Source organism: Arachis stenosperma, chromosome 7 (genome assembly GCF_014773155.1).
Source record: "Arachis stenosperma cultivar V10309 chromosome 7, arast.V10309.gnm1.PFL2, whole genome shotgun sequence".
Lineage (NCBI taxonomy): Eukaryota > Viridiplantae > Streptophyta > Magnoliopsida > Fabales > Fabaceae > Arachis > Arachis stenosperma.
The window spans coordinates 77,044,981-77,117,069 of record NC_080383.1 but is presented as its reverse complement, the minus strand read 5'-3'; the positions used below and the strand labels follow the sequence as shown (position 1 = coordinate 77,117,069).

At 30.7% G+C, this 72,089-nt stretch overlaps 3 protein-coding genes across 4 annotated transcripts; 2 read left to right on the top strand and 1 right to left on the bottom strand.

The window, feature by feature from the left end:
- Positions 1-13,587: 13,587 nt before the first annotated feature.
- On the top strand, positions 13,588-20,951 carry LOC130940802 (sucrose transport protein SUC4). Its single transcript, XM_057869038.1, has 6 exons — positions 13,588-14,516; positions 17,154-17,893; positions 18,159-18,222; positions 18,303-18,346; positions 19,823-19,982; positions 20,326-20,951. The coding sequence occupies exons 1-5, from the start codon at positions 13,985-13,987 to the stop codon at positions 19,979-19,981; spliced, it is 1,539 nt and encodes a 512-aa protein (XP_057725021.1). The 5' UTR covers positions 13,588-13,984; the 3' UTR covers position 19,982; positions 20,326-20,951.
- Positions 20,952-37,874: 16,923 nt separating this feature from the next.
- LOC130941879 (protein DETOXIFICATION 48-like) lies at positions 37,875-40,058 on the top strand. 2 transcript variants are annotated; one of them, XM_057870506.1, is made up of 3 exons: positions 37,875-38,098; positions 38,183-38,735; positions 39,064-40,058. In XM_057870506.1, exons 1-3 carry the CDS (start codon positions 37,985-37,987, stop codon positions 39,999-40,001), a joined length of 1,605 nt encoding a protein of 534 aa, XP_057726489.1. In that variant the 5' UTR covers positions 37,875-37,984; the 3' UTR covers positions 40,002-40,058. The 2 variants fall into 2 exon arrangements, with proteins under 2 accessions (XP_057726489.1, XP_057726488.1); XM_057870505.1 differs by having other exon boundaries at positions 39,010-40,058.
- Positions 40,059-66,289: 26,231 nt separating this feature from the next.
- LOC130939961 (uric acid degradation bifunctional protein TTL-like) lies at positions 66,290-67,482 on the bottom strand. Its single transcript, XM_057868021.1, has 5 exons — positions 67,478-67,482; positions 67,155-67,380; positions 66,927-67,088; positions 66,714-66,840; positions 66,290-66,549 (listed from the first exon to the last, which is right to left on the bottom strand). The coding sequence occupies exons 1-5, from the start codon at positions 67,480-67,482 to the stop codon at positions 66,290-66,292; spliced, it is 780 nt and encodes a 259-aa protein (XP_057724004.1).
- Positions 67,483-72,089: the final 4,607 nt, after the last annotated feature.

Below are 72,089 nucleotides of genomic sequence, written 5' to 3'. Positions count from 1 at the left end.
ACCCACTTGTGCCTCCAAATTTCTAATGGAGGACCTTGTTTTAGTCATGAAACTGAGAGTGTCCTTAGATAGATCAGAGACTATGTCTGATAAGCCAGAGAGGCTCTGCTCTGAATTCTCTGTCTGTTGCTGAGAAGATGATGGAAAAGATTTGCTATTGCCAAACTTATTTCTCCCACCATTATTGTTGTTGAAGCCTTGTTGAGGCTTCTGTTGATCCTTCCATGAGAAATTTGGATGATTCCTCCATGAAGGATTATAGGTGTTTTCATAGGATTCTCCCATGTAATTCACCTCTTCCATTGCAGGATTCTTAGAGTCATAGGCTTCTCCTTCAGAGGAGGCTTCCTTGGTACTGCCGGATCCAGCTTGCAATCCAGGCAGATTCTGAGAAATCATATTGACTTGTTGAGTCAATATTTTGTTCTGAGCCAATATGGCATTCAGAGTATCAATCTTAAGAACTCCTTTCTTCTGAGTTGTCCCATTATTCACATGATTTCTTTCAGAAGTGTACATGAACTAGTTATTTGCAACCATCTCAATGAGTTCCTGGGCTTCTGCAGGTGTTTTTAGATGAAGAGATCCTCCTGCAGAATGGTCCAATGACATTTTAGACAACTCAGACAGACCATCATAGAATATACATATGATGCTCCATTGTGGAAGCATGTTAGAAGGACGCCTTGTGGTTAATTATTTGTATCTTTTCCAAGCTTTATAGAGGGATTCACCTTCCTTTTGTCTGAAGGTTTGGACTTCCACTCTAAGCTTGCTCATCTTTTGAGGTGGAAAGAATTTGGTCAAGAAAGTATTGACCAGCTTGTCCCAAGAGTTCAAGCTTTCTCTAGGTTGTGAGTCCAACCATGTCCTAGCTCTGTCTCTTACAGCAAAGGGAAAAAGCATAAGTTTGTAGACCTCGGGATTAACTCCATTGGTCTTAACAATATCACAGATCTGAAAGAACTCAGTTAAGAACTGATTAGGATCTTCCGATGGAAGTTCATGAAACTTGCAATTCTGTTGCATTAGAGAAACTAATTGAGGCTTAAGCTCATAGTTGTTTGCTCCAATGGCAGGAATTGAGATGCTTCTTCCATAGAAGTTGGAAGTTGGTGTAATATAGTCACCAAGCATCTTCCTTGCATTCCTAGCATTGTTGTTGGGTTCGGCGGCCATGTTTCCTTCTTTTTCGAAATTCTCTGTAAGGTCCTCTCCAGAGTGTTGTGCTTTAGTTTCTCTTAGCTTTCACTTCAGAGATCTTTCAGGTTCAGGATCAGCTTCAACAAGAATGTTCTTATCCCTGTTTCTTCTCATATGAAAAAGAAGAGAACAAATGGGGGTAGTGGAATCCTCTATGTCACAGTATAGAGATTCCTTGATGTGTCAGCAGAAAAGAAGAATAAAGGAATGAGGTAGAGAGAGGATAAAAAGAATTTGAACATAGAGGGAGAGAGAGGGTTCGAATTATAAGTAAAAAGAGGTATTAGCAAATAAATAGAAAGAGATGAGAGAGAGAGAGAGTTTTCAAAAATTGAAAGTAAAACAAATAGTTAAGTAAAAGGATTTTTGAAAAAGTGGTTAGTGATTTTCAAAAATTGGAAGTGGAAAAGTAGTTAGGTGGTTTTGAAAAAGATAAAAAATAGTAATTAGTTGAAAAAGATTTAAAAATAATTTTGAAAAGATAAGAAGTTAGAAAAAGATATTGAAATCAAAATTTAAAAAGATATGATTGAAAAAGATTTGATTGAAAAAAAAGATATGATTGAAAAGATATGATTGAAAAAGATTTGATTTTTAAAAATTGATGACTTGACTAACAAGAAATTAAAAGATATGATTCTAAAATTTAAAGATTGATCCTTTCTTAACAAGAAAGTAACAAACTTGCAATTTTTTGAATCAAAATATTAATTGTTAGCAAGGATTTTTGAAAATATGAGATAAGATTAAGAAAAAGATTTTTCAAAAAAAATTAGTTTGAAAATTTTTAAAAACAAAAAAAATGAAAAATGAAGGTTTAAAATACATTTGATGCAAAAAGTTATGAATTAAAATATGAAAATTTGAAAAAATTTGAATTGGAAACAAAATCACCTCCCTTGTGTCATCCTGGCGTTAAACGCCCATGATGCTATCCATTCTGGCGTTTAACGCCCAAAGTACCTCTTTACTGGCATTTTGACGCCAGTGAGCTCTTTTTCTCTGTGATTCTTCTGCCTTATGTTCCGAATCTTCATTTCTCTGTATTATTTACTTGAAAAGATATTTTATTTTTTTATTTTTAAAATTTAATGAAGAGATAGAAAAACAACAAAATGAAATAAGACATAAAAATGCAAGATCAAAACAAGTAATGCAAGGACACTTTGAATGTCAAGATGAACACCAAGAACACTTTGAAGATCATGCTGAACATCAAGAACATATTTTTGAAAATTTTTAAGGAAAGAAAGACATGCAAGACACCAAACTTAGAAATTTCGAATGTTCAGACACTATGATTTTGAAAACGCATATGAAAAATAACATAAAACACAAAACAAGAAAATCATGAGATCGAACAAAGGAAATCATCAAGAACAACTTGAAGATCACAGAAGAACACAATGCATGAATTTTTTTTTTAAATAAAAAATAAAAATTACCCAATCCCCGGCAACGGCACCAAAAACTTGGTATGAGAAATCGTGATTCACACTTTTCACAACTCCGCATAGCTGACCAGCAAGTGCACTGGGTCGTCCAAGTAATACCTTACGTGGGTAAGGGTCGATCCCACGGAGATTGACGGCTTGAAGCAAGCTATGGTCATCTTGTAAATCTCGGTCAGGCAGATTCAAATGGTTATGAGGTGTTGATAATTAAAAGAACAATAAAACATAAAATAAAATACAGTCACTTATGTAGTTCCTTGGTGAGAATTTCAGATAAGCGTTTGGAGATGCTTTGTTGCCTCTGAACCTCTACTTTCCTACTATCCTCATCCAATCATGCGTACTCCCTTCCATGGCAAGCTGTATGTTGGTGGATCACCGTTGTCAATGGCTACCATCTGTCCTCTCAGTGAAAACATGTCCTCTACGGTTTTCTGCATGGCTAATCAGCTGACGGTTCTCGATCGTGTTGGAATAGAATACATTAATTCTTTTGCACACTGTCACTGCGCCCAACAGTCATGAGTTTGAAGCTCGTCAAAGTCATCCCATCCCAGATCCTACTCGAAATACCACAGACAAGGTTTAGACTTTTCGGATCTCAAGAATGTTGCCAATTGGTTCTAGCTTATACCACGAAGGTTCTAACGTCACAGATTCGAATGCTCTTTTGTCAGGAGAGGTGATTCAGATCTGTGGGTCAGAGACCAAAGAGAATATACTCCAGCTGTCGTCCAATGACTACGTTGAACATCATGTAGACCGCTTTGTGGTTGTCAGGCACGCGGATCTTAGCTAAGCGAGTAATGAAGATTGAGTGATTGTCACGGGTCACCCCTTCATTCTGACTTAACTGAATTAGGTACAAGAGTATATCTTGGAGGAGAAGTAGGTGTGAATTGAATAGAAAAACAATAATACTTGTATTAATACTTGAGGAACAGCAGAGCTCCTCACCTTAATCTATGAGGTGTAGAAACTCCACTGTTGAAAATACATAAGAACAAAAGGTCTAGGCATGGCCGAATGGCCATCCTCCAAAAAGGGTTCGAAGAACTCCCAAAAGGTCAAAGACTTCGAATACAATAGTAAAAAGTGCTATTTATACCAAACTAGTAAACTAGGTTTACAGAAAATGAGTAGATAGTGCAGAAATCCACTTCCGGGGCCCACTTGGTGTGTGTTTGGGCTAAGCCTTGAAGTTTTCTCGTGCATAGGCCATCGTTGGAGTTTAACTCCAGCTTTGGTACCAGTTCTGGCATTTTACGCCAGAAAAGGGTCTCTAGTGGGCGTTTGGATGCCAGTTTGGGCCATCAAATCTCGAGAAAAGTATAGACTATTATACATTGCTGGAAATTAAGAGCGCGCCAATTGGGCTTCTGTAGCTCCAGAAAATCCACTTCGAGTGCAGGAGGGTCAGAATCCAATAGCATCTGCAGTCCTTTCTCAGCCTCTGAATCAGATTTTTGCTCAGGTCCCTCAATTTCAGCCAGAAAATACCTGAAATCACAGAAAAACACACAAACTCATAGTAAAGAGCAGAAATGTGATTTTTTCATAAAAAAACTAATAAAAATATACTAAAAGTAACTAAAATATACTAAAAACTACCTAAAAATAATTCAAAAAAGCGTATAAATTATCCACTCATCACACCTGTAGCTAATTATCTAGTTAGTCATATCTTCCCTCCCAATTTTACTAAGCATCAGAAGGACAAGCTGAAAAGCGAGTCCAAATATTATATATGGGATGACCCATATTTGTGGAGGTATGGTGCTGATCAGATAATTAGAAAGTGTGTGCCTCAATCAGAATTCCAGTCCATTTTAGAGGCCTGCCACTCCTCTGAGAGTGGTGGATATTTTGGCCCTCAAAGAACAGCTAGAAAAATTTTAGACTGTGGATTCTGGTGACCCACTCTTTTTAAAGATGCTACTGCTTTCTGTAAATCTTGTTTCCCATGCTAAAGGTTTGGGAATATATCCAGGAGGGATGAGATGCCCCAACAAATTATGCTATTCTATGAATTCTTTTATATTTGGGGCATTGACTTCATGGGTCCATTTACAAACTTCAGTGGTTATCTTTATATACTGTTAGCTGTAGATTATGTTTCTAAATAGGTGAAAGACATTTCTACCCGTACTGATGATGCTAACACTGTTGTCTCCTTTGTTAGAAACCATATTATCTGTCGCTTTAGATCACCACGAGCAATCGTGAGTGATCAAGGAACTCACTTTTGTAACAGGAGATTAGCAGAACTACAGAAGAAGCATGGGATTATCCACAAGGTAGCAACTGCCTACCACCCGCAGACTAACGGACAAGCAGAGGTGTCTAACAGAGAGATCAAGCGTATCTTGGAGAAGATAGTCAAGCCTCATAGGAAGGACTGGAGCACCAGGCTATAAGATGCACTTTGGGCATATCGAACAGCATACAAGACACCAATCGGGATGAGCCCCTTCCGCCTAGTATACGGAAAGGCTTGCCACCTCCCTGTGGAGGTGGAACACAAGGCATTCTGGGTAGTGAGAGAAATCAACATGGGATTTGAGAAGGCTGGAGCTGAAAGAAAAATGCAACTACAAGATTTAGAGAATCTTCGCCTAGAAGCATATGATTAGTGTATTTACATGAATTGTTTAGTGTATTTACATGCATATATCCATTGTTTAGTGTATTTACATGCATGCATATATCCATTGATTAGTGTATTTACATGCATTGTTTAGTGTATTTACATGCATATATCCATTGTTTAGTGTATTTACATGCATTGTTTAGTGTATTTGTTCCATTCTATATATCCATTGTTTAGTGTATTTACATGCATGCATATGATTGAGGCCATCATTTATTATTAGCTCACTTATCCCAAATAGCCTACCATTCCATTTACCTTTATTAGCCACTTTGAGCCTTTTGATCCCCATTTGTTCTATATTTTATCACATCACTAACCTTAAGCGAAAAAACAATTACTTATCCCAATTGAATATTTGGTCAGCTTAAGATAGAGATTGTGTATCAATTAAGTGTGGGGAATTGTGGGAACATGAGTTGACAGGAATGTGTTATGTTTCTACTTTATTTAAATATTGAGAATTTGGGTATCTACTCATGTAAGACCAGAAGGATTAAAAAGCCATATGCATTGAATGTTATGTTTATTTTTCATGTTAAAAAAAAATAAAAAATAAAAAAAATATTCAATTAATTAAGTAAATAAGGGGACAAAATTATCCCAATGCCAAGTTTAAGGAAAGACCAATGCATATGTGATAAAAATTAAAGAAAAGTTTATCCATGGGTACTTAATGCAAAAGTGGGAATTTTGGGAAGCTAGACAAGATTTCATAGAGTGTGTGTATGATAGGTGATAGCTTATGTTACTCAGAGATTCAATTTATAGCTCCCTTGGCCAAACATATATCATCACCCTTACCTTAGCCCCATTACAACCTTGAAAAGACCTCATGATGTTTGCATTGGTACATTAAATATTTGTTGATTAGTTAGATGAAGGATAAAGTTTTAGAAAGCATGACTAGAGAATACTAGAGTGGATTACCCCCATACAATTGAGTGATTAGAGTGCATATACACCATCAGTGAGGGTTCAATGCTTGATTCTATGTTCCCTACTTTCAAGAGCTATCTTCTTACAAGCTTAATTTGCTCTTATTGTATGATTTGAATTAGTGGAATTTGATTTATGTTTGTCTTGAAGAACTTGTTTACTTTTGACCAAGTAGATAGAAACATCTTAGCATATAGTTGCATTCATATACATAGGTTGCATTGCATGAGTCTTACTTTCCCTATTCATTCTTTTTGTCTCCTTGAGTTTAGCATGAGGACATGCTAATGTTTAAGTGTGGGGAGTTTGATAAACCACTATTTTATGGTTTATCTTGTGCTAATTTGAGTGGTTTTTATCAACTCTTTACTCACTTATTCATATGATTTGCATGATTTTACAATTCCTTCCCAATTTTATTCTATGGTTGAAAACTAGCTTCCTATATATTTAAATTATATATTTTTAATCCCCCTTTATACCATTTGATGCCGTGATCTGTGCGTTAAGTATTTTCAGGCTTTATAGGGCAGGAATGGCTTAGAGGATGGAAAGGAAGCTTGCAAAAATGGAAGAAACGCAAGGAAATAAAGAAGCTGACCAGCGAGGAGCGGCGCGGGCGCACACCTGGCGCACACGCGCACATCAGCGCATCCACACATTGACGTGCACGCGCACCTGGCGCGGACGCGCAACAAGCAAAAAGCACAATCGATGCGCACACGCACCTGGCGCACATGCGTGACATGCGCGACCTGCAGAAATCGCAGAAATCGCTGAGGGCAATTTCGGGCCAGTTTTAGACCCAGTTTTCGGCCCAGAAACACATACTAGAGCCACGGAATAGCAGAGACTCAAGGAACATTCTCATTCTGCATAGTTTTAGTTTAGTTTTGAATCTAGAGAGAGATTTCCATTTCTTCCTCTAGGTTTTCTTCACATTCATAGTTCTTAGAACATTATTGCCTTTTGCTATTGATTGGGATATTGAGAAGAGTTGCTACCTCCGTTGAAGTTTCATTTATTCCAGTTTGTTTCCTTTGTCCCTAACTCTTCCATATCCTTAATCCTTATTCAGAGTTACAATTGGATTGTTTTTAGAGTTTATTAATGCAAGAACTATTTTTACTTTTAATTAATTTTTAGTTATTGTTTATCATGTCTCACTTTTATTCCTCTCTTAATTCTGTGAAAGCTATATTCATGTCAATGGAGTAGAACTCCCACTTGACTTGGGAGTTGATTAAAAGGAGACCCTTGAGTTGGAATGCCCAAGTGATTAGTTAATTTGGAAGTTATTGGCTAATTCTATATTTACTAACGCTAATTCTTCCCGAGGGAGAGAATTAGGACTTGCAAATAAGAGTTAGCTTAATCACTTGACTTTCCTTTATTTAGTAAGGGTTAACTAAGTGAAAATAACAACCTCTTGAAGCTACACTTGAGAAATTCCAACAAGGATAGAACTTCCAATTAATCTACCCCCGGTCAAGGCTTTTTATTTAATTATACAAATTCTCAACCACTTATCTCTCTGTTCTTCAACTCTTAAAAATCCTTGGAAAACCCCTGATCAATAAAATAGCACTCTCTTGTCAGCTCATTGGGAGACGACCTGTGATTCATACTCTAGTATTTTATTTCTAAATTTTGTGACAACCCTTTTAAATTGATATGCGGTATCTTCATTGGTTAAGAGTTATACTTGCAACGCTGTTTTCTCTATAAACTCTTGATCAGTGATTTTCCGTACGTCAATATTGTATCAAGAAATAGAGAGATTAGATAGAAATCAAATAGAATAGAATAGAAATCTCTAGAATTAGGACCAAAAAAGAAATTAAAGTTTTCAATTATATCATACTTACCTACACTATTACATCGTACTACTATTTATAGTACACTTCTCTAATTGGACTATATGTCCAATACTAATCCTAACATAACCTAGAGAATGTAAAGGATGTGACAAATTCTAAATCAAACAGGGTAGTGCAAAAAAAAAATTCTTAACAAAAAAATATCCAAAAAAAATTCTTAACACAAAAATATCCAAAAAAATAATAATATACCACATACATATCCAAAATTATGCATGTATTAGAAATATAGAATCTTTTATTAACCAGAAAAAAAAAAGAATCGATAAGAGACAAAGAACTATATTAATGCAGAAAATTTGAAGGAGGCAATACCTTTATGAGACGAGGAATGGCGAGGAGACAATGAAGAGAAAGAGCGCGTTGTTGAGATTCGTTTTCGGCACAACAGAAAAGAGAAAGACCACTCTAATGAGAAGCTGATGAATGATGCAGTGAAGACGAGAAGCTCGCTGATGGAAACGAGCGGCGCGGAAGAAGAGCCCAGTGATGACAACTCCTTTTAGAGATGTCACTACTAGGTTTATAATTGAAACGTGTTTTGAAAAATTTAGAGGGTTTTCTTTTTAGATATGTAATATTTATGAAGTTTAGAACTAAATCGAAGGTGTTAAAATTAAATTTGTATTTTAAATTAAAAAATATTAAATCTATTTAAATCTATTTATTTTATTTTTTTAAATTAATATAATAAAACAACAATAAACGATAACAATAACAAAACATTGTCTCATTAGGTGGGGTCAGTTACATGAATCAAACGATATCATTGAGTTCTGTCATGTATTATGTCTATAAAGAGACCATTTACATGTAGATCTGGTTTGACCATTTTATGGATAGTCTTCTTAGATCTTCCTCTACCTTTCACCCCTTGTCCATCTTTCATCTCATCCACCCTCCTGACTAGGTCTGTTGGTCTTCTTCTAACATGTCTGAACCACCTGAGAAGCAATTCTACCATCTTTTTCACAATAGATACTACTCCAACCCTCTCTCTTATATCTTTATTCCTTATTCTATCTAATCGCGTATGAGCACTCATCTATCTCAATATTTTTATTTCTACAACTTTTAGTTTATGTTTATACTCCCCTTTAATCATATAATACTCTATACTATAAAATATTGTCGATCTAATAACAGTACAATAGAATTAATATAATAAAAATTTGATTAAAAATATTTTAAAGGAAAATGCTACTTGTACAACATAAATCAGCCTTTAGTCAGCCTTTAAATCTAATATTTTATTATTTTAATTTTTTAATTAATTATATTTCCTATTTTTAAGGAACCACTATTATTTTAAACTTTATCAACTAAAAAATCTCTAAGTTCTTATCATTATAATAAAGTATTTCCTTTATTTTCTCCCTCTCTCTCGTTCACACACTCTCTCTCTTTTAAAAAAATCAGTGAAGTTTTTAAAATTAATTAAACTCACTTCAATTATTTTTTTTATTTAAAACATTTAAAACTCATGTCAAAAACACATCTAAAATTAAATAAACAACATAAACACATTTAAAATTATGTATTAACACATCTAAATTATTGTTATTGTAGTTCTAAATTAAATATTGAACACAGAAAAAGTTAAACTCAAATACAGATCCAAAATTATAAGAATGTACTCTAAATATTTTATCAACACATCCAAAACTCATGTAAAAAAACTTATATATATACATAAGAACATAGTAAACAATGTAAACACATCTAATATTATAAGAATGCACTTTCAATATTTTATCAACACATCCAAAACTCACGTAAAAAATTTTATATATATACATAAGAACATAATAAGCAACATAAACACATCCAAAATTAAGTATTGACACATATAAATTAAGTTAATATTACAACTTCCAAATCAAATATATGAGTTAAAATCACAAACACATTTAAAAAAATAAAACATAGACATATTTAATATTATACAAAAATTGAAAAAATATAACCTTTTATTAAATGAAAAGAAAGGGATAACATATCTCCATGAATGAACTCAACCAAATTTTTTTAAAATTTTGCCAGAGACAGAGAAGAAGTGCGATGTAGAAGAGGAGACAGGAGAAGCACAGGAAGAGGAGGAGGCGGTTGTGCGTGGTGCGAGGGAGGACACCAGGGATGGGGAGGAGTCCATCGATGGAGGAGGTGTGTGCGCGTCGCGAGGGAGATGCACGTCGCGAGGAGGAGCGCGTTCGCCGAAGGAGAAGATCCTCGCAGAGGAGGTGCGCAACGCGAGAGAATACGAAAACGGTCACATATGAAGAGGGGTAAGCGTTGCAGTTCTGAATATTTACGAAGGAAGATTTTACTAGTGATGAAAATCTGATTTGAAATATTTGAGATTTGTTAGGATTTATAAGCTTTAAATTTAAATTTTGAATTTGAATTTTAGTTAATCCGGTTTTTGTAGATTTGTATTTAAATTTAAAAAAAGAAAACAAGAAATCTATTTTAATGTGTTTATTTTAATTTTTTTAAATTAATGTAATAAAAGGCTGAATATTGTACTATTTTTAAAGAATACCTAGTTGAATTGTATTTTAAAAGATACTTAATTAAACCGTTAAAAAATATCCAGTAATAAATTTTTCAAGTTTTAGTCCAAAGTCCAAACATGAATCACGAGGCAATCATTTGTCAAACATCGTGGAGAGACGACATAGTACCTACGGTTTCAACGGAACATACACGAACCCGATACGATATCACAGTACAAGGAATGCCAAATCTATTAATCTAAAGGATCACTGACCACAATCTAGTAGACAAATGAATAATTACCAAATCACACCGAAAAGAAAAATAAATACAATAATAAAAGAAATCTAGAATCACAGATCAGAAAAAGAAGAACGAAATTTATTATTTAACCCAATAAAAAAATTTATTGAGCACTATACCACGCAAAATACACAACATCACTTTACGTAATACCCTTAAAAGCAAAAAAGACGGTGCAGCTCAAAAGAAAAACCTGCCAATGAGCAATGAGTGAACGAAAAAATCAATTATTTATTTTTTATTATATAAAATATTTCGCTATATTATTTGTACATATAAAAATTATATAAAAATTATTACTAAATCAGTTAATATACATTAAAATATAAAATATATATTAAAAATAAATTAAATAATATATAATAAATAATATTATATAATCAGTAAATATTATTATTTTTTGTTAATATTTAATCATCAATAATTTACACTCATATTTATAAAAATTTCACACACAAAAAATATAATATATATATATATATTTATTAAAATTTTATTTACATAAATTAATACAATTTATAATCATATTTTTTAAAATTTATATACATAAAATTTATTTATTAAAAATAATTTAATATTTATATTGATCAAATAATGACCAAAACTATTAAAAATTATTAATTCTAAAAATTTTTTATATAAATTATTTATAAATATATAATAATTAATTTAAAATTTTATATGTATACATAATATTTTTAAATATATTATTAGCCTTCCAAGGTTACATAGTTCCTTACATAGCCGACCCAGCCACCCATGTCAACTGAACCAAGAACAAGAAGCCCACCCGTTTTCTTTTTTTCTTCCCTTTTTCACAAACCTTATCTGACACACTACCTACTTAGCTGTCCTCATTTTAGCTTATAATAAAATACATCTAACCAAACACGTTCACATCTAATTCTTCTTGTCGTTTTATTCATAATCCTTGGCCAATTTCAATTCCAACTTGTCCTCCACTTCACCCGTCCCCACAACTACCTTCAGACATCATTATTCCAGATATATTAATGTCTGTTAATACTTAATATCTATGTGACTGACATAGTGACATAACATCTTTTATTTAATTTTAAAATCTATTATATATAAAAAGTTATTTATTAAATTTGATATGAATTTAATTTTAACATATTAATAATTTAAATAATTTTATATAATTATTTATTTAAATTTATATGATTATATTATTTTTAAATAATAAATTTATATGATTATATTATTAAATTTTATTAAATCCCTCTGTTTTAAGGACAACTAAGAAATTTATATAGAGTATTTATCAAAGATTATACGAAATACAAAATTTAAAAGTTATTTTAATAAATATATTAAAATTTTAAAATTTTACTAAAAATCTTTTATTTTAAATACTTTAAATAGTATTTTTTGTGTTTTTCTCTATAAATAAAATTTTTCATATTTTAATAAACTGATTATTGTTCAATTTATCTAAATTTTTCAAAAAATGATGTCATTGTAATAACATAAAGTAAAAAAAAATTATAAAAAACATAAATTTAAGTGATTCTTTTCACATTTGTTTAGGGACTATTTAATTTAGAACAGAAAAAAGGAAAAACTTTAAAAATTACTTGATTTTTTAAGTGAACCACATGTATATTTTTAGAATTGAACTAATAATCGAATCTGTTAGATGATTAGTTATTGTGTTATTGGTTTAACCAATAAATTACAAGTTGACATTCAGTTATAATTAAATAATTATATAAAATTTTATTTTATTTTCATATTTTTATAATAAATATTTTTTGTTTTATTTTATATTAATTAATTATTATTTTTAAATTTTAATAACTCATCAATTGTTTATATTTATTATACTCTTTAAGTATTTATATAAAACTAAAAATAATAATCATAAAAATAAAAAATATATTGTAAATTAATAAAATATTATGTTTTTTAAATTTATAAATATAATTTAATGTTATTTATGTAATACATTTAATAAAAAATATCATGTATAATAAATAAATATTTTTTTAGTTTAATAAGATTTTATATCGAATTTGATCATATCAATTTTAATTGGATTTGACCGATTTTTATTGAAATTGATTAAATTTAATTGGGTTAATTATTTGACCGATTTTAATAATAATCTAATTTAAATTGACGACCAGATAATGAAATAATCGAATTTTCGATTCAATTGATGGAATCGAACTGAATTTGATAACTATAATCTCATGTTTTAAATTCTTTTGGACATTTGATGAAAAACTTAATCCAACAATAACTTATTTAAGTTACATTACTTATAAAAGTAGTGTATCAATAAATTTATTGATGTATTCTTTTATTTATTAAATATGTATAGAAATAAGAAAAATAAAATTTAACTCAGATGATAAACTATTTACAACTTAATAGTTAGAAAATTTTAGACTTATATCTTAAATAATTTTTTATGGATTATATATGCTATAAATATTTTAAAAAAAGAATTATACACCAACCTTTCTCTTATTCTGATATGGATATACGGAAAATCTGATATAATTCAATTTAGTTTTCAGTTTATTAAAATGTTCCGTTTAAAAATATCTATTCCTCTGTATCAATCCAGAATCCAGAACACTTAAACAAAGAAGGAAATTACCAATTAGCGTTAGAATGAAAAACTGAAAATAAATGTGTAAGCCACGTTTTAAGTCATGTCTAATCATCTAGTCCAGTATAGCTGTATGGAATTACCAAAGACGAAGAGATCACACTACTCACGTTGCCATAGATACGAGGGCAGTTTCGTAAATAAATCCGGAACCTGGTCAATTCACTTTCCTACTCAACGGAATCACACTCTCCTCGCCACCACCACCTTTGCATCTTCTCCCAAACGGCCAGAAAAACAGCCACACAGCCACACACACTTTCTCTGCCTCTCGATTCTCGCTGCCCCCGCCTATTTAGTTTTTAGTTTTTCGAGACAAAAACGGTTTCAGACACAACAGACTGTAACAAACTAGAGGGAGAGAATCTAGAGAGAGAAGGGAGCACCGGGAATCGTGCTTACTGCTTACATCACAGTGATGCCGAATCCCGAGGCTCACCGTCACAACCAAAACCGCTCCAGCAAGTCACGCCCCTCCACGTCATCGGAAAGGCCCGTGGCGCCGCGCCCGCCGGCTCGGCCGAGAGTCCGGCTCCGGCAGCTGCTGCGTGTAGCTTCTGTGGCTAGCGGAATCCAGTTCGGATGGGCGCTTCAGCTCTCTCTCCTCACTCCCTATGTTCAGCAGCTCGGGATCCCTCACCAGTGGGCCAGCATCATCTGGCTCTGCGGTCCCGTCTCCGGCCTCTTCGTTCAGCCACTCGTCGGACACCTCAGCGACCGCTGCACCAGCCGCTTTGGTCGCCGGCGTCCTTTCATCCTCGCCGGTGCCGCCGCGATCATCGTTGCTGTCATCATAATTGGATACGCTGCTGACATCGGCTGGCTCCTCGGCGACACCGATACTTTCCGGCCGGCGGCGATAACCGTCTTCGTGATTGGGTTCTGGATCCTCGACGTAGCGAATAACGTGACTCAGGGTCCTTGTAGAGCTCTCCTGGCTGATCTCACTAGTAAGAATCTCCCAGTCCCTAATTTGAACATTTTACTCTTCTTCTTTGATGAAGTCCAAATTCGAATTGCGCAATCAAGAAACCTTGCTATTTTTATTTTAAATTTGTGCTGTTGACTTGGTGCAATCTGGATTCATCTGACTGCAATATCATGATTTTCATCTATTTAATGTGTGTTAGATTTGACCTGTTTACTGAATTCTTGACTTAGTCAGCATGATTTTGGTGCTCAATTTTGGATTAGGAATGTGTTTGTGTGGTCGGTACAGCTTAGCAAACTCGAAAAGTTTTTGTCATGACAAGTAGAAACAGAATACAATCAATGATTGATATAGCATGCCACGTGAAGGTTACCATTTAAGTCTGGGACCAAGTTAATAATACTGTTGGTCAAAATTGGAACAAAGAAGTTCGCATTAAGTTTTCTCGGACATAACACTGCATTCTAACTGAGAGGTTGCTATCGCTTTCACTATCTGTGCTTTTGTTCAGTCATGTATGCAGTAAGCTGGTGTTTATTGTTTGCAGTTGAATGCTTGATTTACAACTGCTGGTTGTGGAATGGGTATGCTTCTTTTTTTTCTTTCATTTTTTGAATAAAATAAGAATTGTATTAGAGAAAAATAACACTAAGAAAAGGAGGATAAATGATCCCCCACACGAGCCAAAAAAACACAAGAATAGCTTTCTATATAGATTGTAGCTTTCCAATCTCTCAACATGTCTGGCAAGCGGCAAGGAAAGACATTTAAAATGTTCATGAGCTTTAGAACAAATAGAGAGCCAAATACATACACCAAATAGGGTTATGCCTTTATTAACCATAGTAGCATCCTTGCATTTGCTATGTATGTTTTCTTGGATGGAGAAACTAATTTCTATCAAAGCTAAAGTTAATCATTTGATATATAGATATATGAATGGAATAGGAATTTTAGAGATTTTATATGGCTAGTGTGCATGCATATGAACTAAGAACTGGAGTAAGGAACCTGTTATGTGTTCATGTCGTTACAAGCTCTTATCTTGTTGCCTCTTCCAATATAGCTGAGAGTTTGCAGCCAGGATTAGTCCATGTGTCTTGTGATAGCCATGAAGTTATTCAAGCCAACTCGCAAAATGAATGCAAAATTGATGGATGTTACTTTAAGCGGGAAGCAAGTACATGCTTAATAATTATATTGCAATGGCTCCGGTACCTTCCTGAAACTAGATAGTAAATTATCCCATCATCTATTATCGCATAATAGGTCTATTATGTATATTTTTAACACATAAAGTAATGATACCTCTAACCAATACTACCTATAGTTAAAATTTATACAAAAGTAAGCTTCTGAAACATACATTAAATGCACTTTAAGTTTGATACTCGTATAAGTGTAGAAATGATGCGATAAGTTAACAAATAAGAGTTTAATTCAGATACGATACTCCAAATTCAAATAAAATATGGAAGGAGATCCCTTTCTCTGTGTTATATGTATGTGTAATTAGACATTTATACCTATCATGCAATAATACATGGTAGAGAGAAATTTACCCTCCAGTTTCTAGAGGATTATATTATCAAATCATGTAGCTAACATGAGTTCCCCTCGTTGCTCGTATGTTTGTATTATAATCAGAAATAAAATGTTAAGCGGGGCTACTTCTATTATTTGAAATGGGGGATGAGGGAGTAGTTTGAACCTCCCTAGTGTCCAAGGACACCGAATATCAGAAATCTGTACTTTCTTGGGGTGGGGTTCTGGGTACTTCCAACTGCTAAATGTTAAAAGAAGGAAATTGCTCATGTTAAAAGGTCTGAGATCTATGTGTAAACAGTCTGTCTCCTATAGACATGATACATGATATAGAGCAATGACGTCGTTTGATTTATGTAGCCGACCCCACCTAGTGAGAATCATGGAGGCTGTTGTGTTGTTCACAATTCATTTTTTCCCTGCACTTTCACACCTCCATTGTAATGATTTTACCCCCTCTTCTGCACTTATCCTTGACCTTTTCACCTGAAAGTCCAAAACAGAGTATGTTCCACGAATTCTAAAAGAAGAATCTAGCATTAGATATTGGAGTATTGGAGGAAAACATATTGCTTGTACTGGTTATTGGTCTGAAAATTGTCTAATGTCGGCTAGTTTGTAGGGTGGTATCACACAAATCTGGATATAAACCCATTCAAAAAGTAGGGGAGAAAAGCAGATTAGTGGGAAATAAATTAGTTGTATATGTTTTTCCTTGAAGGTACTCTGGCTAGATGATCATCTTAATATTCAAACATGAATTCGGTTCTCTAAGAAATTAAAAGGCGTGATAATTATCTTCTTTATTTATCATCATATATTAGCTAAAATGCTTAGTATAGGTGCCTCATTGTCTGAATAAATTTTAACTTGCTCTGTATGCCTTGAATAATTTGATCACTTGTGTAGAGTGTAGACCGTTAAATGGTTATATGTAAGAGAAAGGAAGAGAAAACCGCCATTAAAATGGCACCACTACTATGGAAAGCACATTATGAATTTAATAGTGATGTTTTTTGTTGGTTATGATCAATTTGGATTTTGGATAGCAAAAAAGTCACTGATGTCATTATTCATGTTTCCTTTGTATTTTTCTTCTTTGGAATGTCAGCCAATGATCCTCGAAGAACGCGCGTTGCAAATGCTTATTTTTCTCTTTTTATGGCTGTTGGTAACATTCTTGGCTATGCAACTGGATCGTACAGTGGTTGGTACAAGATTTTTGCTTTCACACTTTCACCTGCATGCACTATTAGTTGTGCAAATCTCAAGTCCGCTTTCTTTCTTGATATTATTTTCATTGCGATCACCACATATCTCAGCCTCATGGCAGCTAAAGAAGTGCCTATAAGTTCAAGTGCGGCAGCCCATGCTGAGGGAGGAGCAGCGGGTTCAGGTAGTACAGAAGAGGCTTTCATGTGGGAGCTATTTGGGACATTCAAATATTTTACGACTCCTGTATGGATTATCCTGTCTGTTACTGCTCTAACATGGATCGGATGGTTCCCTTTTATTCTATTTGACACTGATTGGATGGGTCGAGAGATTTATGGTGGTGATCCAAATGGAGGCCCTAATTATGATGCTGGGGTCAGAATGGGAGCACTTGGGTTAATGCTTAATTCAGTTGTTCTTGGAATAACATCGTTACTCATGGAGAGGTTATGCAGGAAGCGCGGTGCTGGGTTTGTTTGGGGTGTCTCAAATATTATAATGGCCATCTGCTTTCTTGCAATGCTTGTAGTAACATATGTTGCAAGCAACGCTAGCTATTTAGGCAAAGATGCACCACCAACTGGCATCGTGATAGCTGCAGTGATACTCTTCACCATTCTTGGGTTTCCATTATCAGTAAGTTACTCTAATTTACTACTGAAATTGTCCTCTTCCTTTGGTGTGGATATTGAAGGTAGCCGCTGTGTCCTATGTCCACTGAAATAAATGCTCAAATTTGTTGTCCATGCGTTCTTTGAATCTTTTTGAAATCTTAGGGGCTCTCATACATATCAGTTGCATATTGTATTGAGTGACTAGCTCTTGGAAGCATAATCATGTTAGCTGAAACTGGCCTTTTTTTTTTATTACGTTAACTGACTCATCAGATTATTTATTGCAGATCACTTACAGTGTTCCATATGCCTTAGTTTCCACACATATTGAGTCATTGGGACTTGGCCAAGGTGGAATTCTATTCATGGCTTTGTTTATTTTTGCTCGGAGATGTGACTGTAGTTGCTTAATGAGTTGTGGGTGTTTACAGGGTTATCAATGGGTGTCCTAAATCTGGCAATAGTGATCCCACAGGTATTTCTTCTTTTCTATAACTTTGGTTGCAATTCTTTTGATACCACTAGTGGCAAAAAGTGGAAGATGTGATAATTTGTGATCCTCTTATTGCGCATTTGGCTTGATTTAAAAAAAAAAAGGTTTTCCCTAAGGAAGTTTGCTGGATAATATTGTCAATATTTATCATATTCTGGAAAATGTTGCTATTTGGTTTGGCATATCTTCTTCTAGTGCAGCAAGATTGAAAAACAAGGTTTTGTTTTTTCACTATTTCTTTTACAAAATACTGAAAATGAGAAACATAAATAAAAATAATCAACATTTTTGTAATTATTAAACTGAAAAACAGGACATGAAAACAGAAATAAAATAAACCCCAAGATTGACCAGAATCACCAGATGACCACTAGAAACTTTTAATTGCAATTTACAATTTACAATTTACAATTGACCTTTGTCTTTGCATGCACTTCTGCACAGTGTCTTTGGGCTCTTAGATCTTATTAACTTTATGCTGTTTGCATTATTTAACATATAGTATTTTATCAAAAAGATATTGAATATATAGTAAATACACACACTCTGGGTGATCGATTTTGTTTCCACTTAAGCTTAGATCTAGGTTGATAGACCATGAACGGCACATACACTTTGAAAGTGAAAATGCTTCAGATTACTGAATTACATTTAACTAATTCATTCAAGTTCACAGTCAATGACTATCAAAGTCTGAGGATAGCAATTAGTTGAGACAAAGTACAGAGTTGGGATTTCAGCATGTGTAATTGTGTGATTTAGAAACTGTCGTACTGAGTTGATGATGAAGTGCACTTATGAGATCACTTGCATACAAGATCCTTCTTCTGCTGGAAACTGTTAAAATTGTGTTTGGGAAATCATTGAAATATGAAACAGATTGACTTTAGATAATTTGATTTCATTGAAAATGAATTTGATTGAATAAATCATCTCCATGCCTGGAATCCAGTACAAAAGAGTTTAAATTTGTTTTGGATAATGAGTTCCAACCTGTGGTACACCTTAAAACAACCATGCTACATGTAGATAAAAAATCAACCACGAAAAGTTTTCAATTTGAATGAAGTAAACCAAATAAAGTCTTACCTAAACAGGGTTTCAAAATCAAAAATCAATTCATATATATAACTCAAACCATTTCCCAAAATTTGTTGTTTGAAACTGAAAACATACTCTTTCTAGTGCAAATGTAATGATGACCTGTCACCTGTGTCAACCAGGACCAATTTCAGGTGACTTAACAAAATATCCAACAGTGTGACCTACAGATAATGGGCTTGGGTTGGTTAGGTCGGAATATATTAGATGCCCTCCTCTTTCATTACTGGGTTCTCTTACATTCTATAAATAGAAGTTTTTCTTTTTTATTCTTTAATTTTCAAAAGTTGTCATAGTCGTGAACAGGATTTGTGTTTTTGGAGTTACTGATTTAATCATTTGCCATGTTATAAACAGATAGTGGTGTCATTGGGAAGTGGACCATGGGATCAGCTGTTTGGTGGAGGAAATGCCCCGGCCTTTGCCGTGGCAGCTCTTGCAGCCCTTGTCAGTGGACTCATAGCTATCCTGGCTATTCCCCGATCTGGTGGTCAAAAGCCCCGAACTCGTGTATGAGGTATCATGTTCCTTCTGCTATTGGCATTTTATATTCAATGAGGGGTGGTGAAAATGAGCAGCTAGCAAGAATTTGTAAATAGTTTATTATTCTTTTTTCCATCTATTTTTTGTGCCTTTTTTCTTGAGCCTCTATCTTTTCAAGATTCTTCACACTCCCAATCTATTCCTAATATGAGTAAATGAATGCCTGCTTGTGCTTTAATTTTGTTTGTCATTATTTAAAGCCAATGATCTGAATTTTGAATGTTATTATTTCCTGAAGAATAGATTTCTTTGGAACCCATTTTTTCCTTTGTTGTTTGGTGTGTGATCCTAACAAGCGAGTGGTCTGTTTAAAACAGTGAGAATGATTGGCTATGTAAACCATGAGGGACACATCTGAAGCTCTAGGAAAAGGTGAATACTCTTTGATGTCTTAAGGAACAGTGTGAAACAAGCAATTCATATGCCATTACTTTCCCAAACATGCTTCAATCTCAAAAATGTAATCACAAAAGTTGTTAGCAGCAAATACTGGTTGACACTATGTCCAATCAGTGGAGATTTTTCGCCAGTGTAAATGAGTCCCGTCTATATAAGATTTTTCTTTTAAGGCTAAATGCCATGGGAAAGTAGTTTGGGGATTCTTCCATAGGTTCCAAAAGTTAATCTTGGGCAGCATCCTTCCTTATCACCCAAGATGAGTTGCTGTTTGGGAATTATTCCAAATTACAAATTCTTTTCTATTTTGAGGCAATGCTGATCGTGCATTAGTGCTTCAATAATGTTGTATTGAGAATCATATACAATTGTGATTTATTTGTGCTTGGATGAATGAATGTGTTTAGTGGCCAACAGTGAATATTGTGAAGTGTGCCGATGGAAACCTTGATGGCGACCAGGGGTAAAATGCTTCCTTTTTTGGTATTGTATTTTATTATTTTTTTTCTTTGCAGAAAATATTGTTGAATAATAGTTGATTTTTAAAGTTCCTGTAGTATTCACATTTGCTCTTTTCTTGGTGATCTGTTGATTGATTGCTCACTCAGCACTCACAATCACAAAAAGTATATAGGAAAAATTTTCAAATGTTTATGAAATACTGGTGTTGTAGTGAAAGCCTAACATGACCACCATCAGTATGTTGCTGTCTTGAACTAGAATTTGATTTTCTCGTTTTTTCTCTCATTACCTGATTGTCTTCAGAAAAATAAGATCCAGTTACAATTTTGGTTATTTCAATTTGTGGATCATCCTATGCAAAAGCCCATGAGCATTGTTTAAGAAGTACTGATAATAGTAATCATCTTCATTACCTAAAGTAGAATGGTGCTATCATATTTGCTCGAATTTTATTGACCGAATGAAATGAAGATATTGAATGAATAAAATAAAAATTGGGAAATATATAAATGTTTGAGTAATGCTACATCAACAATTCGATGCTCGTTGACGGAGTTATTCATGTAACATTTTTCTGATGCCATAAGATATTTCTGTTCTATTTTATTTAATTGTTTCTATTTTAATTTTTAGGACTCCTTCGAGTAATTTATTTGTCATATTGTCCTACATATAATGTATTTTTTTAGCAGAGTATTAAAATAAAAAATAGATGTGGCTAATCAAATTAATAAAACATTAGTCACCAAAAATTAATAAAACATTAAGTGCTTTCTTCTTTTTAGAAGAATTGCTTCGGAGGCTTAATACTTATTTATTTATTTTTACTTTCCTTCTTCCAAGTGATGGAATAAGATTCTGGCTTAATGTATTTTTTTATTGTCGGTTATCCATGAAAGTTTAATAACTTTTTTAGCCTTCAATTGTTTCGTTAAATGGAAGGTAGGTTTTCTAAAATGAAAAAGTAAGAGTTTATTCATTTTTTAATCAAGATAGTGAGATTTACGCGTGATAAAAATTACAAATTCAATAGTGATTTTTGCTCCATACATTTTACACATGCACTATACCATTTTAAAGGGGTATATATATATATATAAAAGTTGTAAAAAATTTAATATTTAATTTGTATCAATTTTATTCACAACAATTGAAAACGTTATTATGTTTTTTAATATGATTTAAAATTGTCGTCGACTTGAAAACCTGTAATCATGTTTTTTATTCATGTTTGAATTATGTTTCAAAATTATTCTTGACTAAACTTCATTAATAGTCATAGTTAATGCAGAGATAAAATTTAAATGTATTTCAAACATTTCAATTAAAATTGATACAAATTAAACTGTTTAAATACTCCATTAGGGATATTGGCCAGTAGCAGGTCTTTAATGCAATTCAAATTTGCGACGGATTAATCTTTAACTTGTCAAACTGAGAAATACCATGGGACATGGACAACCCAAAAATACTTCTTTAGGGATAATATATATATATATATATATATATATATATATATATATATATATATATATATATATATATATATATATATATATATTTTACGTAGTTTAGAAGTATCGGCCTTTGTAAATATTAAATAATGCTATAAGTCCATAGCACATTTTGACAGACCGACAGACGAGCTTGCTATACGTAGGTTAGTGGTTATGCTATAGCATGGACATATCCTAATCACCTACTTTCACAAGTATGTTCCGTTACCTTCACCATTTACTATCAAATTTTGTTTTCTTAATTTTAAATATGATAAAAAGAGAAAGAAAAGTGTTGGACATACTAGCTACCAAAACAATTTCTTTCTTCAATATTTGAAAGACTGAAATGATGTGAAGGAAGCATGTGGTCCATGAAGCTAGCTATTTAACATGTAGCATCTTCCGTAGATTCATATGGTAGAATTCAATAATGTTGTATATTTTTGTCGTGGAGACGAAGGAAGAGTATTGGTGTGTGGTTTGATAGAAGAATTGTTAGAGTGACACGAGTTACTCTACCATTTTATGAAAGTGGTAAAAACCCTTTGGTTACAATGGTGTACAAGATTGGAATCTTTTGAGCTTCTGGCGAGAAGCTTAATTAAATTAGTCTTTACTAGTTCCAAAATTAAGCTATAATTTGTCCTGTCGCTCCTTTTCCAGAAACTTGTTGCATTGTTATTCAATTTATTCTGTGGAAAAGGATTCTGTCTGATCTCCACTATAATCGCCAACTTGTGTTAAGAATTCTGTGTAGTGACAGTACATTTGTATGCCATAACCACGTGATCCTAAACTCTTGTCTCTTTCAATTAACAAATGCGTTGTGTTTTTTAAGACCAAAACAGCGAAGGTATTTTATCTATGGACATTCATTATTACACTCAATTGAATTAAGATGTTAAAATAGAATTGTCTGGTGGGTTGGATTTAGAGCCTTCTAGTTAATGCCCATTCCCAAATGGGATGCCAAATTCGAAGTGGGTTTCCACTTTCTAGTTCATGTATGATTAATTTATTATGTTCATTCTTTCTATGTTGATCACTGTTTTAATTAATATTATCTTGCTTTCCCATTTCCCGTAATGGTTTTCTGTTGCTTTTTAATTAATTCTCTGAGCATCGGTTCTTTTGCATGATCCATGCCTTTCTCTCAAATCAACTGGTTTTCAGAGAATCTGATACGGAATATCATGGGTTTCAGTGTTCAAACATGTGTTACAATTTTCTATGGAACAAATTAAAATGAATTTTGTCTGTTAATTAAAAGACTAATCATTGGTTTTAGTACACTATCTAAGGATATAAAAATTCAATAATCTGACACTTTTTTTTTTTGCAATAAAAATCTTTTACTTCTATATACTTCAGAACTAGTTTTAAATTAAATCTCTTAGTAAAAGATGAATGCTAGGTTTATTTCTACTATTTGAACGTATGTATTTTAATTTTCGGATTTTAAAATTCTGGACTATTGTTTTCATATAAAAATAAAAAATAAATTTTACCAAATTCTCTTTAAAATAATACGTAACTTATCCTCTATAATTTATTAATTTTGGATTGATTGATATTTTAATCTAATTACTAATTATATTATAACTAGAGTTATTTAAATTTAATTAGAGTTAATATTTTAACTATAATAAATTTAATTTATAACTAACTCATTATTTAAAATGAATCATCATATAATATAATTTTTAAGAATATTAGCAGACAACTCCCTCTTCCAAATCTTCTTCCTCAGCTCGTTCAACAAAAAAAGAGAAGAAAACTCATAATGTATTCTTCACTCTCTCCCTCTCAAGATAACGGTCATCGTTCTGCTTAGATTAGATTTCTCATTCTCATTGGCATAGACCATCACTCACCCCAACATGCATATGTCTTTTACCCACTAAACCTTCTACCATTTCCATCTTCGTTACTCTCTTAATATCAAAATCTTTGGCCTTTCATCCGTTTTTAATTCTTTTTGCATTAATTTTTTTTATCGATTTCTTGTTGCAAGCAGTCTATTTCATTTTTGAAAGAAAAAAGTCTACACAAAAAATATTATAATATAAACTATGAAAGGGTCAGTTATTTATTTTTTTCATCACTTTCTTTTTATTGAGGTTTATGTTTGAACCCTGTTCTGGATTCAATCTTTTTCACTATTACAATTAATTGAATATCTATTATGGCTTCTTTTTTTTTCTTTTGTTCAACAAGAAGATTTAGGGGAGAGGAGTTTGTTTATTGATACTATTAAAAATTATACAATGACCAATTACAATAAGTTAATTAGAACTAGAGTAAAAGACAAATCGATCCCGATTTTTCGATCTGCGAATATTTAAGTTTTTGAGGATTTTTTTTTTGTGACTCAAGTTTTTGAGGATTTAAAAATATATTTAAATTCCTGATCTTTTTAAAATCTGAACATATCGATTCCTAAGCTTAATTTATCCAATTTTAAAAATTCTCTCACTTGTACATCTGTATCAACCATGCCAATACAACGGGAGTCATGTTTGATTTTTCGTTGAGTCTGACAGATCCAAGTGAACATGAGAAATCAATGTCTAGATTTTGAAAATGTCAGTTACTTAAATGTATTTTCAAATTCTCAAAAACTTAAATGTCTGCGAATCAAAAAGATCAATAACAAATTTATCCTTTTCTCTTATAACTAATTCTATTATAGTTAAATTATTAATAATTCTAGTTAAATTTAAGCAACTTAAGTTACTAATATAATTAATAATTAGATTAAAATATCAATCAATCAAAAATGGATATATTACAAAAATTAAATTACCTATTACTTTACAAAAGATTGAATAAGATTCACCAAAATAAATATGTACTTAATTTCAACCAAGAATCAGTTATTTATATCAAAACATGCAAGATGCTTCGTATTTTTACTCTAAATTGATGGGACTGTGAGGCCAATTCATATTCCAATAAGTGACTCACAATGGCTATATTATATGAGTTGTGTTACGTACATAATTGTTTATGGTACATCTTTGTGACTTTGTATACACCTCTCAGTTTTAGTTATAAAAGTGAATATGATAAAAACAATCAAAAGCAATAACTATGCACTATTTCATGTTGTTCATGTTGTTCAAGATAATCATTGTTTATCTAGTATTCTTCTTTCCAAAAATAAAAAAGTATATAAAACTTAAGAGTATTAGAAGGTGGTACAAATATGATTTTTCCTCTCAAAAATATTTAAAATTTATCTTATTTAATATTTTTTTATTATTATAATAATTAATTAATATTAAATAAAATAAAATTTGACTATTTTTTTGTCTTCTTAATATTACTATTCTCGTATTATATATATTGACTCAATTTGGTTTTTGAGTTTTTATCCAAGAATCACTTTTGTTTTTGAAGTGTTAAAAATAATCATTTTAGTTTTGAGATTTTAACCGTAAATTAAGTTAGTCTCTCATATATTTTCGTTTCGATATCATCATTAATAAGGTATTGATACATATGGACCATCACAAAATAATTTATGACACATGACAATCACAATGTTAGCATGCCACTTATATTTAAAAGTTTGTCCTACCATTTTATTAGGCTAAAGTTTGTTTATAGATACGAAACATTAAGATAGAAATATAAAATTATATTTGATAGATAAAATATAATTAAAAATATTATATCTAAAAATACTGTATTAGCATATTTTATATTTATTTTAACAAAAAAAATATAAAAATATTAATAAGAAACACAATTTTTTTATTATTTTTATTAATTTTTTATAATTATATTTTTCTTTCTAAATCTTTTGAATGAAAACAAATGAAAATACATTAGACTTTCATAATTTGTTCTAGTTAATTACAAAATAAAATACAAAAATACTAATTTTTTTGTCTCTATCATTTATGTCTTATTCTCAGTGTCTTGTCTTATCTTATTATCAAAACCAAATGCAGCCTTAGCAATGTCAAAATAGAATCTATTCAAAAAAACAAATTTAGCTAACATGTGCCCATATGCTATATTTGGTTGATGTTTCAAAATAATAAAGATATAGATACAAATATATAAAAATACATAAATACAAGAAGACAATTTTTTGTCTTGTTTGATAAGTTAGACAGAGTAAAATATACAACTCAAACTTTCACCAAAATATCAATTTTATTCTCACCATTCTCCCACCACCACTATTTTTACCATTCTCCCTCAATCAGAATTATCATCAACCGTCAATGGCACGACCATCTTCAACCAAATACAAAATAACAATATTCTAATCTAAATTAAATTTAATACATATAAAATCAATAAAAAATTTCAATTTGATGCATCCCAAACACAAATTCAAATTTTTAACAAAAAATAATTTAATGATAGGAGAATAGAGGAGAAAATATGAGCAGATTAGAAAAGACGTTCTCTTTGCAGAAGATGAACGGCATCGCCAGAAAAAAAATGGAGGGAGACATCGTCAAAATCCAAAGCCAACGGCAAATCTAGATGACGGCCCGAAACCTAAGCCCTTCGAGAAAGAAGAAGAATGAGCTAACGCAGTGGCTCTTGACAGAAGAGCAGTAGCGATCGACGGAGAATATGAACTCATATCTGACTTTCTGAGAAAGAGGGTGATGCAGAGAAAGAAGGCGAAATAGGTGAAGAGATAGAATGAGAGAAAGGCAGTGGTGGGTGCTGCGAAGAGGAAGAGGAAAAGTGACGGTGATGGGCAGCGAAGAGTAAGAAGGGAAGATAGAGGATAGGGATGGCAACAGGTTCCCATGGGGGCGGGGACATGTTCCTCGTCTCCCACCCCTGCCACCCAAAATCCGTCCCCGTTTCCGTGACGGGTAACGGGGACCCTGTATCCGCCGGGGATCAGAGTCTCTGCGGATATCTACAGATTTAAAAAAAAAACTCAAAAACATTTAAAAAATAAAAAAATTAAAAAAATAAAAGATAATTAACATTTAACATAGTCTAAACCCTAAACTCAGTATTATAATCCATTTTTCTATTTTTCCAGTAAGAAATCAAACTCCAAACTCTAAATCCAATTTCACAGCAACAAAATTCTCCAAACCCTAAATCCAATTTCACAGCAATAAAATTTATCTCTAAATCCAAATTTATCAATTAACAGAATTCAAACCCTAATCCTAAATCCAATTTCACATTAATAGAATTCAAACCATAGCAATTTCATCAATTAAAAATCAAAATATACATTAAAACGGCAGAGCAGAGACAGACCAGAGGCGGAGGTGGAGAAGCTTTGAGCAGAAACCATAAAGCAGTGAGCAACGCAGTGAGAGGATGAAGGTGAGCGGCAGCAGCTCTCCTCTGACGGCGACGAAGGCGGATCTCTCGTGAACGGCATCGACAAAGACAACTCTCCTCTGGGACGGTGACGAAAACTACGACGGTTCCCCTCAGGCGCACGGCGTGAAGATGGCTCTCCTGTCCTCTGAACGACGATAAAGTAGTGACGGTTCTCTTCTCCTCAGACGCACGGCGTGAAGACGGCTCTCCTCTCCTCTGGACGCAGAGGCATGGCTGGTGATGACATATCTGAAGAAGCTAGTGATGGCAGAGGCATGGCTGGAGCAGCTTCGTTTTTGCGGAGTAGATGCGACAATGTGGGTGCAGCGGCAACACGGGTGTAGGTGGCGCCAACACTGTAAGAAGCAAGCACAGAGCGACACTGGCAACTCAGTGATAGAAAGAAGGTGAGCGGCGGAAAGGAAAAAAGAAAGAGGAAGAAAGACGGAGAGGCCGAGAGGGTGAGACCTGAGAGAGTGAGAGATTAAGAGTGATCTGATGAGAGAGTAAGGGAGTGAGACAGAGGCATGAATTAGGTTTTTGTTTCCATCATAATATATATATATATATATATATATATATATATATATATATATAAAGATATTTATATAATTTTATCTATACAGGTATTATACGGGTATCAAGGGGTGGGTACTTATTTTCCTGTCCTCGCCCCGTCCCGTTTATTAAACGGATACCCGTCTTCCGTTCTCGCAGAGAGAAAATGACCTCCAAATTTGTCCCCCGCAGATAAATTTCTGCAGATACCCGCCTCGCCAGAAAAAATTACTATCCCTAATAGAAGAGGAAGAATGAAAAATGGTGAATTACTGAGAAAGAAGAGTTGCAGAAAGGTGAGATGGAAAATGCATAAGAGAGGAGGAATGTGACAGGTTTGGAAGGATGCATTTAGAATTTTAAAAATTAAATAAAAATAAAAGAGTAAAAATTTAGTGTCTCACAAATTATATCTTAGTGTCTTAATTATTTAAAAGTACACAAGTTTAATATTATTATGTCCATCTATATTTTTTTGTGCCTATCTAAACATTGTATCTCACTTAATTAAATGAGAGACGTATATCACTGTTGAAAAGACATGAACAACAATTAAAATTGCTATTTTAGGACAGGAAATAACTTATGATTAATAAATATTTTAAATTATTTTATTTAATATATACAAAATAAATATATTAAAAATTTAAATTTTTATATTTTCAATAAAAAAATTTTCACTTTATAATCTTAATATATATACTTTTAGGGTATAAAATAGATAAATTCTATTATTATTATTATTATTATTATTATTATTATTATTTCTCTCTCCTATATAAAGATGTCTCCCATTTTCCATCTGTCTCCTCCGTATATCAACCCTCCATCAATCCCATATGTAACTCCTTTCCCATCTGTGGTCCCATTTCATCCCTAACCTAACCAACTACTTCCACCGCCATTTTATATTATAGATAACAACATATCATTTCAGATAACCTTTCACATTTACAAACAACAAAGTGGTAGAAGTAATGCCTAAATAGCTTCTCAAACTACTACACATATGCATTTCAGACTAAAATACAATGCAACTGAACTTTATTATCTTAGTTGATCACGTAAAACAAGTTGGTTTAGTTGAGGGATCAACTCACTCGTCTGTTTAATTAATAAGTGTCGGAAATTTAATTCTTACTTTATATATATATAATAATCTATTAATTAGTAGCAGACCTTTAAATATAATTTAAATTTAAAATGAATTAATCTTTGACTTGACAAATTAAAAAATACTATGAACAACCAGAAAATAAATCTTAGTTAATCACCAAACCTAATTCTAATTTGATACTATTAAAGATAAAAATTATTGGTATGTCTATTTCTATGATTTAAAATTTTGAAAAAAACAGTTTCATGATATAGTATTAAAATCATAACTAAAAATTTAGAGATCGATCTTAAAAAACAGTATAAAATAAAAAAAATACAAAATCTATATAAATTTAAAAGAGACTCTTATGTAAAAATATATTAAAAATATATCTATTTATATATTTTTTTATGAGGTTAAATTTTTGCCGGATATAATTCTCCTACTAAACTGGTTGCAACATATGAACAAGTTTCTCAAAATTATTGCGGTACATATTTAGCTTATTGTCACTATCATCACCTACATTTAACCCAAATTGCAAATCTTTTATTTATACATATATATAGCTTGGTTACATGCACATGCTACTACCTAAATTTCCATGCCTATATTATATAGGATGATAAGTCTAGTAGTCCCAATATTTATATAATATACAAATTGTAATATGGAATTTCTGGTTTGATAACACATTCTTTGGTGTCCCATGCATTCATCCGCTTCATCTAACAAATATACAATGTGGTGACCCCATTTATGAAATTAATTGTTTGTTCCAACCTTTTTTGGCTGCATGCCCGTGATACAGGAACACGGAACGAGCAATAATAGAAGAGCATCGGAGCAAGATAATAATAATAATAATAATAATAATAATAATAATAATAATAATAATAATAATAATAATATTATTATTATTATTATTATTATTATTATTATTTATGCGACTCCTTCTATTAATTTAAATTTCTTAAAGAAGTAATTTTATGGCATGAAATCAGAATTTCTATAAACAAAAATATAGAGTTTGATTCTTGTTAGATCCAAAATTAAAGTATTTAGCATATGATGACAAATTGAAAGAGAAAGAAAATTTATGTAAAAATTTTAAATAAAATTTAAAAGAAACTCTTATTTAAAAAGATGTGTTAAAGATATAACTATTCACGTGACTTTTTTTTATTAACTTAAATTTTTTAGAAAAGTTGTTTTATAACAATGAAGAATGTTAGAGACAGCAAATTTTGTGATTTGTGGCCATTAATTAGTTATTATTAGTATTTTTAATAGTGTGAGATTTCATCAAATGGTGTAGAATTACTCATTTTTTTTCTTTTGTTGGTTAAGTGCGGATCAAATTTTAATAAAAATGATAGCTCTTAGACTTTCTCTTATAATAATTTTTATTACACTGATAGTGTAATTATTTTACACGGTCGTCAAATTATATGTGTAACGATCATTATATAATTAATATAAAAAACAATTTTTTTTTGCTGATACGGTGTAATGTAATTGATAGATTAAGATATGAATCAAAATTAAATTGATAATAATATAGTGTAGGGCGCATGTAATTAATTAGCTTAAAGGGAGAAAGAAAATAAAGTTTCCATGTATAGAAATGGAATGATAATAGAGGAGATGAAGTATATGGGTAGGCAATAAGGAATGTTTTCATACTTAGCTTGTCAATAGAGACAAAAGAGTGCTCAGATGAGACCCAAATAAAGAGAGAAAAGTAGGGGGATAGAAAAGACATTAGGGGTTGTGGTGTGTTCCGAATAGAACGGGTTGGGAAGTTTGAAACATTATGCATGCATGGCGTGATCATACCACAAGCAGTGCAAACAATTCATGCCTTCCCAAAAGGAAAGGAAATAAAATAATATTCTCTCAATACTTAGAGTTTAGAAGTGTTCGGCATCACTCTAGATAGGATTTCTCTCTATACTAAAACCACCATATCAATTTTTTTAATTATTTTATTAATTTTAAATTTTAGATCTTAAATTTTTAATTTTTAATTTTAAATTGTAAATTATAAATCCTAAAATAAAATTGACTAATATTAATTAACTCAAAATTAATCACTTATATTTTCTCTTTACTAAAATTTTGTCACTAGTATCATATATATGTATATGTGTGTGTTAGGGTTTTTACATAAAGATTAGAATTCATGCATACATCTATAGTAAATAAATCAAATGAGCGCGGCTCAGTTTTACTTAACAAATCTAAATATGGATTATTATTGGAGGATACTCCTGTAAAGATGCGTAAAATGTTTTTTTATAAAAATATTTATGTGTCGCATTATTATTGGACGTATTAATGAATTGGTTATTTTTAAATTTTTTAATAAATTAGAATAAAACTGATATTTTTTTATAATAATAACAATAAACTCAATTTTTTTTAGAGATTTAATTGTATTTTTGAATTTTTAAGGATTTAAATATCTGAAAAATAAAAAATTAGGAATATAATTATTTTTTTATCAAAAAAATTAAAGATATTCGATTTAGATGGTATAATTCGATCGGATCAAATTGGGTCTAATAATTATAATATAAATAATTGGATTTATTATTATTATTACTATAATAAATCGATTTTGTTCTGGTTTATAATAAAAAAATAAATTATTAACTAATTTAATAAAAATGTTTAATAATAATAATATAACATGTATGAATATCTTTAAAAAAAAATATTTTTAGTATTTTTATTAAAGTAGTTTCTTTATTATAAAAATCCATCGGAAAACAGTTAGCTTTCTAGATAGGGTATGATTTTTTTTGTTTAAAAAAAGTTCTAACTTAAACTATATACATTTTGTTTATAGTAAATATTTATTATAGCGATTAAATATACACTGTACGGTGATTATTCATTACATTAATGATTTGATAGTTTGTTACAATCCTATTCACTGACACTATTGTTACATAAAATTAATAGGTAGATATTATAATAAAAATTTTATGATTATCTTTGTATAAAAATATATCTTTTTTATTATTAGATAATAAATTATAGAATTTGATTTAATATGTTATAAAAATATTATTTTTTTTAAATATAACCAAATAAATAAAACATATTTTTATTATAAAATTTTTTATAAAAAAATATTTTTAACATTTTTATTTGTATAAGTGCCAAATTAATATGCTCATTCCATTTCAAAACCCAGTAGTATTCCATGTCACATCAAGCAACGAGGATAAGAATAATCAAAATAGTTTTTATTTAAAATAAAACAAAACTTGTTATATTAAACCATCATATTTTTTAAAAATTAAATTATGACGAGTGTTGCTAACGACAATTATGGAAAAGTATAGGGTATCAACATATTATCTGTCAATTTTTGTCAATTTTTATTTATATTTGTGTTTCATGGAAATGTGTTCGTAGATGTGTCTAGTAATTAATATATTTTAAATACATATATAAAGAGACACATTCAGAAAATATATTTATAAAGACATTTCTATTAAACACAGTTATAAAAAAGACATTTTTATTAGACACATTTACGAACACACTTTCATAAAATATAATTATAAATAAGAGTTGACAGAAGTTGACAGATATGTTATTGATAATGTAGCGGAACCGGACAATTATTAACGCTCAAAATTAAAATAGCAACAAGCCTATAATTCATTATAGTTTATTTCTTTTCTCAAACAGTTGGTATCATTGACAATCCACGTCACCACAAAAAAGAAGAAGAAAAAGTAATTATTAAACTCAATCCTTCATCATAACGAAAACAATAAAATTCTACTTTTTTATTTTTTATAATATCTCAAAAATAAAAAATAAGAAACACAAGCTCCCAAGATTGTCTTCTATATATCCACTTGTCAATTTAAGAATTAAAGTTGCATTAAACAGAAACTTACAGAAGATAGTAACAATTAAAATAACATATATACTACACATTTAAATAATATTATCTTCCAAATTTAATTAAATATATTTAATACTAATAAAAATCACTTTTATTAAAAAGAGTAAAATTATATATGTATATATTATTTTTTTAACCAAGTCATCTTCTCTTTTTTCTGCTCCTTCTCTTTTTCCTTTTTCGCATGTTTTCTCTTCATCATTATTCTTTTGTTGTTATCGTTATTGTTATTATTGCAGTAGAAGGTGAGGAGAAAGAATTTTGAATTGTGCAAGATAATAAGTCTAAATGCACCTTACACTTCTAAACCGAAATTATATAATGATTGCGAGACAATTAACTCAGAAATGAACCAAAATTACATAATTGATTACGACACAATTAACTCGGAAAGAAAGAGAAGCAAAGAATAACATTATAAAATTTGGAGGTGTGAGAAGCAATGGATGTTAATAACAATTATTTTTAACATGAATTTAGATATTTTTGCATGTGAAATTCAAGTTCAACTGAGAAAAATTTAACTATAACAGAGAAAAAGATTTTTAAAAAAGGCCTTTTAGAAAAAAGGAGTATATTCATGATATCTTATATTAAATTTATCATTCATATCAGAACTGTTTGAGAGATTTCATTTTCTAGGATTGTGAAGGTTGATGAAATGCTTTTTTTTTTCTGTCTTTATAGAATACTTGAGAAATATTCATTATATTATTATTTCTTGTTATATTTTTTTCTATTTAATTTTACTGATTTTCTAAGACTTTGTCCAAGAGGTAAACTCAAATTTAACACATAAACTCATAAATTGTGTTAAATTTGAGTAAATCAAGAAGAATTTTAAAAAAATAAAATAAGAAGGAGAAAATGAAGAAGAAACAGATGAAAAAGAAGAAGTAATAGTAGAAGATGATGAGAAAGAGGAGAAAGAATTTTGAATTGTGCAGGACAACGAGTCCAAATGCACCTTAATTCACTCAGAAATAAACCGAAATTATATGATGATTGTGATACAATTAACTCCGAAATTAACTAAAATTACAAACAATTGCGACACAATTAACTCGAAAATGAACAGAAAATTTACCATAATGATTGCGACACATAAATTCAGTTCGAAAACAAGCACACAAACAAGACTGAATCATGAACAAAAACACATCCAAAAAATCAATTTTGGATCAGACAACATCATTAACATGTTTCTTCTTCTTTTTTGTTTGATATTTTCTTCTCTTTTTCTTGGTTTTATTCCTCTCAAGAGAGTAAATCAAAAAATATTTTGAGAGAATGAAATAAGAAGGAGAAGATGAAGAAGAAAAAGATGAAAAAGAAGAAGAAGAAGCACAGTAGAAGATGAGGAGAAAGAGTTTCAAATTGTGCAAGACAATGAGTCTAAATGTACCTTAATTTACTTAGAAATGAACCGAAATTATATAATGATTGCGAAACAATCAACTCAGAAATGAAACGAAATTACATAACAATTGCGACACAATTAACTTAATTCGAAAATAATCACACAAACAAGACTGAACCATGAACAAAAGCACATCAAAAATCAATTTTGGATCATACAACATTATCAACATGGCAAAAATTTAACAATAACAATAACAATAACACCGATAACGATAACAATAACAATAACGACGATATGTATAAGAAGAAGATGATAACGATAACGATAATGATGATGATGGTGATGATGATAATAAAGGAGGAGAAGGAAAAGGAAGGAGATGAAAAAATTTAAATGAGAAAAAAAGGAGAATGAGGTGGTGGTAGTGGGAAATGGATTCTCTCCATTTTTTCTAACACTTGAAAGAATAAAGTGTGATCTCTCACCTTTAATTCTATAAGTGGGACCAAAATTAAATAGGAGAGAGAACAATGAAAGGTGAGATCTTCCACTGGACACCATCCAGTTTTTTTTCCACTGGAGAGGATCCACTCCCGTGGTAGTGTTAGTGATAACAATAATGAAAGAGAAAGATAAAGAAGAAGTGACGACAGACACGCGTAAATTTAAAATACTTGGCTAGATTTAGTTATTAGGGTTATGATTTGGATGTAAAATTTTATTATTAAAATAATAACATTAGAAAGACAAAAAATAATCAATTTCATAAATAGTTTAAATTTATCTTATTTAATATTTATTTATTGTATAATATATTAAATAAAGTCAAAAATAATAAATTTTAAAAATTTTTAACTAATAATTTTAGTTATTAAATATTTTTATAATTAAAAATATTATCCACTTCCCATTAATAAGCAAGCTAGTTAAAGCCCACTATTTAGTGGCATCATTATCATTAATGAAGACTTGTCATCGTTTTAATTTGACGGCTGAATCAAACCATTAAAGAGAATAAATGCACCATGTCTTTCTCCTTTTTTTTTTTTGGGTATATTTCTCCTTTTTTAATTACACCGCCTAAAGATAAGATTGGACCTTGCCTCATGCTTCCCATCCGCACCCAAAGGTTCAGAAAAAGCTTCATTAACTCATAATACTCTTCGGATGCTATACATGCCCAAATTGTTTTTCCCTTTCTATTAAACATAATTAAATTAATACATATTCTTTCGTAAAAGCCCGTCAAGGTTGTGTTTTGATAGATAAAAATAGTTAAATAATTTGATATTTGGTTAAATTATTATTAAATAATTTTTAATTATTAATTTTATATAAAGATTATTGTAATTTTTGTCTTATTAAAATTTTTGGAATAGATTATTAGAGATATAATTATTTATGTGTCTTTTTGTATTTATTTAAATTTGTGGAAGAAATAGTTTTATGAAATGATATTAGAATTTTTATGATCAAAATATTTAGAATTTGATCATTGTTATCTCTTAAAAGAGAAAAAAATAGTATAAAATAAATAAAAAAGAAAAAACCTATAAAACAAATTAAACAAAATTAAAAGAAACTCCTACTTAAAAGATGTATTAGAAATATAACTATTGATATATTTTTTTATCTATTTAAATTTTTGGGAGAAACGATATATTTTTTGTTGGAAGTATCCCTGATCCCATTGATAATGAGTGGGGCCAAATAATTTAATCAGAGTTGTTGCTGAACCATACCACATAGTTCCAACAACAACAAAAGCTGCAAAAAATACAGCAGCGATACTACTGGAAAGGACAGTTTCAATATTTTTCATACGCAATCTTTTATATAGACGTTGGAGTGGACGTACACTAAGATGGAAAAGACTGGCTAATATATCCAATGTCCCTGCTGCAATATGATGAGAGGCTATTCCCCCGAAACAAAAGGATCAAAACCTTCTACACTCCATGCAAGATTTACGGATTGAACCCTTCCAGTTAGCCCATAAGGATCGAACACCCATATCCCAGGACTATACAATCCTGTTACATAAAATACGCCAAAACCAAAATAAGTCACCCCTGCAAGAAATAAATGAATTCCAAAAATTTTTGACAAATTCAAAGAGAGTTTGCCTGTACGTTCATAACTGTGTTATGACGTAAACAAAAAATTTGATTTATTTGATTTATTTATATATCGAGCATAATTTTTTTGTGTTTTTTTTTCTTTTAAATGAATTTTTCATCCTATGTTTATATTTCAATCTTTAAAATAAAATTTAACATTACCACAAAGACTAATAAACATTTAGTTTAATAATAAGAACAAGAAGTTTTATTGATTCGAAAAAGATTTATTATTTGTTTGCCTAATGAGGGAGTTAATCTTTTTTGGTCAGTAATTATTCAATAAAAAGTTGAAACCCAATTTTTCTTGAAACCAAAACAAAAAAGAAAACAGAAATAAAAAAGAATGATAAAATTTACTAAATATTATTGAAAAAAAGTTAACTCTTAAAACTTTTTTTTTATCGTTGTCATTGTATAATATAATCCTGTTCGATTTATGTAAGACTATTATAGTTTGTCTGGTAAAATTTTTAATAAATCAAAATGATTATGTATTTACATTGTCATATTTTAAAAGTTAAAGTACATTTTTAAATTAAAGTATTATTATTAAAATTAAAAAGTTTAATATAATTTTATATATTAATAAATATCTAATTATATTTATGTTTATCATAGTCTAATTAAATTTTAAAAATTATTTTATCAAATATAATTAATATTATTTATATTTATTAAAAATTATTTTTATTTTAATTTACCAAATATAAATATTACTAATTTTAGAATGTTATCCTTCAAAAACCAATTTTGATCAATTATTTTAAAAAAACAATAGTTTTACTAAACTCACCCTATATTATCTGATAAGAGAATATTTGGGATTTTGAAAAAAAAAACTATAATTTGACAAGAGAAAAAATTAACAAGGTCGGTTAACCCAGCACTCCATACAGGCATTTGTTTCGTTTAAGTTTGATCTTTCTTTTACATTTTTTTTTTTTTTTGAAAACTTTAGCCTTTCCTTATTATTTTATACTCTCAAATTGTATAGCAATGTCGTTCAACACATTTTATGAGTGACACATTCCAAATTCAACAGTAGGGGCCCAAACTTTTCATGCATAAATACCCACTAACTCTTCACCCTCTTCCCCCCAAAATTATACAACACATTACCTTTGTTATTATTGTTTCTCCCCAACACAAACATTATATAGACTTATTAATAGTTAATACATACATATATAACATAAATCACCTTTTTGATTCTCCTTATAATCATGTGTAATCCCAAGCCATCTTCAGCATCCACATTTCTCTGTCCCACAAAAACAACCATCCTCATCACTCCCCATTCCAAAGTTGTCGATCATAGATGGCCAACTCCTAACGAGGTAAATTAAATTGAACACAAAAGTTAAGAAAAACAGTAATGTAATGAAGTGTAATAAGCATTTATATATTTTTGTGTGCATCAGGCTTTAGAAGAAATCAAAGAGATAGGAAAAATATCTGGACCAACAGCAATGACAGGATTACTCTTATATTCAAGAGCTATGATCTCCATGGTTTTCCTTGGATACCTTGGAGAAATGGAGCTTGCAGGAGGCTCTCTGTCCATAGGCTTCGCCAACATCACAGGCTACTCTGTCATCTCCGGCTTAGCCATGGGCATGGAACCCATTTGCGGCCAAGCCTACGGCGCTAAACAATGGAAGATTCTCGGCTTAACGCTTCAGCGCACGGTGCTCCTCCTCCTCTCAACTTCGCTTCCAATTTCATTCATGTGGATAAACATGAACAGGATCCTCTTGTGGTTTGGTCAAGATCATGAGATTTCTTCAATGGCGCAAAGATTCATTCTTTTTTGCATACCGGATCTCTTCTTGCTCTCACTTCTTCATCCATTGAGAATCTACCTCAGGACTCAGAGCATTACAATGCCCGTTACTTATTGCTCCGCCATCAGTGTTCTCCTCCATCTTCCTCTCAACTTCCTCCTTGTCGTTCACCTCAACATGGGTATTGCAGGTGCGCTCCTTACAAAACATCACAATTTATTGTTTTTGATTAATATTTTTAATTATTAATTCAAATTTTTTATCGATATTTTTAAATATTGTTGACTAAATATTGACCAGAAATAATAAATTTTACTGATAAAATATAACCTTGAAGTCATATCAATACTAATAAAAAGTTTTAATATATATTTTGTATTTTGATAGTACATTTTATAAGAATAAATAATTTAGTGGGTAATGGCAGAAAGATCAAACATTGAATACTAACCAAAATTTGACAGGGGTGGCGACGGCGATGGTCTTAACGAATCTGAACCTCATTCTGTTCCTTTCAGCCTTCATCTACTTCTCCGGCGTGCATAGAGAGTCATGGGTGCGGCCAAGCATGGAGAGCCTAAAAGGCTGGTCTTCGCTGCTGGCGATGGCGATCCCAAGCTGCGCCTCTGTTTGCCTGGAATGGTGGTGGTACGAATTCATGATTATGCTGTGCGGCCACTTGGCTAACCCAAAAGCCACCATCGCCTCCATGGGAATCCTCATCCAAACAACATCACTCGTATATGTGTTCCCATCTTCTCTCAGCCTCGCCGTCTCCACCAGAGTTGGCAACGAGTTAGGCGCAAACCGGCCCCACAAGGCTCGCATTTGCATGTTGGTGTCCCTCTTCTGCGCCGCCGCCCTCGGCCTCGCCGCCATGGTTTTCAACTCCCTCATGAGACACCAGTGGGGAAGATTCTTCACTAATGACCCTCAGATTTTAGAGCTCACTTCCATAGTGCTACCAATCGCTGGGCTTTGCGAACTTGGGAACTGTCCGCAGACCACTGGCTGCGGAGTTCTCAGGGGAAGCGCAAGGCCCTCGATTGGCGCAAACATTAACTTAGGATCGTTTTATTTGGTCGGTATGCCTGTGGCTATTTTTTTCGGATTTGTTGCTAAAATGGGATTTCCCGGCTTGTGGCTTGGGTTACTTGCTGCGCAAGGCTCCTGTGTGGTTCTCATGATGCTTGTTCTGTATAGAACAGATTGGAATGTTGAAGTGCAAAGAGCCAAAGAACTCACAACAAAATCAGATTCAGAGTCTATTAATAATAATAACACCATCAACAACAACAACAACAACAAGAGTTGTTGTAGTGGTCATGGTGATGCTTGTCTTGAGGAGATTGTTATAACTAAAATTGATGATGATGGTGCTGATGATTTTCCAAAGATTTGTTCACTTGAAACAGATCCACTCCTCAGAACCACTACAAAACATACTGTAAATTAGTAAACTAGCTTTTTTTTTTCTTTTTTTTTTTAATTTTATTTGACCCACATTTTTTCTGTCTTCATTTAATGAAATGTACTGTGGCGTAGAAAAAAGAATTCCCTATTTTTCCTTTGTTCTTTTCTCCTTTATTATTTCTCTTTTCTTTCCCACATTGTCCTAATAATAATAATAATAATAATAATAATAATAATAATAATAATAATAATAATAATACAATTGAGAGTGAAGGAGAGGACAAAAATGATTTGCTACCTAACTATGGTGATGTTCTTCTATAAGAGGGGAGAAAAAGGATTTTAAAAATTTCCAACCTTAAAGTGGAAAATTAATCTCTTGTACCATGAGTTGTTTGTTTGCCTATAAAATTTAAGGGTTTATGTTTAAAGTTTTCAGTCATATTAAATTATAAATAATAGACTAAACCATCAAAAATATTTATGATAGATTGATTTGCGGACAAGAATAATTATAGAAGATCATAACAACTAAAATGTCTATAATTGTTGAGCGTCCTTTGTCAAATGTGATCAAATGGGAGTGGATCCTTTCTAGTGAGAAAAAAATCGGATAGTGTACAGTGTGTAATTTTACTATTCATTGTTCTCTCTCTTATTAATTTCTAGTCCCACTTATAGAATTAAGGGTGAGATATCACACTTTATTCTCTCCAGTAGAAAAATAAAAGGAGATGATCCATTTTTGACCAAATGTTAAAAAAGTTTGTTAAACTATGTGATGTGTTCATGACCATTCTAATGTGGCAAAAAAAATTTTTTTAGGTGGATTATTTTATTTTTTTTTTGTGAAAATTGTATTTATTTAATTAATTAAAAGAAAATTACTTACTCCTTCAAATTGCAATTAAATGTAGAATAAAAAGTGCACCTCTTTTTGAGTGCGAAATTTAACCATGTCCTAATAGAACAGTTTTCGACATTTTTCTTTTCTAGTGTATTCTATTTTTTTTTTTATTTCTGCGACAACATTGATCTCGAGTATCATCTTCAAAGTGACATTGGAGAGAGAGGTCGCAACTTTTTCAACAGACTGTGTTCAGAGGCAAGTTCTGCCATATTTGAAGGCTTTCGAGAGGTAATACTTTTATAAACAAAGTGATTCAATGACTATAAGTCTATAATCTTTAAGTTAGAAGAGTTCTTCGTTCAATATGAAAAAATTAGGTTAGTTGTTGTTAATAAATTTATGATAGGATTTGATTTTGCAATAACTTCATGCTAAGTTTATTTACAATTATGTCTAATTTAATTGTAGGTCAAATCACATATAAAATCTAAATTTATTAATTGCTCAAACATATTGGAGTTATTAAGTTTACTTAAAATTATGTCTAATTTAATTTTAAGTCACTACCACATTGGATCCATCTCCAAATGTGCCAGTTACACTACAAGTGCCACCACTAGTTAGGATACTAACCACCATAAAAAAGATAACGAAGAGATCCACCAAAAAGCCTCTTCCATTACAACCCACCAACATTAGGCCACCATCAAGCACTCAGACCCCTTTGTCTCGGACTCCAACTTTGAACTTCTCAGCCATCCGATGCATCTATCAGATCATCCATTGTGTCCCCACATACAATGCAAGGAGTTAGTGCAGGCATAATTTTTATGTTTGCATAGTTTATGCCAATATCAAGATCACAATTTATACCAAGGTGGCCAGTTTCTGGATGGGTTAAGTACGATTTTGGTCCCTACGGTAGAGGCTGAAAATTTTTTTCGTCCTCGACCTTTTTTGTCTACAAAATGGTCTCTAAAGTTTAATTTAGTTTCAAAATAGTCATTTGGACGAAAATACTCTCTCTTTCTTTCCCAAAATCAACAGAAGCATAACCAGAAGCTGAAGCAAACCCAGAAGTTGAAGCAGAAGCAGAAATAGAAGAAACACCAATGAAATAACAACAATGAATAATGGAATCAGAAAAACAACAACAACAACAACAAAAGCAACTAGAAGTAGAACAACAACAACAATAATGAATAATGGAAATATTAAGAAGAAACATCAGAAAATCATCATCATCATCATCAAGAACCCAGAAAAACAAGAACCCAGAACTCAGAACTTAGATTTCACACATGACCACTACCACCTCCTCTTCGATGGCGACGAACATGAGGACACGGGCCAGACGAGGGCGCGACGCTGTGATGCGGTGAGACGAGGGCAACGGTGAGGCGACGATGACGGCGAGAACGAAGAGGAAGAGCAAAAATGGCAAATGACAAAGAGCATAAGCGACGGTGGCGAGGAGCAGCGGCGATGGCCCTTCCCTTTCCCTCTTCCCTCTTCTCCCTTCCCCTTCCTCTTCCTCTTCCTCTTCCCCTTCTCCCTTCCCTTTCCTTCCCTTCCCTTCCCCCTTTTCTTTCCCAAATCAAACACCCCCGTGATACCCTTTCCCCTTCCCCGTTTAACCCATTTTTCTAATTAGAGGTATTTTTGGAATAAAAATTAAAAATTTGGTAAAAATGACGATTTTAAAATTAAGTTAAATCTTAGGGACCATTTTATAGACAAAAAAAGGCCAAGAACAAAAAAATGTTCATCCCCTATCTTAGGAACCAGAATCGTACTTAACCCTTGCTGAATTCAAACCATTCAGAACATTTACTACTGTGCAAGGCACAGCCAATAGGTTATCTAGTGGGAGCAGCAACTCAACATCAAACTAAAATGAGCATTAACGGTCATTATCATATTTTTTTATTCTATATTTATATAATTTACTTTAATACTTTACTAATTAGGATTAGGTATGTTTAACTATTTTTCTTTTAGATAATCATGTATTTTGGTATGCTATATATACTATTTAAACTCCTATTGATGTAGCTTCTAAAAACTTTATGAATGCTTATGATTATTTTCATTATTTGGTAAAACTTTATGAATGATTATGTAGATTTTCTAGTATATATTATATTATAACATTGATGTTGTTATGATTAGCTAATTACTTAACTCAGAATGCTTAATGAATGTTATAAAAAAATAACGGTTGCTGAGAATCAGGTGGAATACAAATGCAATAAAAAGCAAATAATTCATTCCATTTAAACATAAATTACATTATTTTTCACTAGCACAAAATGCTTAGATCCTACACCCAAATTATTTGCTATGCATAAACTTTGCACTCAAACTTTTCAATTACTTGTATATTACCATTATAAACAAGAAAAGTGTAAATTGCAGCAACAATCTTAAAGATACGAACACAAATTATACTCTTATAACTTTAATTTCACTTTTAATCTTCTTCTCAATCTTCATGGTTGTGTTAATACTCCTTTTACTGTGGTCTATTAAAGCATTCGTCACATCTTGATTAGCAACACCATATTTATGCTCACTGATTCTTCTAATTAAAGACTTTGTTAACCCTTGTCATCCCCTCAAATTCATCAACCCAAACAAAGTAATTGCAATCTCGACTCACAAAAATAAAAAAATCAGAGATACAGAGAACTTTACACTTGTCTAATTGTCATAAATAACATTTCATACCTTTCAAAAGGGGTAGCGAATAAACCATCTTCCAAAATTAGCAATCGTCACAAATTTTAACAAGACAACATACTCATCACACTGATATCTTTAAATCAGAATTTTTTTCTTCTTTATCTTTTCATGTGAAGCTCCTGAAAAGCTACTACTTTCACTTGTAATTACTTTTTTTCTTTGACATTGTTCAATTTCTTCTTGTGAAAATTGAGTTCTAACAAAGAACAAAAAATTAGGATTCATATTGTCTCCAAATGATGCTTAGCAACACATGCTATTGTGAAAGAAAATTGACCATGTAAGCCACTCTGTTAAGGCTACATCATGTTTAGTTAATTTTGTACACGAGATTAAACTTTTACGGATATGTCATGAGTTATGATTTTCTATGATTACTCTTGTTAACAAATCAATTTTTTTTATAGATATTTTTAGTAGTTTAGTCTAAATATTATATTTTTGTTTTAGTTTCGTATTCTTAATCAATAAAAAAGTTAATAATTTAAATTTTAAAACACTAAAATAACTTGAAATTTACTAACTAAAATTTGTCCGACAAACATTTATTGACGCTTTGATCTTCAATAAAATTAATTACCGACGCTTTTACTATCAGTAAAACCATCGGCAATATCGAATTTTAGTGCTTGTTGTAAATAAATTGTGTGTTTATGAGCATCTTATTCTTCTTATTCTCCATTCATTCCATTTTGTTACAGAAAAGCCAATGAAACTATATAATATTTATTATTTAAGTCATGCATGGAAACTGGAAAGGGAAAAAGAAGGAAAGAAAACTGCTCCTCATTCCTAAATCCTAACTTCATATAATCATTGGATGGAAAACGTTATACATTATCTAATTATAGTTTTTCCTTGTTTCACATAGCGCTCGCACATGCACATGCACATGCACATGCATATGCAGTAGCAGAGTGGAGAAGAGTGTAATAATGGCAATGGCATTGGGTACAAAGCCAAAGTTGATTGGTACAACGGGCAAGAGACGACTTTGATATTTTATAAAAAAAAAAGAAAAAGGAAAACTAGTTATCTTTTATAATAAACATTTTCAATAAATAGAAATAAAATTCATCCACCAAATTTACCAGTCACATATTTTTGTAAATTTATTCATATTATTTTATATATTTTTATTAAAACAATCAGCTATCAGAATATTCAAACATTTTACAATAAAAGAAAAACTAATTTTTTATAGCAATATCTTCAAATTTTTTCATAAATACCACATAGATATTCATGTATATTGACTCAATTGTTATGTGACCTTTTGTATTCATACAGTATAGTTATCTCTATAAATACTTAAAGAATAAATATATTTTCTAATCTAGTAAGATCACAATATATTTTTTACGAAAATAAAACTGCATTTAGATTTTTTTTTATAAGAAATTTTTAGTTTTTTTTGAAATAGAAAAATTTAGGTTTAAAAAGAGAAATTGAATAAACCCAAAAATGTCTGTACGGTAAGAAAAAAAAATTGAAAGTGCTTGGAAATAGAGAGACAGAGACAAATGCACACAAAAACAGAGGCATGATGAAAACAGAGAAAAAGGGGCAGAGAATAGTCACAATAATTGGTTATTAAGAGAAGTATCTAATAAAAGGAAAAGGTGTGTTATGGGAAAGGGGGGCCTGGTTTAAAACTGTTGGAGCAAACAAATCCTTCTATTATTGCATATGTGTACTTCTCATAAAACAACAAAAATAAATTGCTTCAGTTCAGTGCCCTCTCTGCAATTTTGCATTATCAACTCAATTGGCCCTCCACCTCAGGCTACCCTCCAATTCTTTTTTTCTTCATATCACTATTACCAAACACCACTTCAAATGACTTTTCTGACCATTATATTCAAAACAAAAAACTCTTCAAAGCTTCTTATGTACAAAATTCATTCAATATTTTTACAACTTTTTATAATGAAGTACATTTAATGCGCTTAATGGAATATTTATTTTAATGAATTTAATCTCTGACTAAAATTCACCTTTGAACATATTAGTCTTTTAGCATATGATAATGTATTACATATTTTCAAATAAAAAATGGAGAATCAATTTTTAAGTAGTCAAATTTGGCTAATTCTTTTTATTGTAAATTTAATTTTTTTTACTTTTATTTTTAGAGAATTTAAAATTTAGAATATAAAATTAAAAAAATTGACTGATATTAACTACAAAAAATAACTCTTTAATTAAATTCTTTTATCATTTGAAAAATTTGTCCTACATGGTTTTGGTCAAAGGCAAAACTAGGGTTACACTTTTATCATTTTTTATATATAAAAATGTAAATAATTTTGACATAAATTTAAAAAAATCTTTTCAATTTTTTTAATTAATATTATAAAATATAATATCTCACCGTACTATCCTTAAGTAAAATAAAAAATATAAAAATATTAAATAATAAAAAATTACACTTAACATCATTAATTGGAAAAAGAATTTTGAGAGATCCATTCCCACCAATCATATCCTACTAAAGTTAACTCCTTTACAAATATAATTACATCGTCACAAACGAAAATAACCTTCATATCAACTAGGAAAATCACACCGAGGTCTTCATAGATTTCACATCCAAACCTAATTGTGTCAGCTATGTTTTGTCCTTTTATTTTATTTTTTGTTTGGTTTTAATTTCTCTACACATCTTCTACAACATATATGAGAAGGTAGAGGGCCCATCTTAGCGGTTTAGACTTTAGACTTTGCAAGTTTTGTCCTCTTCTTTTTTGCTCTCTACATAACATAGTGCTTCAATTCAAACCACTTTTCATCTCTCACCTTATCTTCTATTTTTCAACTTGTATAAAATAATATCTCCATCTTTGTCTTAGCCATCCATCCCATATATTACTTCATATCTTTGCAATTGTGGCTAAAGTATTGTCTTTATAATGGGTGGTACGGCATTAGCATTTCCTATATACATATATAATAATATTTCTTAGCTAGTGGCTGTCACATACAGTTTTGGCTTCAATAACCAACACCAATTGTGTGTATATGTGGATATAGGGATCTTATCATTCCTTGCCTTCTTTTCTTACTATATCCCACGTATACAAATCTCATATACTACCCTTTCAACTGTTGTTAATTAATTATAGAGTTAAGTACGATTTTAGTCATAACGTATATATCAAAAAAAAATTTTGTTTTTGATATTTTTTTATATACAAAATCGTTTCTAATGTTTAATTTGGTTTTAAAATTATCTTTATTTTAGAGAATAAAATCTTACGAAAATAGTGACAAAAGTGGAGACAGAGATGGCTTGTGGACAGTTTCTTTTTTTTCTTTTCTTTTTCTTTCTTCTTCTTTCTTTTTCTTTTGCAAGAGTAGAAACACTTTCTTTCTCTTTCTCTTATTTTTCTTTTTTTTTATTTTATAATTTTTTTATTATGGATAATTTAGTTCAAAATTTTAATATTTAAATAAAAAAGACAATTTTAAAATTTGATTTTAAACTTTAAAGACAATTTTGTATATAAAAAAAATTAAAAACAAAAAAAAAATGTTGACCTACATTTTAGAGATCAAAATCGTACTTAATTCTTAATTTTAGTTGGTAACTATTTTTTTAATCATATCTTTTAATCTGACAAATCAATAATAATTAATCTATCATAATTTAAATTTTAATTTATTACTAATTAATAAATTATTATATACATAAAATAAAATTTAAAATTTTCAATATTTGTTTAAACAATCAAATGATGAATTAATAATTTGACCAATCCAAATTAGTGATAGTTTGACTATATGCGTGCTTTCTCTATATATAGACACATAAACTTACATCATGGTGGCATGGTGCTATTAAAAGGCAACATGCATTAACACTGGCTATTTAATAGTAATACCATGTTCATTTCTCAGTTTATTAAACATGTTGGACGAAGCACTTATGATGAGCCAACGTTTATAACTTTATATATATATATATGGGGAGTTCTCTCGTGATTAAGGTAGTAGTAGTTAAGAATAGCTAAAGATTGACCTATAAATAAAAAGTTAACATGTGAAATGGTTGATTATAATAAAAATCATTTTAAAGATATGTTTTTATAAATTATATTAATGTAAGCGAGCCATAATTTTCACAAATTTTAAAAAAAAAATTTGTACCCTTCGACAATGTAGACAAAAAATGGGAAAAACTAAATTATAAGAAAAAAAGAAAAATATAAATACACTAAATACACCAAAAAAAAGGATAAACAAAAAAGTTGTGCAGTTAATAAAAATGAGAAACCAAGTATAAAAAATAAAAAAGCTCTGCAGTTAATAAAAATAAATAAACCAAGTATACACACATAATGGCCACGTTTTTGTGCAAGTATTTGGATTATTTTTGTCATATATATTTATTTAAAAAATAATCAATCAAAAAATTAAATTAAAAAAATAAAATATACTCAATTACAAATTTTAATTATAAAAAATTAATTAAGAGATATAACTAATATATAATAGAAACCAAATTATCAATATAAATATTTGAATAGAAAAAAAATAAACTTAAAATTTTATAATAGGACAAATTTTGATTTTAAGTTTTTAACTTAGTTTTTTATATTATTCATTTAAAGAAAGAATCAATAATTATTAATAGATATATAATAAAAAATAAAAAAAAATCAAAATATAATGCAATTAAATGAGGTTTTATTCAATTTCTTGGTTTGGAATTCAATTACGAAAATTTAAAATAACTAAAAATAATAAGATTTTTTTATAAACTTTAAATTTATGTCGTAGTTTCTTATTTTTTATTTTTTTTTTACTTGGTTTCTCATTTTTATTAATTGCACAATGTTCTTGTTTATTTTTTTTATGTATTTATATTTTTATTTTTTTCTTATAATTTAGTTTTTCTCATTTTTTTGTTTACATTGTCGAAGGCCCACAAAAATTTTTTGAAATTTTTTTTTTTAAAATTTGTGAAAATTATGGCTCGCTTACATTAATGTAATTCACAAAAGCATATCTTTAAAATGATTCTTATTATAATCAACCATTCCACATGTCAACCTCTTATTTGTAGGTCAATCTTTGGCCATTTTTGACCACTACTACCTTATCACCAGAAAACTCCCCTATATATATTTTTGATGATAACTAGTGTCCCTAGGGTTGGATATAAAAAGGGAAATTTTTTATTGAAAATAAAAATACAAGAGTCGTCAAAGACTTTTATTTTTTATTTTTTAATAAAAACTTATCTTTCTGTATCCTTCATTCAAAAGTTTCGTTAGAGTATTCATTAGCAAAATTCTATAATTGAAGAAAACCTTTGATCTCTAGACTCTCTTTCAATTTTGTTTTTGATTTCGTAAAAAAAATTATTTAGAATCAAAATTAATGATATTTCATTCCTTCGAGAAACATTTTATCAAAAATTAAAATCTTTTGAAGTACCAAAATTTTAATTTACTCTTTGATGTTCCGCTACTTGCCACCGTAGGTCCGTATATATGATTAAACGGATAATGTTCACTGGAAAATTAATTCTTTATTTTTCCAAAACGTATAAAAACATCTTTAATTATTTTTTAGCCGGAAAGCAAATTGGCACATGCTTAGGAGATCAGAGGATGAAACACGCAGATCAGCAAGGGCCCACCCAATCTGAGCGTGGTCTGCCTTTATCAAAGGCAATCTTTTATTCCTCTCTTATACTATATTTATTTTTATTCTTTTATTTTATATCATATTTAAATATTTTTTAATATAATTTAAATATTTTAGTTTATTATAATTTGATTTTATATTTATAATAATATCATCTAAATTAAAAATTTAAAATACTCTAAATACAAAATTAAATTATAATAACTTAAAATATTTAAATTATATTATACTGTACTAATAAATTACAACAATCCACTTATATACTAATTTATATATAAAATAAAATAACATAACGCTAAATAAATAAGGGAAGAAAAAATAACAAAACAATGAAGAAAAACTTATCTAGGGTAGCCGCTGCTGGAAGAGAAAAGAAGAAGAGTGTTGGTAACGGTGACAAGGGTAGAAAAGAAGGGTAAATATGGCGTAAAGGTAAATATGATATTGATGGAGAAATTGTCGGTAAAGATTTTTACAAAATTAATCGCGTTATAAGTATAGTTCTAAACCGATAATTTAACCTCAATCAAATTTAATTTATTTGTCACTTAAGCAAATTTAAAAAAATTAACTGAAGTATTAAATTTTGGATCGTCTCTCAAAAAATTGCAGGAAAGTATGGTTATTATTGGTTATAGAAAAATATATTTTTTGGGTTTTTGAAATAAGGAATAAGGAAATAAAATGGCAAGAAATTAAATTAATAACTAAGAAAATTCTTAACTAGAATTGAGAATTAGAAGTCATGTCCTTGTTGTCATCATCAATTGTGATGGTAATTGTATTTCGTTTTCACTTAGTTAACCCTATACAATGAATGTAAGTCAAGTGAGCAAAATCAACATAAATTCACAAGTCCTAATCAAAGACTAGATTTAGTGAAGTCTAAGCCAATAAGCTATTTTCAATCATCCTTCAACAAGAGAATTTGATAATTATATAGTCTCAACTAATCAATCCAAGTTAAGAATATAAAAAGCTAATTTAAAATAATCCAACCAAACATTTTATCAAACACTTGGAAGGCATAACATAAAAACATAGAAGAGTAACAAGGAATATTAACTTTAAACAACCAATTGCAAGCATCAATAACACAAATTAAAGAAAGCAACAATAACCATAGAAAACATAAATTGCATTAATATGAAAATTGAATCTAACATCAAACATTCATAAACTAAATTGGCAACATAAAGTAATCAACAAGGAAAATAAATAAACTAGAATGCTAAAACAAATAATAGTAGAAGAGAAACTAAATTGAGATAAGATAGAATTCAGAATTTGAGAAGAACTAAAGCTAAAAACCCTAAAGCCTTTCTCTCTAGAGAACTACATCTAAAACCTAATGTGTGAATAATGAGAAGTTCCTCCTTCATTCCCCCACTCTGCAGCCTCTAATCTGTGTTTTAGGGCTTGAAACTAGGCCAAAAACAGCCCAGAAATCGCCCCTAACGTTTTTTGATATCGCCCCCATTCATGCGTACGCGTTGTCCACGCGTGTGCGTCGCTGCCAGCTTCTTAAAATTTCATTTTCTTGTGTTCCTTTCACTTTTGCATGCTTTCTTTTCATCCTCTAAGCCATTTCTGCCCCCCATAAACCCTGAAAACACTCGGCAAACATATCACGGCATCGAACGGTAATAAATGGGGATTGAAATTAGCTAATTTAGGGTCAAAGGAGCATGTTTTTACTCATAGTACAAAATTAAGAAGGAAAATGTAAAACATGCGAATTATATGCATGGGTGTGAGAATAATTGATAAAACCCACTAAATTAAGTACAAGATAAACCCTAAAAATAGAATTTATCAGATATAAAATAAAAAAGTTAAAAATAAATGGAAAAACAATCATTTATACTAATAAATTTTACGAAACGCTAACAAAAGTATTAATTAAAGAAAAAAAATTAACGTTGTATTCATTAAAGATGGATTTTATACAATAAAAATGCCTAAACTTTCATTTTTATTGACTTTTTGATAAAATTTTTAAATTGCCCTCACCTCTTATTTTCAACCTCACCTCTATTCTTTCTTTTCTTTATTAAATCCCGTGTTTCCGAGCATCTCCATCAACGCTTTCATCAAATCTTGCAGTCCAAACATCCCTCTCATTATATTGTTCACCATTACAAGATTTTTCATTTTCCTTTTTTTCTCCGTGGCATTCCTCTATTTGAATTCCTTTTCTTTGTCACTCCCACACCTATCACCAACCCCTCTCTCTCTGACCCCTCTCAAACCTGCAACAAGCCAACAACTCATCATTTATTTCTTGAATTGTTCAATTAAATATTCTTTCTAGTTATGGATTTAGAATTTTAAGATTTTTTTTAACTTTTTCAAAATTATCTTAACCTGTGCAAAGATTAAAGGCATGTAAGTTTTACCAAGCATACCAAAAAATTTGGTTTGAGAGTAGACCAGAGGACAATCTTTCACTTTGAAAATATTAAAAGTGTGGATTCTGCATCCTCAAACAGATGAAGCTTCAAATAAATTTCCACTTTACAAGCAACAAGCTAAGTAGTAATTTAACAAGTTCGAAAGCATGAGCGGCGCTGGTGAGTCGAGGCCTTCGACGACGGCATTCGATTTGACGATGATGTCATTTTCGAAAGGGTCGTGGAGCAGCGGAGAAACGTTTCAAAGGATAGTAGCAGAGAATTGCAAGCGAAAGCGGCAGACAAAGGAGTATTGGGAGTGTCAGATGCAGAAGAGGGTAAAATTCCAAAGGTGGTATGGATGTTTGAGTGGTGATTCTTGTGAAAGTTTGGAATTTGAAAAAGAATAAGTGGTGGTGAAGTTGAGATTAAAAATAAAGAATAAGAGTAATTTAAAAATTTTATTAAAAAATTAACAAAAAATTAAGATTTAGGTACTTCTGTCTTATAGAATTCATCTTTAATAGTACAATGTTAGTTTTTTTAATGAATATTTTTGTCAGTATTCATAATATTCATGAGTAGAAATAGTTATTTTTTAAAAAAAATTTATAGGCTAAAATTACGTCCAAATCGGATAAATTCTTAAACATATATATATATTTCACCCCTTGATCACTTAGGCCTACGACGGTTTGCGTCACAGCTAAAAAAATTATGTAATTAAAAGTATTTTTATTTATTTTAAAAAATAAAACAATTATTTTAATTGATTTCATAGAATTTTCCATCGTTTCTTTAACATTCTTAATCTTCACTCTATGCAGGTGAAAGTTCACATTTTAAACATGTTTATGGTTAATAGAATTAGTCATTAGCTAAAGACTTATATTCAGACACTTTCATGTAGGAATGTATGCGGATCGAATCAGATTGAATATGGTCGAAAATTTGATTCGATCTGTATAATTTTTATCGGATCGGATCAAATATGATATCCATGTTTTTTAGTGACAGATCTGATCCGCAAATATGCGGATCAGATCGGATTGGATATTGAATATGTCCGCATAATTGAACCTTCTCTTTTTAATCATATTTCTATGTAAAAATTCAATAAAAATATTTCTTTCACATTTTTAAACTTATTTATTCCTAAATATTTTTAATCAAACTTTTTTCTAAATAACAAAAATAAAATAATACAATATATGAATAATAATTACTAACTAAAGCATACAAACAAGTAAATATAATATTAAACATATATATTTATTTATTTTTAATTATTCTTGTGCGGATCTGTAGATCTGCGGATCGAACATGCGAATATAGAGCAGATATCCGTGATCTGATCCGTAAAGGGTGCAGATCGGATCCTATCCAATCTGATCAATGTGCGGATCGGATCGTATCCGCAATTTTCGGATCGAATGCGGATATTTACCGCAAATCTGCGGATACGATCCGATCCATAAACACTCCTACTTTTATGGCACAGGATTCGATGGTGCCATCAGAACGTTTGGACCATTAAATTGTCTTATAACAAGATATATTTTTTAAGTTTTTTAATAACTGCTAAATAGTCCTTATTTAATTTTAATTACAAATTAATTCTTTGTATATTATTTAATTATAAAATCTTTTATTTTATAAATTATTATTTTATCATTTATCTATCATGTTTATTAATAATTAAGAATAAAAATAATAACAAATTAGATCTTTCATTAATCGTAATAAATATTTTGGCAATCATAATCAATTAGAATTTTATCCTTGATCTGTTACATCCGTAAACGCTGGTGAGATTGTATTTCTTGAAAATTCAATCCATTGGACATACAATATAATCGATTGAATTTTTGGGTTTCCCAAAATTCAATCGATTGAAATTACTACAGAATCGATTAAATTTTGTAAGGCATATGAGTTTTTTCTAATTCAATCAATTGAAATCATTAAAGTAATATGGATTTTAATAATTTAATTGATTGATTGTGTTACCCAATCGATTGGTGATATTTTTTAATTTTTTTAAAAAAACATAAATAAATATATTTTATTATGAGACTATTTAATAATCCAAATGTTTTGGACCATCAAATTCAGTGGCCACGTTTATAGACGATTTCATAAATGTTTCGCACCAACGTATTTAGTTGTACAAGTCATAAAATTTTACCGGCGAATCAATGGGGTTTCATGAAAATAAAATAAATTTTTTATTAAATATTCTAAAATAATTTGTTAAGAATATTATAAGTAAAAGAATTTAATGATAAATATATACATTTTTATATATTTATTTTTTTTTTCCTTTTCAACCAATAACCAATACCATTAGTCATTCTTTAGCTAAACTCAAATAAAATGTATCCAAGTATCATCAAGTTATCTGAATATTATAATTACAGTTTGGATGTAATTCCACTTACTTGAATTAGTCTAAAGAGGCATGGCCATTAATTTTTGAAAAAGAAATTTGAGTAAACTATTAATTTTACCAATAAAAATTGAAAATATTGATATATTTATTTATAGAAGATAAAAATTAGTATTTATATTCATAAAAAATGATTTTTGTAAGTAAAATTATCCAATCCCTAAAATATTAAATAAAATTTTTAAATTATGTTTCTTTCTACCACTACTACTATAGTCTCTTCTCTTTTCCCCTCTCTTCTTTCAATATTTTTAGTTACTCCAATTCTAAATTCTGCCACCACTTTTTTCTTTAACTACCACTATCACTGTTACCATTACCATCACTATCACCGCCATCACCACACTTCCTCCTTTCTTTACCTCTCGATTTCGATCTCAACTACGGACTCCGCTTCTCCCTCACCTTCCACCTCTTTTGAAACTCCAACCCCGTCGCCTCCTCCCCTACTACCTTTGAAAGGAGGTGGGAGAGTTTGAAGGAAATCATTAACCAGCAAAGACTAAGTCACTACAAACTTTAAGCAATTGATGTAAGAAGAAGACCCATCACCCTTCTTATCCACCTCATCATCATTCACATTTTTATTGCCACTCATTGAGTTCTGTGAGAAAATATTCAAGAAAGTCTTCAAGGGAACGTTCATTGACAACCCTCTCTTCTTCTTTACATCGCAGATATGAAATTCACCACCTTTCTTCACCTGGACAATCAAACAGACACCTTTTGTGTCCTTATTCTTGTGCCCTGACAGGAAGCAGTGCTCAACATCCTTTGTAGCTTTCTAAATACCCACTTTCAAAGGGGACAACGATTCCTTCACAACCTAAATAGAATTGAAGAAGGACTCAACTGAGTCGTTTCTAGACACCATTTTTCGATCAACCCTTGAAAAAGTCGCAGCCTTTAAGTGTGTGTGCATATCTGAATCCGGTTCTTTGGAACCCGATCCGAGTCGTCGAATGGTGGAAGCAATGATGTGTAATGCAGAAGCATCTTCACGCGCTCTATGGATTCCGTTAGGGGGATGATGAAGTTAACTGTAGTGACGGTACCCATCCCAAACGAATCGCTCACACTGCTCAAAGCATCCTTAGATTTAGAGGCTGAACTTGCGTTAGATGATTATGTTGGTGATGGTGGTACTGAGTCGCGATCGACACCGATGGAGGAGTGTGCGGCGAAGGGGTTAGGTTGACGGTTGAGGAAGAGGGCAGGGCGGTGGTATTGAGCGGCAATGTGTCGATGTTGGGATTGGGTCGTTGAGAACATTGAGAGAGAAGAAGGGGGGAGATGATGGTAGTAGTGGAAAGAAGGGTAGTTTAGGAATTTTACTCAATTTTTTAGAGTTTGAATAATTTTATTTGCAAAAAACATTTTTTATTGATACAAATGATAATTTTCATCTTTTATGATTAGATATGTCAGCGTTTTCAACTTTCATGAGTAGAAATGAGAGTTTTTAATTCTAAAATTTAAAACAAAGATTAGATCTTATTGATAAAAATAAATGACATAATTTTATTGATATATTTTATTTTTAAAATTAATCTACAACATAACCATTAATATACAAAGATAAGATTTTATTGATATATTTTATTTTTAAAATTAATCTAATTTATTTATATAATTTAAAATTTAAATAAATATAATTTAAATTAACGATTTAATTTAATTTGATAAAAATAAATATAATAATATTATTGTACTCATATGATTAATTATGTTTAATTGATTTAAAAAAAATAATTAAACAGATAATTTTAAATTAAAAATTTAATATATTCGTATTATTTTTAAAATATAACAAATAAAACCTATTTTTTGTTTTTATTATTTTAAATAAAAGATATCTCTAGCTATATTTTTTAGATAAGATTTAATAATTTCTTCATATATATATATATATATATATATATATATATATATTTCTTTTTGTTGAGATACTTAAAGATCATATTTAGTTGTTGAGATTCTTTTTAAAAAATAATATGAAAACATTTATTTAAAATAAGACGAGTATGTTTATTTAAAATTTAAATTTTAAAAATTTTAAATAAATTTATTTATATTAATTTTAAAATTATTTGAAAAATAATACGAATACGTTTATTTAAATTAAAATTTTTAAAATAATAAGAGTAATTTTATTTAAAAATTTTTAATTTAAAATAATATGAATACATTGATTTATTAATTTAAAATTACTAGTTTTAATCCGTTAATTTTTTAAAACCGAATAAATAAAATTAGTCATGTAAGTATAATAATACAATTTTTTTTATCAAATTAAATTAAATTATTAATTTAAATTCTGTATATTTAAATATTAAATTATGTGAATAAAATTAGATTAATTTAAAAAATAAAAATATACTAAATTAAAATTATCCAAAAATAAAAGCAAGTTTATTATGGAATAATTGTTTCTGAAAAATAATGATGTTTTTTATTTTATTTGAGAAAATATTTCTCAATGATAACGTAGGTTGTGTTTGGATTTTTTTTTTTCAAGGTGATTCTAAAAAAGAAATGAAGGTTGTTTCGATGATATTATCTAAAATTACTAGAAGGTAAATGAAAGTTTAAGATTAGTATACCATTTCTTAATATAAAAAAAAATTAAAATAAGTATAACTAACGTCTTATGTCTAATTCTTATTTTAACATAATTTTTAAATAAAAAACAAAAAATATACTTTTACCAAAAATAGGTTTAGAATAAAGCTCAATCCATATTGAATGAGTTAACAAAATATAACACGTAAAATATATTCATTTAAGACCATCTTAATATGGCATTAAAGAAGACCAAATTAAATAATCTCTTACAATAATTTAAAGAGAAAAAACAAGTACTCTAATGAAACAAATAATTATAAATATTTAAAAATACGATTAAAAAATAATGTAAATGGTACAAGTTTTTTCTATCGGCAAATGACTTATTATGTATTTGATAAGGTATTTTGTGAAAATATTTTAATAACTATTAGAAATTCAATCTCTAGATCTTTTATTAGTTTAAAAAATTGGCATCTACAAAAAGATTCACAAAAAAATTTACATACCAGTAAAATTATTAAATTTTAAAAAATTTCTAAATTTTTTATTTATACTTATAAACAATTACATCAAAATACAATTTTGAAATTAAAGTATTTTTAAAAAAATATATTTAACAATTGAATAATCTTATTACATTTTAAAATATTTTAAAGATATTCTTTTCTTTAATAAATTTAAAAAGTATTTTTACAAATAATTTGATCATTCAAAGTCATTTTCTTTCAATTTATTCTCTGAGAAAAGAACAAATAACAATTAAATTTTTCAAAATTTTGTACGTGATATCCGGCGTTAGTCCAACACGTATGTGGTTGAAGGGACAGCATTGGCCGCTAGTATAAAAATACAACGTTTTCTAAGGATTTGATCATGGATATAAATGGTTTGAGTTCTGATAGTTTCTTTATCTTTCTTTTCTTTTCTTTTTTCTATTTTTGTTATTGATGGTACTAATAAGGAGGCTTTGAGATTTTAGCCATTTTTAAGAAAGGGAAATTTGTTAAGAAAGGGAGATTTTTAAATTTAATTGGGATTTCCATGTCTTTTGGGGTACTTCTGAAATACCAGTGGAGTTCAATGAATTTAATTGTTGAATTACACGCTTGAAAGAAATGTTTAGCAATTGAGAGCTATTGATCATTATAGCATGTGGTTGCGTTTTATCCTTAATTATATCTGATTTGTTTCTTATAATATATTACAAACAACTGTAGTGTTATAAATGAAAAAAAATTATGCCCAAAAACATAAGAATAATTGATAATTTCAAGGAATAAAATTCGAGAGTTGCTTATAACTCATAGGTACTTATGATGAGGAATGGATATTTATTTTAACTAACAGATGTTTTTATGTTATTAACCTGTTTTTGGAAATAAAGAAAAATATTTTTCATATTATAAAAAAATGTTTAAAGATAAAAAATATTTTATAATTACATTAATCATAAATTTAAACAACAATAATTAATTTTATTTAGTGGTTAATTCACTTAAATAAATGTTAGAATTCGAATTTTGTATCGTACATACAACAATCTATATATTTATCAGATTAAAAAATATAATAAAAATCTTTTTAATTACATCAAAATGTAAAATAACATTTATTTATTGAATAGATATTTAAAATAAAATATTCAAAAGAAACATTTAGAAAATTCGAAATGAACCCTCAATATATTTTTATTTATCAGACCAGTATAATTCCTCAATAAATTAAATAAAGTATAATTTAAATAAAACATATTATTGTATGGCGAAATATTCTAGATTCGTTTATTTTATAGGTTAAAAAAAAAGTCATTTTACAGATTTTGTTTTTTCTAATACTTATTTTGATTATCTTATTTTAGTGAAAAAATATATTTTTTTTTAAATATTACACATTAACATATTTAAATACATACATCTCTTAAAAAGTAATTTATTAAAAAATATTTATTTTTTTAGAAACCAACAATATTATTTTTAGAAAAATAGAAGCAAAAAAAATTATTTTCTTCATCAAATTATTATTATTATTATTATTATTATTATTATTATTATTATTATTATATCCTTCCAAAGGTTAATATTCAATCGTCATTATTATTCAATCATTTGATACGAATTTGTATTAAGTATAGAGAAAATTAAAGATAATTAGAAAGAATGCAAGAAAAATTTTTAGAATTAGGACCAAAAGAAAAAAGAAATTTCTATTATATCATACCTATCTTATATTATTACATCATATTCTTATTTATAGTATAATTTTTTAATTAGGTTAACCCAATACTAATCGTATTATCTTAATTAATTCTATATATATATATATATAGCCTCTCCAAAAATAGCATATAAATATTTATGAGATTATTTATCATAAACATTAATTTATTACTTAATGTAAGATGTGTTATTTTAATATTTGATTTGATTTTAATTTTAATTATTTTGTAAAAATTTAACTAAAATAAAAAATAAAAAATTATAAAATTAATAATTATATATAATATATTTAAAAGATATTACACACTTAATGTGAGACTTTTTTTTGTATTTGGATGGAAAAAAAATTAAAATTTTGTAAATAATTGAAAAAAAACTTACATCAAATTGATTTGAATCTATTTCCTACTAAATTAATAAAAAGATAATAAAAATAGAATAAAAAATGCATAATATAACTGAATACATTTTATTTATTTAAGTATATTTTAATTGAGTCTTTGTCATAACATTATAATATCAACGTTATAATAAAATGTTGCGATGTTCATGAGTTCATTTAATAAGTTTAATGAATTATATAAGTAATAGTATTTCACTAGTCTTTATTTAAAAAAATACTGTCTTTATTTATTAATATTAATATTATTTTAAAAATTGCATCCAATAAAAATTTTAATTTTAAATCGATTAAATTACTATAAAAATCAAAATTATTTCTCAAAAAAATTCTATTAGAATTACTCTGATAAATTTTCTTCAAATCATAATTTTCCATCGCTATCATTTAATATTTAATTCAGCCCCCGTATAAAACATTTTTTTTTTCAAATTTGATTCTCATACTTTACTTTAAAATTGTTTATGATGAGTTTTTTTTGGTTTCAAAAGCCAATTCCTTTATTTTTGTCAACGTAACTTTTGTTTGTCAGAGTTTGTCAACGTAACTTGTTCACCTATCATATTTGTATATGACAATCTATATATAATATGTAGTATTTGATTTGTCAATATATATCATATGCTATTTTATTTTTTTCCTTTTTTTAGTTATGGATTATGTGTTGTATGATTATTAGTTTTTTTTTTTAATAAAGATAGAAAGGCTCGAACCCACAATCTTTTTAATGAGTATGAAAACATTATGCCATTTTTTTTTCTAAAATTATATCATTTTATTACTAAAAGATAAAACTAAAACCAACTAGCTACATAGTACATAGAGGGAAAAAATCCAAACATAGCCAAAAACAAATACGATACTTAAATTCTAATCAGGAAGGATAAAAACAAAGGAAAAAGGAAAGATAATGTCTTCTGAGAGACCAGAGCTTCTGGCTATGGCGACGAAGCTCTTCGAGCTTGGTGGTGTCGGCGAAACTCCTCCTCTGCCTACATGGCCCGAGACAGAACTTTTTCGGGAGGTATTTTCTTCTTGTCAAAAATGAAGTTGTTCCTCGCAAGCCAAGAATGCCATAGAAGGTAAGCAAGTTGGGCACTTCTAATTTAATAATTATCTTGCTTTTTCAGTTCTTCAGTCGTGTGATTCCACCACTCCCATACTTCTAATGCTGGGTCTTTGTTAATTGAATTGGCTAGAGGGGATAAATTTTACAACCCTACCATATCAGGACATAGTACAGTGGCATGAATTGGGGATTCTGTAACGATGAAGCATCTGGGGCAATTAGCTGAAATTTGGTGTATTTTTCTATTCAACTTTTTCATAACTGCAATTTCTTCATGAATTAATTTCTACACAAATAATTTCACTTTCGGTTGTGCTTTTAGGTTCCAGAGCTTTTCCCATATTTCTTTATGCTGGAAGTGCTGATTTGTTCTTATGGGGGATGGTAAAATTGGTACGCAATTGCATATCATGATTTTACTGTAAACTCTCCAGAATTAATATGTACCCAATATATTGAGTCTTCTTCCTGTGTGATAGGGAGCTGAATTTCCTGTGCTGTTTCATGGCCAAAGTTCATATTGACGAGTGTTTGATTTCATTCACCAGACTTGTAAATAGTTGTCTAAGTCAGGTAAGATTTTCATTTCTGCATTCTCCATTAGGTATAAGAAATGGTGGTTGAGCTCCAAACCATGGATCCTCCCTTGTTCAAACATCTCCTTGTTTAGTTACATGCCATTTCACCCCTTTTTCTAGTACCTTTCGGCCCTTTAGTAAGCTTTGCCATGCCCAGGATGGCCTGTGTCCTGCTTTAGCTTCAAGAAAGGAAGAGTAGTGAAAGTATTTATTCTTGAATATTTTATGGAACAGCGAGTGTGGTTTTTTGAGCAATCTCCAGCCTTGTTTGGCTAGCATAGCCAGGTTAAAGGCTTTTAGGTCTTTGAATCCTAGTCCTCCATTCATCTTTTCCCTGCTTAGTGTGTCCTAACTGATCCACTGCATCTTTTTTTCACATTTTCTCTGTCCCCACCAAAATTGCAGCATCATTTGGTGAAGCTCATCCAAGAGGGTGTTCAGCAATTTAAAGCAGCTCAGTATGTAGACTGGTATGGCTGAACCTACTGCCTTAATCAATACTTCCTTGTCACTTGTAGAGAGAAAAAAGCGTTTCCAGTAAGTTAGCTTTTTTGATACCTTATCATTAATGAATGCAAAAGTGCTTTTCTTAGATATGTTGACTATTGAGGGAAGTCCTAGGTCCCTATCTTGTGCCCTCACATTTGGTACGCCTAGAACATTCGATAGGTCTTCTCGAACTTGCTGATCCGTATTTTTGCTGAAAAATACTGTGAATTTTGTGAAATTAATCACTTGTCCGCTCATGTTGCCATAGTTTTTAAGAAATTGTAGTAAATTAAGACAATTTTACTGGTTTGCTTTGCAAAATAAGAGGGAATTGTCTGCAAATAGCAGATAGTTGATAGATGAACATCTAACATTCACTTTGAGTCCTTGAAACAAACTATTTTGTTCTTCTTTATGGAACAGATGGGACAAACCTTCTATACAGAAAAGAAAAAGGTACGGAGATAGGGGATCTTCTTGTCGGAGTCCTCTACTTGGTTTAAAGAAACCAGTTGGTGAACCTTCCACAATATCAGAATAGGTGATTGTAGATACACATTCTTTCATCCACCCAATCCATTTAGAATAAAAACCCAGCTTTCGCATCATAAACCAAACAAATGACCATTCCACCCTATCATATGCCTTACCCATGTCAATCTTTAGGGCCAATTCTTCTCCTCCAGAGGTTTTATTTTTCAAGAAGTGCATGCATTCATGTGCCACCAATATGTTGTCACTAATCAATCTACCCCTTATAAAAGCACCCTGGTTATCAGTTATAAGTAAATTCATTAGAGGCTGTAGTTGATGAACAAGTACCTTAGAGATAATTTTGTAGAAGGTGGTGCTGAGACTAATTGGCCGAATCTGCTGCATGGAGGTTGCATTTGGCACTTTAGAAATTAAACAAATGTACGTATGATTAAAACCTTTTAGGATACTTCTTATGCTAAAAAAAAAACTTTTCACTGCTCTATAGACATCCGTTTAGTAGTCTCCCAATAAAATTGAAAAAACTTAGCTGTAAAACCATCTTCTCCGGGTGCTGCCTCTGCATTAATTGAGAATACCGCTCGTTTTATCTCTTCTTCAGAAGCTAGCCTTGTGAGTCTGTGATTCATCTATGACGTAATCTTCCGTTGAATACCATCCAATTCATGTGAGGGTTCTTGGGGAGAGCTTGATGTGAATAACTCCTGAAAATACCTCTCTGCTCTATTACCAATTGTATCCGGAGTAGTATATCAAGATCCATCCTCATCTTCTAGCTTCCAGATTTTATTTCTTCTATTTCTTTCTTGATTTTTCATATGAAAAAATCGAGTATTCTGATCCTCCCCACTTAAGCCAGTTAACTCGAGATTTCTCTCTCCAAAAGCGTTCTTCATTCATCACCGCTTTGGAGAGATTATCCTCAATCTGCAGATTCTGAGCTTTCTCCATATGTGGGATAGATTCCTTTGCCACAGCTAGAGAAGCTTCAAGTATCTCAATTTCTCTTCTCGAGTTACTTGCCCCTGATGATAGCCATTTTATTATTTCATATCTGCATTTCTTAAGCTTCTGGAATAGGTTAAACATTGGGGAACCTGTCACTTGTGTCTTTCAAACCTCTATCACAATTTTGTCAATTAATTCAGAACCACACCATCTTTCTTGGAATATGAAACGCCGCTTACTTTTAATAATAGCCGGGTTTGAGCACACGAGTAGAGATTTATGATTAGACCTGGTATCTTCTAGGTGCGTGATTATTGACATTGGATATTCCTCTCTGAGTCTGGTAGATATCAGCCCTCAATCTAACCCTTCTTGAATAGCTCTTCCCTGACAACTTTTGCTCCACCATGTAAATTTTTCTCCAATGTAACCCATATCAGAGAGTTGTCTCCTATTAACAAAGTCTTGAAAACTTTGAATGGATTGGGCAGATTTCTCCCTACCTCCTTCCTTTTTGTGAGTAGCTAAAATAGCGTTGAAATATCCTATAATCATATAATTATCCCCGAGATTCCTACATATTTTTAGCAACCTCTCAAATTGTTGAGTCTGGATCAGATCATTGCTATTTAGATGCACACCCACTATCTTCCTTGTGGTTTATTGTTCATTGTCCTCTATTGAGAATGCAATGAAAAACTCCTCACTCTAAATAATCTCCACTTGCTCCCCATTTCTCCATGCTAGTGATAGGCCACCTGCTATTCCCATAGGTTTAACATGATAAAACTCAGAGAAATCACATGATCTAAGCTATCTCTTCACATACTGAGGCTGCAGTTTTGTTTCACAGAGAAAAAACACCTCGGGGGGATGGAAAATTCGCATCCCTTTGATGTTGTGAACTGTCAGGGATTTTTCCAAACCCCGGCAGTTCCATATTATCATCTTCATGACCATGGGGTTCCAATTGTGGGGTGGCACCCTACTCCCGTTCAGCATTTATCATCATTATCTTTCCATTTATTTCATGTTTTGACTTTACTTTCCATTGTCCAGCACTTCTTTTTGCTCCCACCAGCTGGTGTACATTCTCTCTATCATCTGTTCTCCTAGCCAAATGTTTTAGCTTAAGTTTTTTATAGCTCCTTGCAGATTGTTCCTTATTACTTCCTAAATGAAAACTGCCTGTAAAATCCCCTGGTGTCCCTGTTATGCATTCCTCTCTTTTTATTTTGTTGTCGACTGCAGTTGTGTGAAGTGGAGAATTGGGGGGGGGGTGTATTTGTGGCTGTGCTTGGGTGATCTGAATTATGTGGCTAGTTAGTTCAGGGTAGGAATGTAATGATGTATTTTGAGTATATGTGGGTTGGATTTGGGGAATTACATGGCTAGTTAGATTTAGGTATAATGTTGGGATTTCTATGTGAAAGAATTGGTTGGGTTGTGTTTACTGGTTTGAATGGTGCATTTGTGTTGATTTATGATTATTGTTTTGCTTGACTACTGTTGAAGGTGTTAAGGCTTGGGTTTGTGAGTTTTGCTGGTTAAAACTAGGTATGTTATCGGTTGGTTCATTGACTGAAAGACTGGAAAAGCTTTTGAGAAGGTTGACTGGTGTAGGTATTTTGTTGTAGTGGTTTGGACCTGTCTCCGTCTTGGCCTGGTTTGGATTGAAATTTTCTTTCTGCTCCTTAATCTTCCACCCGATTTGATCCGCCTTCAATTCTGCACTCCATCGCTCCCTTATTTCTCCCTGTTCCTCTGCAGATTCATTATGGTTGGAACAAATTTGATTTTCATGTCCAATAAAGCCACATAGAGTGCAATAAGTTCCTATTTTTTTCATACTTCAGCAGTATCTCATATATCAACTTATCTGGACTAGAAATCCTGATAGATTGCTTTAGAATTTTTGTAATGTTGAGCACCACTCTAACCTTCATAATCCTATCCTCCCTTCCTTTCATTGAAAAAGTAGCAACATCAATGATTTTTTCAAGTCGCTACCCTATCTTTCTTGCTACCTCTTTTGTTTTATAGAATTCTGGCTTGCCCCACATCTGCACCTAGATTGGAATCAAGGTGAAATCTTCCTCTTTTATCTTTCTCGATGCATTCCATCTTTTTAGATGGATGACAAATTACTTGAATAACCATGGTGAACCCTTTTTTACCATGATTAGATCTGACTCATCGTTAAAGAAGAATTGAAAAACATTATCCCCGTGTGCTTTAACCCGTAGGCCTTCTGGGTGACTCCGAATAGCACCAAATGCTGCCTCCATCGTACCTCCACTGAATCCACGATCTGCCATCAGTCTACCTATCATGCATTTAGAACAATTTTCTATTCCGACTCTAATATCTTCTTCCTCCATGCATACCACATCATCATCTTGTGGTCCTAACAGATTAGGATTCTGCGTACTTCTTACATCATCAGCAGCCATAGTTTTTGTTTCACTCACTCATAGGATATTCTTTCACAAGGAATCCTCTCTGAATTACACTCAGAATGGTCAATGTGATTGTAGGTTAATTGGTAAAACCTTAATGGGCACGCAAAATCCTAGCGCACACAAAAGCTCATGGCACACAAAACCCTAATGGCACTATGCTATTTAAGACTATGCCATTTGAGTTATAACTCATTGGCTAATAATATTATTAGTTAAATCATATATTCTTGTTCCCTTATATTAAATGAACATAAGGGTTTACTACAACAAACACGGCAGATGGCAGCAGCAGTTTTGTGCGGTTGTATAAAACTGCTGCAAAACTGAAACTAGCAGCGGTTAAAGCGGCGGCTATGCGGGGCATTGGTAGACGTTTGCCTTTTAGTGGCGGTTATGGTTTAACTGCCGCTAAATAAACATAATTAGTGGAAGGAAAGCTGATTCAACGTTTACTTTTTAGCGGCGGTTTCAATCTAACCGCCGTCATCTTTACCATTTCCGTTAACTTCAATATTCGGATGTTATATCTTTTTAAAGACTAACAGAGTATAAACTACTTCATTTCTCACTAGTTTCTTCACCATTGTAATAGAAAAATGTTATCTTTCATAATATTAGAGTTTTCCATTAGTAATTAAATTGAGTTTGCCTGTATTTTAATTTTTGATATATTCTAATAAGTTTATTTTGACAAATACGTTTGAGTTATTATTACCTAAACCGTATCACTCGTTTTACATTAAAAAAATTAATTAAAGAATATATTGAATTAGGTGAACAATCTTGAAAATGAGGTTTTCTCATTTAGTATAAGAACTTATATGTTTGTATTCAAGCATAAATCTAAAAGAAATACATAAAATATGTATAAATTAATGCTAATTTCAATTGAGCATATGTTTATAATAGGCTTATTCGAACTTATGCCTTACTAATCATAAATCAAGTAATTGTTAAAGTAGTGACATAGGTAATACTGCAATCCGAACCATTAAATTAAGGGACACAATGTAATTAAGGGAAACAACTGGCTTCACGTGACACAACATCTGATAGGTCATCTCCAAACCATGATTTTTTGTTCAGGTTGAAGCACTGTTTTGTAACATGTACGTCATCTTCTACTTGTTGGTCATCTAAAGTTTTATTGTCTTCTTCTGACACCTTATTCAAGTCAAACTTCATGGACATGTCAATGCTAGTGGAGGAGATATCATCTAAATTATCTGTTGTATCAATCTCTGCCCCATCTAGAGTGTCGTTAACTATTTTGCCTGAATATTCAACTAGAATTGAAAATATGAATCCACATAGAATAAAAAAGGTACAATATCAATGCCAACAACTTCCAAGTCATTAAATAGTACTTTAGAAAAAAAAAGTACGTGTAATTTTCTAACACATGATTTAAAACTGAACAACAATAAACAACGATAACCATCTCCGTTGTTGACAATTTGGGCAGATTCTTTGGAAAGAAGCTGTGTAATTTGCAATTCTATAAATTTCATTTCCTCTTGTGATGCAATATCCAACTCAACTGCATGCTTGTTTGTAAAGCGCATCTATATAATAAAATTGATAGTTCATTATCTTTTTCGGTCAACACTGTGTCTTTATTAAGAATTTTGTATATAAAATATTTTTTTACTTTCGGTTCAGCAATTATATCTTCAGAGCTCTTTCCAGATGCACATGTCACAAAACATATCCAAATTTCTTCTCGTACATTGATCCCGATTAATAAAGTTCCTACAAATATGAATGTTGACATTGCAAATATTAAGGCAGCGAGTTTGTTATCATATTTCAACTTAACATATGTATTGATAAAAAATAGTTTAAGACAAGTTTAATAGGGTATGCTTGATGAACAAACCTGCATGATAGATTCGTTGGCCAATTTCAAGTATTCATTGTAACAAGAACGTCTTGAAATAGCCTCCAACCAACACCACACATTCATTTTGTGAAACCATATCTCTATAGCAAGAGAAATTGCATGTTCCAATGAAGAGAATGGCGAGGCTATAGCCATCTCTTTAGTGAATATTGTGCTTGCACAGCATGATGAAAAGTCCTTCATTTTCATTTGCCCTGTTACGCTATCATTTTATGTGTAGTAATATTTAGTAGTGATAACAACATTAGCATTGATTATATCTAATAGTTTGCATAATACGATAATAACAAAATTAATACCTCATTGTAAGCTAACTATTTCTAGCAAAATCATAAAAAGAATTGGGATACTACTTTTATTTATTAACCTACTATTCAGTCAAGATTTAATTGAATTTGGAAAAGACCAATCATGATATAACTATCAATCTACATACGCCATGAACATTAAGCCACACATTAATCATAAAAAGATCGCTGTTAACAATCGTTGACTTTAACCCTAGTTCTGTTATGCAACCTCGTCGGTATTTTTATCCGCATTGTCTGCGGGGTCTTCTATATCATCATCTCTAGTCAATTGCAAGTCTCCAATGTCACCTGCCGCTGAGAAGTTCAATCCTGGTTGTGGAGAAAAACCAACTTTAGCTTCTTCATTCTCTTCTCCTATGTCATATAAGTCTCGTGACTTGAAATGAACCACTATACTTCATTCTTTATCTACTTCATCATCCACATAGTATACAAGATGTGCCTCTGATGCCAATATGTACGACTCATGGTCCTCTTGATCACCGGTGTGTATCGAACGAGAGAAGTTAACACTAATAAGATCCAAGTGATCTTGTTTTATGCCCCTACTAATAGTCATATCCGCCCAAAATACTTGAACAACACGACTGAGAATCGACAGCTATAATTCAACACAATATGTCTACTATTTTGCCATAGTATGGAACACTACCAACAGTCACTTTTTTGTCACGCATACTTGCATAACTTTGTGTATTAGACGAGACATATACTTCAATATTTTGGGTTTTCATCCCTTCCTCCTTTTTCATAGTTCTAAACTTATACCAGTTGACATTGTATGCCCCATAACGTGTTGCTTGAAGTATCGGTCCACATGCAAGCCATTTAATCTCGTTTGGATACTGGGTGCTCTCCATTGGAACCTGCTACCATATAACAACCATTCTTAATTTCATCAAAGGTTGTTTTATTATAGTAAATGTTTTATGCTATCAAGGCAATTGGCATAATGCATACTCTTTGCTCACCTGTTGCTTGAACCACCGAACAAATCCCTTGTGCACAATGCTGTCTATTTTCGATTGCGACCTTGTTTGATCTCGTAGCTTTCTCTTTGTTTTAACTCTAAATGAACTATATGGAATTGGAGAACAATATTTGCAAATAGTGCACGTGTTATATGATTTATATTCGAGGTTTGAAATATTACATAAGATTACTTACTCAATAAAGTCAGAAATAGCCTCGCAGTTGACTAGCTCATGACGATGTGCTTGAAGTCGTTCCATTTGACTCGGCTTAAAATTTGTTGCAGTCCCTATCACCTTTCCAACTTTCGGAAACATGGTTTCATATGCATTACAGAGTACTCCAATAGGTTCATCGTCAATTCGCATCGGTCGATTCATTCTAGTCTCAATGTTATCTAGATATCTAGAGCAGAAAGTTACACATTATATTTGCAACTTAATTAACAACATAAAATGCATTACTATGCTGAAGGATAATCAATTTACACAAATATATTTTATAAAAGTCTCATTTAGTGTAACGGCACAAATCAGGCCCAATATTCCAAGAAAGATTTTTGTAACAAATTCAAAATTTTAGCTTTAATATTTTCACACGTTTATACCTCTCAGCACACACTGTTTCACCGAAAATCCTAACTTAAGCCAAACCACCTTCTCCTCATATTCATATGCCTAATTTGGGGCCACAAGCCTTATTTTATCTCGCCGTACCATTCCGCTAGACTCTCCTATATAGTCTACGCTGTGTGCTTCTGCTATTGTTGCTCCTCCTCTGTTGCAGCTTGGGTTCGTGTTGTGTTGACCAGATTAATATGCTCATTGTGTTCGTCATTCCTCTTAGCTGTACTTGTATAAGGTCTTCCATTGTCTTCGGTTGGTCTGGTCCTTGTTGAGATCACTCCTTTGCTGCCTTTGTGGTGAGTTATTCTATCATTATTAACTTTTCAATTTATCCAAGGAATATTCTATTATTATTGTTTTATTTAACATAATTTAAGTCCTTAAGAAATTTGTTGTATATTTACTAGTCTATGAAAATTGATAGTATGCCTAATGTTTGATTTATGGGGTATTGGATAGTCAGGAAATTTTGTTAACCCATTGAAATTGATAAAAGCTTGTATCTATTTTACATTTCCTTTGATTGAATTCATTTTTTATTTTTAGTTAATTAAGTTCAATAAAGTATTGAGCCCTGAGCCCTGTTAAGGGATTCCTTCACTTAGAATAAAAGAGAAAAAACGAAAAGAAACAAATTTTAAACTTTGACTAATATTAAATATATTAACTTTATTTTCAATAAATTTTTTAATATTTGTTTTATTGACCGAAGACCTTTAAATGTGATAAAAATTACATATTAAAAGAGAAAAAGGGTATGGTAAGTAATTTAATGGCTGAAAGCAATACTACTATAAACAGAGAAGGTTGAAACTACTGCACTAGTACTGCTCTAAATCACAACCCTTCCTTAACTAACTTGGATTGCAATCTTTGAATCTATTTTTTTCTCAAACACTTCTCATTCGATTTAAACCCTTGTTAGAAAAAAGTAGAAACAAAATTCTAAGAATAGTTAGTTAAGTTCTATTGAGTCAACTTCTTAGGCTTTATTTAGTCACTATATTAAAATAATGTTAAGATTGTAAACTCAAGTTCTTGAACATGACAACAATGATTGTGGTCCCTAACAGGCCCACTTATTGACCAAATTTACATCAAAGCCAGCGCAAGAAGAACCCGTATATTAATCCTTGTTTATAAATGCTTTCGATGAACAATCCAAATGATTTTGTGTACATGTTCCCATAAGTATCTTAGGAAGCTCATCTTGTATGTTCTCCTGCACAGTTTTCATCTTGTCAAATCTATGGTGTCATTTTGATTGCAAAATTTCAATAATAGATGTGATTTTTATGTAAGAAATGTAATCTGTTTAGTTACACTGAAATTTTAAATTTATTCCATTTTTATCATTCGATTTTTGGTAGATTTTACTCTCTAATAAATGTTAGTAGTTTGCTTGAAGGTTTGAAAATATGCCTAGAAAATCGCAGTACAACTGTATCCCAAACGCTGGCACTGCTGACAAAACTCAGCATATCAATGCTGAGACTGAACATGTTGCTGAGCCTACACAAAGTTTTTGGATGATGAAGATTATGATCCCGAGGCTGATGAGGTTGACTCATAGGATGATTACGTTGATGACTTATATGCTGAAGAAGAAGCTGTACCCCGTAACAAGTCCAATGGTTACAAGGATACAGATTATTGGAGTATTGTTGTAAGCGATAAAATTTCTATCTTTAGTCTGGATTATTTAATTATAATTGGATGACTTTGGTATTCTTTTTAATTTTTAGGCAACACTAATGCAATTAATCCTTGTAATTTGTTTCTTATATGATGGCGTCACAAGAACGATGAGTTTGAGCATCAAGGAGGCTGTAGTACTTCTTCCTAGCAGACAAATCATTCTGGAGTTTAATGAAGAGTTACAACTGATCGGTCAGGTAACTAGATTATTGAGTGGGTTTCTAGGGAGTCTGGGTGCTGACTTTTAACATTTTTCCATCAACGAAGAGAGTTGGAAGACAATGGACAATACTTTAAAAGAACATGCATATGACACAATTAATGTATGCTATTAAAATTTGGAATTTATTATGTTATGTAAAATTAGATCAAATTCTTACTTTTCCATTTGTGGACATGCATCGCATTATGTCTCAAACTTTTAGAAAATCTTTCGGTATGAGGAGGATGACAACAGAAAAAAAAAGCGGGTAATGATTCAGAGGCTAGAAAAAATCTTGAAGGAAGTAAGAAACCACTTGTTTCACAAGGTTTAAGACGAGGAAGAGAGTTTCAAAGAAAATGCCAAGCGTAAACCATCAGGAATAGATGCACAATAATGGAGATGGTTCCTTAACTATCGTTTGAAGGAATCTATGAAAGTAATTAATATTGAATTGGTACTCCATTTTGTGTTGTAATTTTAAATATTTTTAATACCTGAATAAAATGATTGATTGAAAGTGATAGAATTAAAAAGCAAAAAATCAGTCAAATAAGTTTCAAACCCTAAAAAAAATCTAGGACACTATGAAGGGGTCATTACTTTATAAAATTCATTGCATGATCAACTGTATTTGTATCTTTATTTATAGAAAAGGTGTAGACAAAATGCTCTAAATCGGTCGAAGTAACTATATACACATACTGGGAGCTTTAAGACAACGGCAAGGCTAAAGGATGAAGAGGTAATTATGTGTGTATTATCTTTGATACATATTTTGTGGTTTGTCATATTCTTTTGTAACATGTATGATTGTGTAAATATTTAAGGTGGTTATAGGAGAAAAAATAGCAAAGGCGCATTAGCAGAGGAGAGGTGTTTATTATGACTCATAAAAAAAGGGATGGCTCATATATGAATGATGATGCGCGTGTTGTTGGAGTAAGTATTGGTTAAGAATGATTTACATCTCTTGCTCTATTCATGTTGCTAACTTCGAAAACACAAAAACTTAACTCTGGTATGTCTGTAGGAAGCGATTACGAGTATCGAGAGCCAAGGTGGAACCTCGAAGGAGATTTCTGTTACTGATTCGCTTGCG

What these genes read in the sequence shown, in the direction of transcription:
- LOC130940802 (XM_057869038.1), top strand. Translation starts at nt 13,985, where the DNA reads ATGCCGAATCCCGAGGCTCACCGTCACAACCAAAACCGCTCCAGCAAG. An exon ending in TTCTTGGGTTTCCATTATCA is followed by an intron (nt 17,894 to 18,158) that starts GTAAGTTACTCT and finishes TATTTATTGCAG; the next exon opens with ATCACTTACAGTGTTCCATA. An exon ending in GTCATTGGGACTTGGCCAAG is followed by an intron (nt 18,223 to 18,302) that starts GTGGAATTCTAT and finishes GGGTGTTTACAG; the next exon opens with GGTTATCAATGGGTGTCCTA.
- LOC130941879 (XM_057870505.1), top strand. Translation starts at nt 37,985, where the DNA reads ATGTGTAATCCCAAGCCATCTTCAGCATCCACATTTCTCTGTCCCACA. An exon ending in GATGGCCAACTCCTAACGAG is followed by an intron (nt 38,099 to 38,182) that starts GTAAATTAAATT and finishes TGTGTGCATCAG; the next exon opens with GCTTTAGAAGAAATCAAAGA. An exon ending in CCTCAACATGGGTATTGCAG is followed by an intron (nt 38,736 to 39,009) that starts GTGCGCTCCTTA and finishes AAAATTTGACAG; the next exon opens with GGGTGGCGACGGCGATGGTC.
- LOC130939961 (XM_057868021.1), bottom strand. An exon ending in CCAACGAATCTATCATGCAG is followed by an intron (nt 67,089 to 67,154) that starts GTTTGTTCATCA and finishes ACATATGTTAAG; the next exon opens with TTGAAATATGATAACAAACT. An exon ending in AATTGTCAACAACGGAGATG is followed by an intron (nt 66,550 to 66,713) that starts GTTATCGTTGTT and finishes TTGAATATTCAG; the next exon opens with GCAAAATAGTTAACGACACT.